Source organism: Vigna unguiculata, chromosome 1, assembly GCF_004118075.2.
Source record: "Vigna unguiculata cultivar IT97K-499-35 chromosome 1, ASM411807v1, whole genome shotgun sequence".
NCBI lineage: Eukaryota > Viridiplantae > Streptophyta > Magnoliopsida > Fabales > Fabaceae > Vigna > Vigna unguiculata.
The window spans coordinates 3,073,548-3,126,624 of NC_040279.1; the positions used below are offsets into that span (position 1 = coordinate 3,073,548).

General features: G+C 35.1%; 1 protein-coding gene and 2 long non-coding RNA genes across 4 annotated transcripts; all 3 read right to left on the reverse strand.

The window, feature by feature from the left end:
• Nucleotides 1–35,688: 35,688 nt before the first annotated feature.
• Nucleotides 35,689–37,646, reverse strand: LOC114163460. Of its 2 annotated transcripts, none has more exons than XR_003599417.1 (4): nt 37,205–37,646; nt 36,662–36,890; nt 36,465–36,570; nt 35,689–36,385 (listed from the first exon to the last, which is right to left on the reverse strand). It is a non-coding gene; the product is annotated as an uncharacterized LOC114163460 (long non-coding RNA). The 2 variants fall into 2 exon arrangements; XR_003599418.1 differs by having other exon boundaries at nt 37,189–37,646.
• A 4,806-nt stretch (nt 37,647–42,452) lies between these two features.
• On the reverse strand, nt 42,453–47,604 carry LOC114182250 (protein SUPPRESSOR OF npr1-1, CONSTITUTIVE 1-like). Its single transcript, XM_028069073.1, is given in 8 exon segments — nt 42,453–43,623; nt 43,738–43,792; nt 43,936–44,405; nt 44,505–44,717; nt 44,936–45,230; nt 45,232–46,065; nt 46,370–46,952; nt 47,430–47,604. Coding segments are annotated over 7 exon segments (3,450 nt in total). The 5' UTR covers nt 46,936–46,952; nt 47,430–47,604; the 3' UTR covers nt 42,453–42,606.
• A 3,547-nt stretch (nt 47,605–51,151) lies between these two features.
• On the reverse strand, nt 51,152–52,344 carry LOC114165142. The gene is made up of 2 exons (XR_003599692.1): nt 52,169–52,344; nt 51,152–51,649 (listed from the first exon to the last, which is right to left on the reverse strand). It is a non-coding gene; the product is annotated as an uncharacterized LOC114165142 (long non-coding RNA).
• Between the last annotated feature and the right edge of the window lie 733 nt (nt 52,345–53,077).

Below are 53,077 nucleotides of genomic sequence, written 5' to 3' on the forward strand. Positions count from 1 at the left end.
CTATAAAATATTTCCTCTTTTCATTATTTCCAAGATTAAAAAAAAATGAATAAGTTATAAAAATTTTATTACAGTAAAGAAAATAAAATTAATACGTTTTAGCTTAACTTTACATAACTAATACCATACAAAAGTCTTGAACGTTATATATAAAACGTGAACGTTATACAAAAGTCTTCACATAATCATAGAATGATGACATTATTTTCTAAGTTTAACATATTTTGTCATTTTTATTATTACTTTTCACCTAATAGTTCACCAGTCTACCAATATGCTTTATTATGATTCAAAAGGGAAGGATAAAATAATTTTTTTTTATAAATAAATTGTTAAAATGAAAAAAATATATTATATATTTTAGTTTACAATTTATTTTTAAACCATGTCAATTATAATTTATTACAATTGCTTTTTAATCCATATCAATGATAATTTAATTGATAGTTGAAAAAATATATTTACACTTATCATTATTCAATTTAATGAATATTATATCTCTTTTACTTTTTCAAAACAATATTCACGTACATATATATTAATTCATTCATTCATTCAAATCTATTATCTATAAAAATAATTTTAATTATAGAAAAGAATTTATTTCAAATTAATTATCTTATTATTGTAATATAAGAATTTTATCACTATTAATTATTGATATTTATTTTTTCTTTTATTTTTTGTGTTAATTAATTCATATATTCAAATGTATTATTTATAAAATAATTTTAAATATAAAAAAACATTTATTTCAAATTTTCTTTCTTTTATAATATAAATTTTTTATCTCTATTAATTATTAATATTTTATTTTTCAAATTTTATTGTTAATTACTTAATTCATTCATTTAAATTTTAGTCATCAAAATAATTCTAATTATATAATAATATTTATTCCAAATTTTCTTTTGATAATATAACATTTTTATTAGTATTCAATATTGATAGTTTATTATTCTTCTTTAATTAATTCAATCATTCAGTCAAATATGTTATTTATAAAAATAATTTTAATATAGAAAAACATTTATTTCAAAATATTTTATTACTTTTATATTGAACTAGCGTAAACAAAGGCACGTATATGTGTACGCATTTTTTAAATATGCGTGATATTATATTAGTAGGTGATGATATTGTAATGTTATTAAGTTAATATATAAAATAAAATTATATTTATTAAAAATAAAGTAAAATATATCATAAAAGATGAGAGAATAATTGTTGATAAATAGGAAAAAAAAGTAGACATATATTATTTTTATAAAAAGCTTCTAAAATAACAGTCAATTTTCAAAAATTTAATAAATAATAATATTTTAAAATGTAAAATTTAAATTTTGAAATATTGAAACAAAATAGGAAATCCTTTTTATATATTGTTATAGATGATTATAATTTTTCATTCAATGATTGTACTTTATATGTAGGGATGATAATGGGTTGGGATAGTGTTTATCTACTATCTACAAGTAGGGAAGGATCTTGACCAATATTTTTGGGAAGGAAAAATAATATATTTAAAATTTATATATTTAACTATTGTCGGTCACTAATACAATAAATATAAATACATAATTTAATATAACAATAACTATAAAATAAATCACACATGTTCAGTGGCGGAACTTGGACCAAAAATTCAGGGATGCCAATTTATATTTTTTATATATAATTTATTAATTAAAAAAATTCTTTATTTTTTTACTTAAACCATTCTCATACCGCAATTCACACTTCTCAATTTTTAATTTTTCTAATGGATTGAATTCATGCAAAATAGGTATTCTAATTTCTATTTCAATTCAAGATTATTCAACTAATTCATTATATGAAGTGGAAAACATAAAATTCCAACATTTTATAATGTAGGGTAATACTAATTTGGGAAGATATAATTAGGGTTCATGCCAATTTCATAAAAAAAATCCCTAAAATCAAATTAGTTTTCATACTAATTTAGGGAAAACTTAATTTAGAAGAAATATAGTAATGAGATAATCATAAATCTAACATACATAAATCATACTAAGATACTAACTCAGGAAATCTTGTGTCTTGTGAGTATGAGTTATTCGATCTCTCTACTCTCCAATCTCGTTTTCTCAATCTCTCTTCCTTTTTACTTTTACACTTTATTAATGGTTTGCTCTGAAAGAACTTTACAATCAGATACATAACCTTAATTGCTTTATTAACTAAGGTCTATAAAATTAGTTTGGCTTAAATACCTTTTTGGTCCTCATTTTCGTAGTGTTTGTTGCAGATGGTCCTCATTTTGATAGAATGTTTAAAATGGTCCTCAATTTTACAGAATGTTTAAAATGGTCCTCATTTTCGCAATTCGTGTTTTATTTGGTCCTTTTCTGTAACGCCGTTTAAATCATTAACGGAGCATTGTACAGGTGACACGATTTGTATTGGGGTGTGTTACGTGTACTATACATATGGCTAATTAATGTTAATTTTTTAATTTAGGGGAAATTTCTTCATCTTCGTCTTTCTTGAGCTCGAATTTGTAGAGGAAGCAGCTAATACTTGCCATTTCATCATTGGATTGCAGTTGCAGCTAATTTTGCATGAGGCATCTGTATGCAAATTTTAGAAAAATATTCTCTGGCAAAAAATTAAAAATACTCATGTGGAAGGCTGCTAGGAGCACACACCCACCAGTTTGGAAAAGTGTGATGTTAACAATTAAAGAGTTAAATATCCATGCTTACAAATACCTTATTACTATACTTCTGCAACTAATTTTGCATGAGGCATCTGTATGCAAATTTTAGAAAAAGATTCTCTGGCAAAAAATTAAAAATACTCATGTGGAAGGCTCATAGGTGCACACACCCAGCAGTTTGGGAAAGGGTGATGTTAACAATTAAAGAGTTAAATATTCATGCTTACAAATACCTTATTACTATACCTCTGCAATCCAATTATGAAATGACAAGTATTAGCTGCTTCCCCCGAAAATCCGAGCTCAAGAAAGACGAAGATGAAGAAATTTCTCTAATTGCAAAATTTCCACTAAATTGAAAAATTAACGTTAATTAGCCATATGTACAGTACACATAACACACCCCAATACAAACTGTGCCACTTGTACAAGGTTTCGTTAATGATTTAAACGGCGTTACAGAAAAGGACCAAATAAAACACGAATTGTGAAAATGAGGATCATTTTAAACATTCGGTACAAATGAGGACCATTTAAAACATTCTGTCAAAATGAGGACCATCCGCAACAAACACTACGAAAATGAGGACCAAAAATGTATTTAAGCCAATTAGTTTTTATTTTATTTTTTAAAAATATATACATAACTTAATACATAAATAATATATATACATATAACTTAATAAAATAATATATAAATATATAAATTTAAATTTAAAAAATATATAAATATATCTACAAAATTTAAAATTAAAAACCTAGGGGGAGCCATGGCTCCCCTTAGTCATAACATAGGTACGCCCCTGCACATGTTCAATTATTTATTTTTCAATGTAAATAATAATATTGTCAACAAAAAAGTCATCTTCCATTTTATCCCACAATCTTGTTTTGATAATTTCATTATAGAAAATGATCTTTCTGTCGTAGCTATAGAATCCATAAGAGTTAAAATAAGAAGAATCAAATGAAAAATTAAGTAGAATATCTTTGACTAAAAGAAAATCGATGATAATCAAACCACAATTAAAATCCGGCTATAGAAGAACACACACTACAATATTTTTTTCTTCTATATTCATAAAATAAAATAAAAATATAGGCTCACAGGATAAATTATTAAACTAATATTTCACTATCAAGTAAGATAAGAGAAAATTACATTTTTTTCTTAAAAAATGAAAGAAAACATATGAGAAAATGAGAGCAGATATAATGAATCTTTTTTGTCATAAACAAAAGAAAATGGGTGAGAATGGGAGATGAGAACAATTTATAAAATACCGAAAAGAAATGAGACAGAAAAAAAAATCTTAATAAATCTTTTTATCATTTAATTTTGTATTTTACTATTTATTATCATTAAATATTATTTTTTATAAAAGAAGTAAAAAAATATTAATTTAATTATAATTAATTTATAATATATTATTTATAAAATAAAAAAAATTCAAAAATTTTGGAGGAGCCATGGCCCCACCAGTCCCTTAGAAGCTCTGCCACTAACCACGAGACACTCTCTAGTTGATAGTCTTTTGTGCTCTTCATAAACATTCATAATTTAGAGCCAAAAAGATCACATGTTACTTTAGCCGATCATCTTTTGAAGAGAGAGATTTGGATCAACCTTTATCTTGGTTCAAACACCCACTCATCACTTGAGCGTCTATCAATTGAATATCTGCTTAAAGCTTGAACAATCTTAATTGTTGTATAATATAAGAAGTTCCAAAATCACATTCACACGACTTCCTCATTGCTTGAACGACCATATATATTTCTAATTAAACAATAACATATAGTCAAATGATCTCACAAACACATACTTCACACTTTTATATTTGAGCAACTCTCTGGTCACTTCCGTAGAGAAGAGAGAATTACCTCAACATCTTTTATGTTTGAGCAACTCTTTGGATTGATTAAGATATTACATTGATTTTTTTTAATATAATTCCAATATTTTTAATATTCTCATGTTATTATTAATTTCAATTAAATATGATGTCTGTTGTTAACATTATTGAGAAAGTAACCATATCACCCTAAAAATATTTCATATGACACATTAAATATTAGAGATGACAAAGATACACCCACTAGATAAGAAATAGGATATAATGAATGATAGAAAGCTCATGTTATTAATGATAAGAGAAAGGTAAAAAGAAGAAAATGAGTTGTTCTATCTATGGCAACAACATTGTTTGTTTCCAAGACATTTACAAACTACACCAGGTTTTTGTTGTTTAAGACAGTCTTCATCTTTTACACAAAATGTATTAATGGAAAACAAACCAAATGGGCAAATCGGTGATCCCTCTGGCATATTCTCATTTTTCTGAATTTCATTTCCTGAACACAAAACCAAAGCCACCATCATAATTCCCACTAACACTATCTTCACATTCACCATCTTCAAATCCATTATGCAAAAATCTTCTTTTCTTTTCTTTTCCTTTTCTTTTCTAATTTTGTATGAGATCATGCCATATACCAACCCTATTTATACACACTTCATCAATACATTCAAAAACTATAACCGAAAACCTATTCATTATTTAATATAAAAACAGTATTTAACATGATCTTTAATTTATTACCACCAGTTTCAATTTCTAATAGTATTCAAATTTATGAAAAACTTTGGAAGATCAAAGTTTTCTCCAGCTCATTAAAATATATTATTTCCTCTTTTCACTATTTCCAAGATTAAAAGAAAATGAATAAGTTATAAATATTTTATTACAGTAAAAAATATTTAATACGTTTTAGCATAACTTTATATAAATATTACCATACACAAGTCTTGAACGTTATATAGAATTTGAACGTTATACTATATAATACAAGTCTTCACATAATCATAAAATGACATTATTTTGTCATTTGTATTATTACTTTTCACCTAATATTTCACCGGTATACCAACATGCTTTATTATGATCAGTGTGTTCAATTTTTTTTTAATTTTTATAAAACTATAAGTTATAATTAATAAAAAATATACAATTAATTTTGAAACTAGTTGTTAAATATAAAATTAGAAAAATAAAATATATATATATATATATATATATATATATATATATATATATATATATATAAAACAAAGTTTTAAAATAATTATTAAAGATAATAGAGAAAGGTTTTTATAATAACGAATAAGAAGAGATTTAGAATATAAATTATTTATAAAATAATTAAATTTTTAAACAATAGTTAATAATAAAGAAAAACAAAATGTAAACACAAAAGAGGGTATCATCTTTATTATATTGTTATGACTTAAATATTTTTTTCGTCCTCATACTCGTAGTGTTGGTTGCGTATGGTACTCATACTCATAAATTTGAGCATTTTCTGTGACGCCGTTTAAATCAGTAAACATTATACAATTGACACGGTTTGTATTACGTTGCATTCATTGGGTGGGGTGTGTTACGTGTACTGTACATGTGTGATAATTTAGAAACCATGCAGAACATCACAACAATCCAAGCACAAACAAATCCCAAAATAGAATTATGAAAACCCTAACCCAGAGCAAACACAACCCAGAAAACCCTAAATCCACTTACCTCGTTGATGATGATTAACTGGAAAATTGAAATGAAGAGCACGATTGCAATCCAACGATGAAATGGCAAGTATTAGTTGCTTCCTCTGCAAATTCGAACTCAAGAAATACGAAGATGAAGAAATTGCCTCCAGCAATGAAGAGCGCGACTGCAATCCAACTCAAGCCCTAATTGCAAAATTTCCCCCAAATTGAAAAGTTAATGTTAATTAGTCATTTGTACGGTACACGTAACACACCCCAATGCAACAATGTCACCTGTACAGTGCTTCGTTACTGATTTAAACGGCGTCACAAAAAAGGACCAAATAAAACACGAATTGCGAAAATGAGAACCATTTTAAACATTATGTCAAAATGAGGACCATCCGCAACAAATACTACCAAAATATGAGGACGAAAAAGGTATTTAAGCCTATTGTTATTGTTATGGAATTAGAAAGTAAAGGATATAGTAATTTTTTTTTTGTAAATAATTTGTTAAAATGAAAAAAAAAATGTATATTTTAGTTTACAATTTATTTTTAAACCATATCAATCATAATTTATTATAATTGCTTTTTAAACCATATCAATGATGATTTAACTGATTGTTATATTTACACTTATCATTATTAAATTTAATGAATATTATATCTCTTTTATTTTTCAAAAACAATATTCCCATACATATATATTAATTCATTCAAATATATTATCTATAAAAGTAATTTTAATTATAGAAAAACATTTATTTCAAATTCTCTTTCCTTTATAATATAAGATTTTTATTTTTATTATTAGTTATTGATATCTTATTATTATAATATAAGATTTTTATCACTATTAATTATTGATATTTAATTTTTTGTGTTAATTAATACATTCATTCAAATACATTATCTATAAAAATAATTTTATAAATAAAGAATAATTAATAATTCAAATACATTAATCACTTGAATGATATTAACTTTAAAGAATAAGTAATTGATATGATCTCTCTTGCTTGAATAACCACTGTGATGAGTTCGTAACAAGAGCAATATAAAAACAAAAATGAAAAAAAAAACAACTATAATATAATAAAAGTTTTACACAAAAAAAAAAAAAGTTTCAATGATAACATATTTCCTCCAAATAGTAAAACATATGTCTATTTATATATAACTATGGAATAAGAAAAAAATAATGTTAAGTCACTTAAGACAAAGTACCATCTACAAGAATACAAAGAGTCGGTGATCTAACTTCTTTACGAGACACTTTTTGATTGATAGTCTTTTGTGTTCTTCAAAGACATTTGTGATTTAGAACCAAAAAATCACATGCTGTTTTAGTCGATCATCTTTTGAAGAGAGAGATTTGGACCAAACTCTATCTTGGTTCAAACACTCACTCATCACTTGAGTTTCATCGTCTAAAAGCTTAAACAGTATTAATTGTTGTATAATATAAGAAGTTCCAAAACAATATTCACACAACTTCCTCATTGCTTGAACAACCATATATATTGCCAATTAAACAATAATATATAGTCAAACAATCTCACAAAATCCCACACAACACTTCACACTTTTATGTTTTAGCAATTCTCTTATGCTAGAGAGGAGAGAATTATCTCAACAACTCACTTGGTCAAGCCACAAAACACGACTTGAATAATTTGAACTTTGAAATGACTAGGATATAACATTTTTTTTTTAATATAGCTCCATTATTTTAAGATTCTCAAGTTATTATTAATTCTAATTAAAGTGAATTAAATATGATCTCTATTGTTAACATTATTGAGAAATAACCATGTCACCCTAAAAATATTTCATATGACACTCTAAATATTAGAGATGATAAAGATACATGCATGAGATAGAAATTAGGATATAATAAATCATAGAAAGTTTATGTACCATACCAAGCCAACTTAACAAAATAATGATAAAACGATCACCATACCAAAGCATTCAAGTAACCGGCCTAGGCTGGCTTAACCGGCCAAAATCGGTAACCTAGACGTCTAAAGGAACGACTTGCCTAAGACAACACATGAGTAACACAAACCGCCAAGGAAAGTAGTCGGTTTAGGCCGACAACCTCAGTATACTCAGTAAAATCGAAGCCCCCCGTGTTCAATAGGTCCTAAGGGCCTAGGTTAGGGCCCAGGCCCACTTACAGCCCAAACTAAGCCCAAGCCAAGGCCCGGCCCATGGGATAACCAGACATAATTAATGCTCTATAAATACACGTGGACCCCAGTAATTAAAGGTACGCATTCATTAATCACTGATTTGACCTTTTGAGAGTTTTGACTCACTTGAGCTTCGGAGCCCCTTCAGCAGGTAACCCCTCCTGGGTCCAAACCGACATGTACCAACCGGGAAGAGGCCAACTGAGGAGATAGCGGACTACACGGGTAAAGTGATGCTTGTGCCTAACTTATCTTGTTTGTTCTCTGCAGGAACAATTGGCGCCCACCGTGGGGCACGAGACGAACACCTTTAGTACCCATTTTTCTCCGAAGATGGTTTCCACCCGCAGCAGAGCTGAAGTCAACAAACAGGCAGATGCTGGTCCCTCAGGACCTGCTGGCATCACCCCTGACTTAGCCACCATCCTGGACGGCTAAGCGAAGATGCAACAAGAGCTGGCAGATCTGAAGAAGCGCAGTGCTGACGAGATGGAGGCGCTGTATCGCGCAGCGGAATGACTAAATAATGGTCAAAAATCAAGAGGGGGGGTGAATTGGATTTTTAAAATTCTTGACAGGTTTTAAAAATTTTTCTCAAAATTTAATTAATTAACTTAAAGTAATAGTTACTTTAAATACAAGTGCAGATAAATAAAGAGTTTAAGGGAAGAGGAGCACACTGATATTTATACTGGTTCGGATCAAAAGACCCTACGTCCAGTTGTTAATCTCTTAAACAAGGAGATTAACTCAATCACTATAATAATCAAAATTACAACAAATTATATGAGAGAAAAGATTAGAAAACACCTCTCTTGAACAACCACAAGAGATGAACAAAACTCCCCCTGAATCTCACAGAGGATGACCAGCTTTCCTAGCAACAGCACAACACTCAATCTTCTAAGAATTCACTTAGAAAAAGTTATCGCTCACTCACACTAGGTTTTTCAAGCTTTCTTTAAGAATCTCATAGAGCCACACTTTGCAGTCACAGCCAAAGAACTCTGAATCTTAAAAAGGTATTTTTGAAGTTGAACTGCAGTTCCTTAAATAGAGTTCTCGAAATTTAGGTTTAAGAATTGAGCCGTTATGTTCCAACTGCCAAGGATAATCGATTATCACTAAGGATAATCGATTATTCCAGTAGGTTTTCGAAATTTAAGTTAAAAACTGAATCTTTATGTTTCAACTGCCAAGGATAATCGATTATCACTAAGGATAATCGATTATTCCAGTAGGTTTCCTGAAAAGTAAATTTTGAACAGGATAATCGATTATTTCAGGAGATAATCGATTATTCCAGTAGGTTTTCGAAAAATACAAGTTCTGCACAGATAATCGATTATCAATAGTGATAATCGATTATCACTGTAGTTTTTCTAAAAATAAGAAACCTTCTAGAAAGACGAATGCCATGCTGCTGATTCTAAGTTTAATTAAACTATTCTATAATACACTTATTTTATTTTACAAGATAACATTTGCATAATTGAACACTTTGTCTTCATCTTGATCATCATTCAAAATCACTTGACTTCCTTCTTTTTGCCAACAATCTCCCCCTTTTTGATGATGATCAAAAATATGTTTAAGGACTTGTTGCTACCTGCAATTTAGAGACTTGCAAAGAGAATGGTTAAAATAAAATAATGTGTCTTGAGCATTTAAACTTATTCTCCCCCTTTTTTGATCATATGAGAAAAGGGTAGAGCTCCCCTTAAATGAAATAATGCTTTAGGGCACACAACAGGAAATAAAATACTTAATCATTTATTGATTCAGAAATGAAAAGAGACTACAAACAGTGGTAAAACATATGTTAGAGAATTCTCCCCCTAAAATTCTGCACTCATGTCATCATCATGAGTGAATTCCTCGTCAAACCTATTTTCTAAGTTGGAAATTCTAGTATCAATCCCCCTAATGAGTCCGACAACTTCTTCATGACGAGAGGTAGACATAAGAAATAATTCTTCTAGTCGTTTGTTCATGTTGGCTATGTTGTCTTCTATAGAGAAAGATGAGCCAGCACCACTTGAAGAGCCAACATTTTGTGTAGCAGGAGGTATGGGATCAGTAGGAGGAAGTTCTTCATCTTCAGCGTCATAGTTGGGCATATCATCACGATGGACATAAGTATCACCAAGAGGAACAAGTTTTAGCTGTTTGAGAGAGCTTTCAGCAATTTCATTGGCACGTAAGGTACTTTGACAAAGCTCCCCGGTGGTATCAATTCCTTTGTATTCGCAAATCCTAGAGATTAAGAGGGAATATGGGAGAGGATATTGTGGATACCTCTTTGCTTTGAGCATAGTGTCTAGGATTAAACTAGACCATTTTATCGGAACGCGATTTAGAATCGCATACATGATGAGAAGGTCAGCCTCTGAGCACTAAGCATGATTGGTTCCTCTAGGACACAAAATCCAGACAATTAAGTAATGGATGAGTCTTTCATCCATTTTTAGTCCTCCAGCCAATAATTGTCTCCCAACATCCTGTGCTGGGTTGCGTAAGAAGGATTGATAGGCCAAGATTCGATTGAAGCCATCAATCCCATGGAGAATTGATTCTGCAGCATCATTGATGGGAAATTTAGCCACATTTTCCCAAATATCATTGTCGATGATGATGTCCACTCCCTTCACCTTTGATAAAGCAACTTCATCTCTGATCTTGAGATTATAGTAGAACACTCGTACAAGATCAGGATAGTAGTTTCCATGCATTTCCACAAATGGTCTGATGCCTTGAAAATTAAAGAGAGCAGGAAACTCAAAACCTGCGGCTGTGAATTTTCGAAGAGTAATGTACTTTGGAGAGATGAGTGCTTTGTTTTTCCAAGTCTGAACGAATTCATCTCTTCGATCTTCATCAGAGATCCAACCTTCAATGGATGCTGATCTGATGGAAGGTTGAGTTGGACGTGGAGCAGTTCGTCTACGTGTTGGGATCTTTCTGCGAGATGATTCTGCCATGGTGCTGATTGCAAGAGCAAAGGATGACACGTTTAGGGTTTTGTTTGAAGAAAAAGGGGGTAAATGATGAGAGGAGTTCGTTTCTGCGTGAATAGTTGAAATTTGGACTCAGAATTTATAAAGAGAAGGCTCCCAACGGCTAAAATGCGAAAATCAAAGCAAATCTAGCCGTTACAACGGCTATTTTTTCAAAAATTTTGACATAACGTCGTGCAATAATCGATTATCCTGAGTGATAATCGATTATTGTTTCATAATATGAATTCCAGAAGTGATTGGTATGAGCAGATAATCGATTATTGTAAGTAATAATCGATGATTCCAGAACGATTTTGAGTATTTTGATCAGGGTCATGATAATCGATTATTCTGCTTGATAATCGATTATTCCAGGAATTTAGAACTTATTTTGGGAGAAGATAATCGATTATTCTGCTTGATAATCGATTATTCCAGGAATGTAGAACTTATTTTGGGAGAAGATAATCGATTATCATGAGTGGTAATCGATTATTTAGTGTTGATTTACGAAAAAAATGAAGATTATTGCTCTTTCAAGAGACTTCTAATATCCCTAAATCTCTCCTAAGCTCATAAAATCTGTCTTTGGCTAAAGGCTTTGTGAAGATGTCTGCCAATTGATGCTTGGTGTCTACATAGTCTATCACACAATTTCCTTTACTTACGTGATCCCTTAAGAAGTGGTGTCTAATTTCTATGTGTTTTGTCCTAGAATGCATTATTGGATTCTTAGTTAAGTTTATGGCACTAGTATTGTCGCATTTTAGAGGTATATGATTTAGATAGATACTGTAATCCTCTAATTGTTGCTTCATCCATAGGATTTGAGCACAACAATTGCCAGCAGCAATGTATTCAGCCTCTGTAGTTGACAAAGCCACACAAGCTTGTTTTTTGGAGTGCCAAGAAACTAATGAGCTTCCTAAGAGATGACAAGTACCACTGGTACTTTTTCTATCTATTTTACAGCCACCATAATCAGCATCAGAGTACCCTATTAAACTAAGTGATGCCCCAGAAGGATACCAAAGTCCAAAAGATATAGTTCCTTTAAGATATTTTAAGATTCTTTTTACTGCTATAAGATGTGATTCCTTAGGATTAGCTTGATATCTAGCATAAACGCATACAGATTGCATAATATCAGGTCTACTTGCAGTAAGATATAAAAGAGATCCTATCATACCTCTAAACATGGTTTGATTTACCTCAATACCTGATTCATCTTTATCCAAATAGCAGGAAGTTGCCATAGGAGTACTTGCTGCTTTAGCACTATCCATTTCAAATTTTTTAAGTAATTCCTTACAATATTTAGATTGAGATATGAAAGTCCCTTCATCCATTTGTTTAATTTGTAAACCAAGGAAGAAGTTTAATTCTCCCATCATTGACATTTCAAACTCACCCTGCATTATGCTTGCAAAACCTTCACATAGAGATTTATCAGTTGATCCAAAAATTATATCGTCAACATACACTTGAACTAATAAAATGTGTTTATCTACTCTTTTAATAAACAAAGTTGAGTCTATTTTACCTCTTTCAAAATCATTTTCGAGCAAAAATGTGCTTAAGCGTTCATACCAAGATCTAGGTGCTTGTTTCAAACCGTAAAGTGCCTTTTTCAATTTATAAATATGATTTGGAAATTTGTAATCCTCAAAACCAGGTGGTTGTTCAACGTACACATCTTCTTTGATAAAACCATTTAGGAAAGCACTTTTGACATCCATTTGATATAATTTAAATTTCATAATAGAGGCATAAGCAAGAAGTAAGCGTATAGCTTCTAACCTTGCAACAGGGGCGTATGTTTCATCATAATCTATACCTTCTTCTTGTCGATATCCCTTTGCCACAAGCCTAGCTTTGTTCTTAGTAATATTTCCATCTTCATCCATCTTATTTCTGAAAACCCATCTTGTTCCAATCACTTGAAGTGATTCATCTCTTGGAATCAATTCCCATACTTTATTTCTTTCAAATTGATTGAGCTCTTCTTGCATTGTAATGCACCATTGATCATCTTGAAGAGCTTCTTGAACATTCTTTGGTTCAATCTGCGAGACAAAAGCAACATTCATACAAAAATTGTTCATATTTCTAGTGATTACCCCTTTTGAAATATCACCAATGATGTTGTCTAGAGATAGTCCTCTTGGTGACTTCCAGCATTTTTCAAGATCTTCAGATTGATAAGGTGGATTCTCATTTAAATACATCTCATCAAGGGCTTCCTGAATATATTCTTCATCACCTGTAATTTGCTTATTTGACTCAAGAGGGTTCACCTCAAGGTCCACAACTTCATCAAAGACAACATGCATGGATTCTTCAACATTCAAAGTTCTTCGATTAAAGACTCTATATGCTTTACTAGTAAGAGAGTATCCTAGAAATATTGCTTCATCAGCTTTAGAATCAAATTTTCCTAAATTTTCTTTTCCATTATTTAAAACAAAACACGTGCATCCAAAAATTTTAAGATGAGCAATATTTGGCTTTCTACCTTTAAATAATTCATAAGGAGTAATTTTTAAAATAGGCCTAATAAGCATTCTATTTAAAACATAACATGCAGTACTCACAGCATCAGCCCAAAAGTATTTAGGAACATTATATTCATTTAGCATTGTTCTAGCTAGTTCCTCTAAGGATCTATTTTTCCTCTCTACAACTCCATTCTGTTGAGGTGTCCTAGGTGCAGAGAAATTATGCAAAATTCCATTTTTATCACAAAATTTTTCAAATGACTCATTTTGAAATTCCCCACCATGATCACTTCTTATAATCTTAATTTTCAAATCTTTTTCATTTTGAACTAATTTTGCAAATTTTTTAAATGCTTTAAAGGCTTCACTTTTTAAGGTAAGAAAGAAGGTCCAAGTAAACCTAGAGTAGTCATCCACAATAACAAGAGCATAATAATTTCCTCCATAACTCTTAATCCTAGAGGGACCAAATAAATCCATATGCAATAGCTCTAAAGGCTTTGAAGTAGATAAAATATTTTTTGAATGAAAAGATGATTTTACTTGTTTTCCTTTTTGACAAGCAGCACATATTTTATCTTTTTCAAATTTTACTTTTGGTAAACCGATCACTAACTCCTTAGACATCAACTTATTCAACTGTTTCATGTGAATATGAGCAGCCCTTTTATGCCACAACCAAGGATTTTCTTCCTTTGCAACTAGACATGTTATATCACTAGATGATGCACAATCAAGATCAACTAAATAGATATTGTTGTGTCTCATACCTTTCAAAGCAATTTCATTAGAATCCTTTTGGTGGATAGTGCAGTAATCACTTTCAAAGATAACTTTGAGACCTTTGTCGCATAGTTGACTAATACTGAGAAGATTGTGCTTCAGTCCTTCTACAAGTAGCACATCCTTGATCTCCAAGGTATCTCCTCCACCAACATCTCCAATTCCAATTATTTTCCCTTTGTTGTTATCTCCATATGTAACAAATCCTTGATCCTTTCTTTTGAGATTCTTGATCTTCCTTTTATCACCCGTCATGTGTCTTGAGCATCCACTATCAAGGTACCACAATGATTTTCTAGCTTTGGAAGTTAACTACAAAATAAAAAATAATTTCTTTAGGTCCCCATTAACTTTATTGGGTCCTTGGGGTTAGAGAGATATAAGAATTATCTAGCAATAGGCATCCAAGTATACTTCCCATTTGGAACATCATAATGTTTAATATTGCATTTATTTGATGTATGCCCCTTTTTCATGCAATAAAAACAAGTAGCTAAACAAGTATTTCTATAATGAGCAGTTCCTTTTTCTACCCACACTCTGCGAGTCTTTTTATTTTTAGGAACATATTTAACTCTACTTAGATTCTTCTTCTCAAAAGCATGTTTTTCAAAAGATTTATTCTCTAAAGCATCTTTAAGTTGTTTTTCTAAAATCATTAACTCAAACATATAGCTTTTGCAAGATTCACATTCAACTGCCTCAATTTCTCTATTTTCTAAACTTAAGATTTTATTTTTCAAAACATTTTCTTCTTCTAGAGATTTTTCAAGATTGTCTTGTAACTCTTTAAAATCCTTTTTTAATTTTTTGTAAGCAATATCTAACTTACTGGATTTAGCAAGCAATTCTTGAAAAGCATCATAAAGGGAATCATAATCATTTTCATTGTCAGAAGAGCTTACCTCACTGTCAGAGTGATCACCATTGGCCATTAAGCAAAAATTTGCCTCTTCCTCATCGGATCCTTCAGAGTTGGATGAACTTGAGGCATTATCTTCCCACGCTATGTATGCCTTTTTCTTATAATATTTCTTGCTTTTCTTTTCATCACTCCTTTTTGAATTTGGGCAGTCTGCTTTTACATGACCAGTTTCTCCACATCCATAGCATTTAAAGTTTGAGGAGCTTCCTTGATTCTCCTTCTTATTACTTTTGAATTGATTTCTTCCTTTAGACTTCATGAACTTTGTGAACTTCTTTATCATTAGACTGAGATTCTCATCATCATCAGAATCTTCTTCCTCTTTTTGCTTTTTGCCTTTGACAACCTCGGTTTTGAATGCAATATTTTTCTTTCTTCCTTGATCTTCTTCATCATTCAGTCTACCCAGCTCAAGCTCGTGCTCTCTCAGTTTTCCAAACAGAGCAGCCATGGTCATTGTTGCAAGATTTTGTGACTCCGTGATAGCCGTCACCTTTGGCTGCCAAGTCCTATTCAAAGATTTAAGAATTTTTATGTTAAGTTCATCAGTATCAAATGTTTTACCTAGCCCATTGAGATGGTTGACAATGTGTGTGAACCGCTTCTGCACATCGTAGATGGTTTCTCCCTGCTGCATTCGAAACATCTCATATTCTTGTATCAAGGAGTTCTTTCTAGCTCGTTTAACATCGTCAGTTCCTTCATGAGTCACTCGAAGGATTTCCCACATCTCGCGTGCACTAGTGCAAACAGAAATTCTGTAGAACTCATCAAGAGTTAGAGCAGATGATATAATGTTTCTGGCTTTAACGTCATATTGAGCTCGCCTATTTTCATCAGCAGTCCATTGAGCAAAAGGCTTTGGTTCCTGCACTTCATTAACAACGTTAACAGGCACAAATGGTCCATTCAAAACAGCATCCCAAATACCCCTATCAACTGATTCTAAAAATATTTGCATTCTGACTTTCCAAAAAGGATAGTTTTCACCCGTGAAAAGTGGAGGTCTATTGATAGACGCACCTTCAGCAAAAGTTTGATTTGACCCTACCATTTTCGAAAAATTTGAATGACTATAAAAGCAAGCTCTGATACCAATTGTTGGTATCGCGCAGCGGAATGACTAAATAATGGTCAAAAATCAAGAGGGGGGGTGAATTGGATTTTTAACATTCTTGACAGGTTTTAAAAATTTTTCTCAAAATTTAATTAATTAACTTAAAGTAATAGTTACTTTAAATACAAGTGCAGATAAATAAAGAGTTTAAGGGAAGAGGAGCACACTGATATTTATACTGGTTCGGATCAAAAGACCCTACGTCCAGTTGTTAATCTCTTAAACAAGGAGATTAACTCAATCACTATAATAATCAAAATTACAACAAATTATATGAGAGAAAAGATTAGAAAACACCTCTCTTGAACAACCACAAGAGATGAACAAAACTCCCCCTGAATCTCACAGAGGATTACCAGCTTTCCTAGCAACAGCACAACACTCAATCTTCTAAGAATTCACTTAGAAAAAGTTATCGCTCACTCACACTAGGTTTTTCAAGCTTTCTTTAAGAATCTCATAGAGCCACACTTTGCAGTCACAGCCAAAGAACTCTGAATCTTAAAAAGGTATTTTTGAAGTTGAACTGCAGTTCCTTAAATAGAGTTCTAGAAATTTAGGTTTAAGAATTGAGCCGTTATGTTCCAACTGCCAAGGATAATCGATTATCACTAAGGATAATCGATTATTCCAGTAGGTTTTCGAAATTTAAGTTAAAAACTGAATCTTTATGTTTCAACTGCCAAGGATAATCGATTATCACAAAGGATAATCGATTATTCTAGTAGGTTTCCTAAAAAGTAAATTTTGAACAGGATAATCGATTATTTCAGGAGATAATCGATTATTCCAGTAGGTTTTCGAAAAATACAAGTTCTGCACAGATAATCGATTATCAATAGTGATAATCGATTATCACTGTAGTTTTTCTAAAAATAAGAAACCTTCTAGAAAGACGAATGCCATGCTGCTGATTCTAAGTTTAATTAAACTATTCTACAATACACTTATTTTATTTTACAAGATAACATTTGCATAATTGAACACTTTGTCTTCATCTTGATCATCATTCAAAATTACTTGACTTCCTTCTTTTTGCCAACACCTAACTTATCTTGTTTGTTCTCTGCAGGAACAATTGGCGCCCACCGTGGGGCACGAGACGAACACCTTTAGTACCCATTTTTCTCCGAAGATGGTTTCCACCCGCAGCAGAGCTGAAGTCAACAAACAGGCAGATGCTGGTCCCTCAGGACCTGCTGGCATCACCCCTGACTTAGCCACCATCCTGGACGGCTAAGCGAAGATGCAACAAGAGCTGGCAGATCTGAAGAAGCGCAGTGCTGACGAGATGGAGGCGCTGCGACAAGAGAACTCTCGCCTTAGGCGAAAGATTGAGGCTGATCCTACCCTGAAGGGAAAGGCCAAAGAAGCCTCGGAGGCCGCAAGTGTAACATCCCGTCCGGATATTACGAATTTAATAAAATAAAATAGAAATAATACATCAGCATCATTTATTTAAAATCTCAAGTAATAATAATGTCTCATTTTCCAAAACACGGGAAATGTAAAACTTCATTAAATTACCAACGAGTCCATAAATACAAAACAGTGGGTTTAGTCCAGTAGGCCATGAGCCTTTACATCATATATTTAAATAGAGTGATAAAAACATGAGCATAAAAAAAATTCCCATCAACATCCCCTCTTCGCAGTTAAGCCTCACCAGCTCCACCTGCATCATCACCTGCTCACGTATACCGCGTATACGATCATCGCCAAACATAAGCAGATAGGGTGAGCTAACAGTTAAAACACACAAAAATATTCCAAACACAGTTATACATGTATAACTAATACAAATAATGCAACAATAGTACAACGTTTTCTTTATACTGCATGGCCACAACCATACAAAATATCCTTACTTTTCCCATAGAACCATACTCCATTTCCATCACATGGCCACCACCATGTATATCAAGTACATCAGGGAACCTCGTTCCATTTCTTTCACATGGCCACAACCATGTCAGCAGTGTTCCACATCTTCTAGTAATTATCTCAAGGTGCCTTGCTACCACACCTATCGGCCACAACCGATAGAGCACATGCAGAAATCATGCTAAGGATCACACACCGTAGCGCCAGGTGGAGCTCCCAAATACGAACATAGTCCGTAACGTCCCAGGACTACCAAACTCGTCAGCAACCACTGAGGAGGGCAATCCATTGGACCCATCCGTATTGGCCACAACCAGCACACTCGCCAACCCGAGCCACAACTCAAAGTTCCTCGTGTTCATCCGCTATCCCGAGCCATAACTCGAGGGAAGTCATTCCGGGCCATAACCCATAGAATGCCACGTGCTTAACCCCTATCCCGAGCCACAACTCAAGGATACGTTCCGGGCCACAACCCATGGAACACCAGCAAGCCCACCAAGAAGATATTTTAAAAGCCATGTAGAACACCTCTTACAAGTTTCATCCCGACTTATAAACACGACAGGTACATCTTCCTTAAACGTACCTCTTCGCCATTGCTTGCTTAAATTAGAACCTTTGTTTAACCATTACAGCCCACCCCTCATAGCTAGACCCCCAACTTGTGCAAGCATCCAGAACCACTGCAGCCTACATATTCTCGCTTAAGCGAGTTCATGCTCGCTTGGGCGAGACTCTCGTTCGCCTAGAATAAAAGTGCCTCGTCTAAGCGACGAGTCTCTTAACACCACAAAATTTCCCCCGCGATCTCGCTTAGGCGAGAGGGTCTCGCCTGGGCGAGACGTACTCCTGCTCAAGACAACCATCAACCTCGCCTGTGCGAGTTGTTCAAGCAAACCACACAAATGCACACGATTTCTCGCTTAGGCGAGTCCCACTCGCCTAAGTGAGATGAGCCCTCGCCTAAACTCCAAAACTCTCCGCCCGAGCGATGGCCACGAGCAGACAGAGGATAAGCGTCCCTGCATATCTTGCCTAGGCGAGCCTGACTCGCCTTAGCAAGAATTGCAGGTGTTTACACTGATTCACGCACACACCCACTGTACCAGTAATCCAACACACTCCCAAAATATGCCCATCCAATTTGATCAAATTGCAACACCAAAACAACATACCTTAGACTCATTAAAACCCATAACCCCGAAATTTCACAACAACAGCACCCTCAAATACAAAATACCCATCATATTCATGCAATTCGGTAAAAATCCCAATCAAATAGTGCCAATTCACCCAAACCCCCAATTCATCACATGATTAACCTGAAAATCCAAGGCATAAAACCATCAAACTCATACAATCAAAATAGCTTACAATATTACGGGTTTAGCTCCCCTAACCTGAAATTTTCCTTTGCTTAGACAATGGCAGAACGTTGGAAATCTCTCCTTGGTCACTAGGCAGCCCAATGTAAAAAGAGAACTAAAGATGTGCCATTAAGATTTGAACCCATGACCTTCCCAACGCCAAGTCAAAGCTAAACCACCAAGCCAACTTATATTTCTTGATAACACACACAATTCAAGCATTATCTCATACACAAATGTGGCCCAACATATTATTAAAACATTAATAACAAAATACACATAATTGGCATACATAGGACTCGAACCTAAGTCCTCTCACACAAACCAAGTACTCTCAACCACATGAGCTAGTACTTTTCCACGTCACACATAACAGAAATTAATGTCATAAATGCACAACTCGCCCGCATTTATTAATTAATTAATTCCCGCAGATCTTACAGCAAGGTCCCCAGCCTTCCAGTCTACGGAGGAAGAAAGCGAATACAACCCCACCACTCACACCTTTACCACCACCCAACAAACACCCATCCCCTCCACCCACCCCACTCACTTTCCATCCACTCAACCAGGACATACCGCAGCCCCAACCCCTGCCGCTACCCTCCCTACCACCCAGATCCCCTACAATATACCCACCACCCTCCACACCACACATGTTCCACAGTACAACCCACAATACCTCCCAACGACCCATATCCCTCCTCACAATCTTACCTCTACCTTCCCCGCCATGATCAACCATCCCATCCCACCTCTTCTGCTCCCTCCCCACCAGCCTAGGCGTCGCCATCTTTTCACCGACTTCATTGCCAACACACCCTACCTGCCCAGTCGGAACCCTTCACACTGGACCGCTATACTGGTGAGACCGACCCTGACGAACACCTCAAAGTCTACATCACCCATGTCGCCCTGTACACGTCCCAAGACACAGTCTTCTGCAAAGCCTTCCCCACCACCCTCAAGGGCCCTACTCTAGAATGGTTCACAACCCTTCTGCCTTACTCCATCGACAACTTCGACGTCTTTTCACACATGTTCTCCACCCTTTTTGCCGACAGCCGTCCACACCAAACTACCACAATCTCCCTCTTGGGCATTAGACAAGAACAAGGCGAACCACTCAGAGCGTTCATAGACCGCTTCAGTAAGGCAGCTCTTCGCACCCCACACCTCAACCAGGAGATGATCCTCCAGTGCATGGCACTTACCTTACAACCCGACCCCTTCACTAACAATGTCTACCTCCACCCACCTGCCTCTATGCACGAACTTAAATTGCGTGCAGCCGACTATGTCCGCATGGAGGAAATGCAGACCCTCCATACCAAATTTTGCAATGACTATGCAGCCACCACCGCCAACCTTACCCCGCCCTGATACCCGCCCACGCGAGCCCCGCCAACCTCGCGTCACCCGATATGCCCCTCTTACCGTAGCCCGCTCCCGCATCCTCGATGAGGCCCTACAAGCTGACCTTATCCCTCCACCACGTAAGACAACCACACCTCATAACGCTGATATGACCAAATATTATCGTTACCACCGTAACCATGGCCATACTACAGAAGACTGCAAAGCACTCCAGGATAAGATAGAAGAACTGGTCCATGCTGGTCACTTTCGTCGCTTCATCCGTAGAGATTACCATCCCTCTCGATCCCGCCACCCCCCTCGATCCGACCACAGACGCCCCCCACACGACTCCCGTCATGACAGACGCCCCGCCCAACCCTTTAACTAGGAACCCGAACCGACCCGCACCGACATCACTCCCACCGACCCTCCCCTGCGTGGCACCATTAACACCATCTCTGGTGGCTTTGCTAGTGGAGGATCCACCTCTTCTGCACGAAAGAAACACCCCCGCCATATCCAATCCATCAACCACATCACCCATTCCCACCACAGATGTTGCATGCCTCCCATCATCTTCACAGATGACGACTTTCATGGCCTCGACCATCAACAAGATGACCCCATGGTCATCACTGTTGAAATCGAAAACTACACCGTTAAGAAAGTCCTTGTCGACCAAGGCAGCTCCGTTGACATCCTCTACTGGGCCACCTACCAAAAACTCCAACTTTCAGACACCGTCATGGTCCCGTATGACGAGCCGATCTATGGCTTCTCTGGCGAATAAGTATCCACTCGTGGCTACATCGACCTCCACACCATCTTTCGTGAGGGAACTCAAACTAAAACCATCCCAATCCGCTTCCTTATCGTCGACGCGCCAACATCCTACTATGTCCTCCTGGGTCGTCCTTCCCTCAACACCCTTGGCGCTGTCGTCTCCACCCCCCACTTGGCCATGAAGTTCCCTTCTCCATTCGGTGACATCCTCACCATCCACTACGACTAGCGCTTAGCACGCGAATGTTACATGGCTAGCCTGCGCCCACAGCTTCCAATTCAACAAACCAACCACATCGAGCAACCACCTGGCTCCAGCATTGCCCTGTCAGGCAAAGATCTAGATCTCAGAGTAGGTCGTGATGTCCGTCTCGAACCAGTTGAAGAGACCTCCCTTCTTGAACTTCCCAACGACCACTCTATCAACCTAGGCACCGGTTTGAACTCTGACAAGCGTGCCATCATCACACCCATCCTCACCAACAACACAGACCTTTTCGCTTGGTCAACCGCTGACCTACCTGGGGTGGACCCTCAAGTGGCATCCCACAAACTATCTATCTACAAAGAAGCCTGATACGTATCCCAGAAGAAACGCAAACTTGACGAAGAACGCCGATTAGCGGTCAAGGTTGAGGCCGACAAGTTATTGAACGTATGATTCATATAAGAGGCTCACTACACCACTTGGCTTTCTAATGTAGTCTTGGTGAAGAAAGCCAATGGAAAATGGCGGATGTATGTAGACTACACGGATCTAAACAAGACCTACCCTCGCGATGCCTGTAACACCCCTGGCGCACCAGCCCAGAGCATGTCAGGTTACTACAGCCCGATGCACCCCAACCCCGTCACCCTTCTCCGTCCATTCATACTGGGTGGGTTGTTGCCAGTGGGAATCGAACCCCCAACCTGACCTTTAACACCTCTGGCACACCAGCAGATGCTACCAGTTGCGCTCACTTTTTTGTAACATCTACTGGCTCACCTACCCGTGACCAGAGCATGTCAGGTTACTACAGCCCGATGCACCCCAACCCCTCACCCTTCTCCGTCCATTCATACTGGGTGGGTTGTTGCCAGTGGGAATCGAACCCCCAACCTGACCTTTAACACCTCTGGCACACCAGCAATGCTACCAGTTGTGCTGCAGCGTAACTGGTAGCATTGCTGGTGTGCCAGAGGTGTTAAAGGTCAGGTTGGGGGTTCGATTCCCACTGGCAACAACCCACCCAGTATGAATGGACGGAGAAGGGTGAGGGGTTGGGGTGCATCGGGTTGTAGTAACCTGACATGCTCTGGTCACGGGTAGGTGAGCCAGTAGATGTTACAATGCCTACCCCTTGCCCAATATCGACCAACTTGTTGATGGTGCAGCAGGGAATAAGGTGCTAAGCTTCTTGGATGCATATTCCGCATACAACCAAATCTTCATGGCCATATCTGACATGCACAAAACCGCCTTCATCACGGACGAAGCCAACTACTTCTATAAAGTTATGCCTTTTGGTCTTAAAAACGCTGGAGCAACCTACCAACGGCTAATGGACAAGGTCTTCAGTCATCTCATGGGACAATGTGTCGAAGTATATGTTGACGACATGGTTGTCAAGTCTCCAAGCCACCATCAACATGTCGAGGACCTCTCGACCATCTTCTCCGCACTACGCCAATACAACCTCCGCCTCAACCTTGACAAATGTGTATTCGGCGTCGACCGTGGTAAATTTCTTGGGTTCATGTTGACCCAACGCGGCATAGAAGCCAATCCCGAAAAATACAAGGCCATTATTGAGATGCGCAACCCCACTACCATCAAAGAGGTCCAACACCTTATAGGCCGCCTCACAGCCATTTCCCGTTTCCTACCCAAATTAGCCGAACAAACCCAACTCATCGTTCAACTCCTAAAGAAATCCACCTTGTTCATGTGGACTGGTGATTATGAACAAATCTTCCAGAAACTGAAAACAACCCTTACTTCGCCACCTATCCTCCACAAGCCGGACACTTGCCAACCCCTCCTTGTATACATCACGGCCACTGACCACACCGTCAGCGCTGCGCTCGTACAATAAATAGAAGGTACGCAACATCCTGTGTACTTCGTTAGCAGAACACTGCAAGACCCTGAAACCAGATACCAAATGGTGGAGAAACTAGCCCTATCCCTGGTCCACACAGCCCGCCGTCTACGCCCATACATCCAAAACCACAGCATCATCGTCAAAACCGACTACCCAATCCAAAAAATACTGCAAAAACCAGATCTAACCGGACGGATGTCATCCTGGGCCGTCGAGCTGTCGGAATTCAACATTCGCTACGAACCTCATGGCCCCATTAAAGCCCAATGTCTCTTAGACTTCGTCAACGACCTTCAGTACACACCCACAGAGGACTAGTGGACGCTCCATGTGGATGGTTCCTCAAATCCAAAAGGTGTCGGCGCTGGCATCGTGTTAGAAGGCCCTAATGACATCCTTATCGAAAGATCCCTTCACTTTGCCTTCAAGACATCAAACAACCAAGCCGAATACGAGGCTATCCTCGCCGGCCTTTTCCTTGCCCGTGAAGTAGGTGTCAAGACGCTAACGTGTAAAACTGACTCCAAGCTTACTATAGGGCACCTAAATGACGAGTTCCAGATCAAAGACCCTATCCTTCTACAATATTACCATCTGGTCCGTGTAGTCATTCCATCCGCCTTTGAACGAGTCTGCATCGAACACTTTCCAAGGACTGACAACATCAGAGTTGACATCCTCTCCAAATTGGTCAGCACCAAGTTAAAAAGTTGCCATCGATCCCTGTTACAACAAACATTATCTACGCCCTCCATCACACATACCTATCAAAACCTAACCCACGCCCCAGCTGACATCATCACCCCCTCCCAAAGCCATAACTGGACCACACCCTATATCCAATACCTAAAAACTGACAACCCCCCTCAAGATGCGAATAAAACTTTGCTGGCCAAGGCCGCCAGGTACACCATAATAGGCGATGATCTTTACAAACGCAAGTACGATCAACCCCTCCTTAAATGCGTCACGGCAAAGCAAGCACATTATATTATTAAAGAACTACACGAAGGCATTTGTGGCTACCATTTCGGCACGCGTACCATGGCTACCAGAATTCTTAGAGCCAGGTACTTCTGGCCGACTATAGAAGCAGATTGCCAGGATTCTGTCCGAAAGTGCAAACCATGCCAGAAACATGGCAACCTTATCCACCAAAAACAAGAACAACTACACCACATACTATCCCCATGGCCATTCGCTAAGTGGGGAATGAATATCCTCGGCCCTTTCTCACCCGGCAAAGGGTAGGTGAAATTCCTAATTGTAGTCGTCGACTACTTCACCAAATGGATAGAAGCCAAGCCGCTAACCACCATCACGGCCCAGCAAGTTCAGCAATTTGTTTGGAAAGATATTATATGCAGATATGGCGTCCCACATACCATCATCATAGATAATGGCCGATAATTTGTAGATAAGGAGCTAGCCAAGTTCTACACTGGCCTGGGCATCAAACACATCACAAGTTCTGTAGAACATCCACAAACCAATGGACAAGCAGAGGCGGCAAATAAAGTTATCCTAGTGGAGCTACGCAAGAGATTAGATACCGCCAAAGACCGATGGCCCGAAGAGTTAGTAGAAGTGCTATGGACTTACAGGTGCACCCCTCAATCATCAACAAACGAATCCCCATTCAACCTAGTTTACGGTGTAGACGCCATGATACCGGTTGAGATTGGCGAACCATCCATGGGTCGAGAACTATACGGCCCAACCCACAACCACCAAAACATGGCTATACATCTCGACCTCCTACCCGAACTCAGAGAAAAAGCCCAGATACGCAATTTAGCTGCCAAACAAAGAGCTGCTAGAAAGTATAACACAAACTTATGTCCATGATCGTTCGCAATCGGGGACTTAGTATGGAGAATGGCCAGCAATGCAAGAAAGAAGGATGGCAAATTCTCCGCCAACTGGGACGGCCCATACCGCATACGTGAAGACGTAGGAGGAGGAGCTTATCGCCTTGAACATTTATCCGGGGAAGAAATACCTAACACTTGGAATGTATCCCACCTCAAACTTTATTTCAGTTAAATGTATGCTGCAATAAGCCGAACACTTGTAACCCTGGGTGTACTCTTTTTCCTCACCTGGTCTTTTTTCCCTAAGGAGGGTTTTGGCAAGAGAGGTTTTTACGAGGCACCCCATATTCAATAAATAAAACAAAGGGTTCTCAACTATACAACTTTCCTACGTTTTTACTCTCATATTCGTTTAAGTTCCCCACCCTTACCACAAGTAAGCGGCCTGGGTCGAACACCCTTAATTTGTGCTTAAATCGTCTTAGTTCCCCACCCTTACCACAAGTAAGCGGCCTGGGTCGAACACCCTTAACTTGTGTTTAATTCGTTTAAGTTCCCCACTCTTACCACAAGTAAGCGGCCTGGGTCGAACACCCTTAACTTGTGTTTAATTCGTTTAAGTTCCCCACCCTTACTACAAGTAAGCGGCTTGGGTCGGACACCCTTAATTTGTGCTTAAATCGTCTTAGTTCCCCACCCTTACCACAAGTAAGCGGCATGGGTCGAACATCCTTAACTTGTGTTTAATCCGTCTTAGTTACCCACCCTTACCACAAGTAAGCGGCCTGGGTCGAACACCCTTAACTTGTGTTTAATTCGTCTTAGTTCCCCACCCTTACCACAAGTAAGCGGCCTGGGTCGAACACCCTTAACTTGTGTTTAATCTGTTTTAGTTCCCCACCCTTTCCACAAGTAAGCGGCCTGGGTCGAACACCCTTAACTTGCGTTTAATTTGTTTAAGTTCCCCACCCTTACCACAAGTAAGCGGCCTGGGTCGAACACCCTTAATTTGTGTTTAATTCGTTTAAGTTCCCCACCCTTACCACAAGTAGACGGCCTGGGTCGAACACCCTTAACTTATGTTTAATTCGTCTTAGTTCCCCACCCTTACCACAAGTAAGCGGCCTGGGTCGAACACCCTTAACATACAATCGAACACGCCATACATACACCACAAATCATCAAAACCCATCATACACAATAACATACATAACCATAATCGCATTAAACAAAAGTGCAAGAGTGTATCAATGTAACGCAATGAACCAACTATTACAGACATAGGTTCAAATAATATTTTCAAATCAATAAAAGTCGAGGTCCTATTCTACTGCGTCAGGGGCCACCTCCTCGGCATCACCCGCTTCCTTCACCTCTTCAGCCGCCTTCTCCTCCGCCTTCTGCTCCGCCTCCTCACCATTACTGCTTTCATCCTCCTTCACAAGCCTCTCATCAACAACATCCTTGTTAACATCAAACTTTGCGTTCGTAATATCAACCTCCTCATGGAAAAAGGCTGTTTGACGTAGTCCTTTCTTAAAACCGTTGATGTTTTTTTGTATGATACAATTCTTCAGGTCGTCAGGCTCACCGATAGCACCGTCATATTTTTCCTTCAGTTCGTCATAGTCCTTCTCCAACTCCCCTATTCTCTTGTTCAATTTCTCCTCAGAATCCAAACACCGAACCCTCCACGTTGCCAACCTCGTTCTCTCTGGCTCCCAACCCTCCTTCTCCTTCTTCCACACAGCCCTTTCCTCCTCAAACTTGTCAACTTTCCCCTGCAGCTCTTCCACCTTCTGCTGACCTTCCTCCTTCACCTCCCGCCGATATAAAGACCCTACACGACGACTCAATATCAGGGCCTTGCTCCCAAATTCCACCATTGTCCTTACGATATGATCCGCCTCCATACCGTCGATTGAGTTTATAATGGTATCTGAGAGGTTGATCGCGATATCCTTTCTCACAGATATTTCTGGCAACTCAATTAAGCCAGATTCTGGTCCTTTCTCTCCACCAGCCGACCCCGCCCCACTGGCCGACCCCGCCCCAAGCAAGACCGCCCTCACTTTCTTCACATCCTTCCCCTTGCCAGCGCGAGGCGGCAACTCGGCTTTCCTATTCATTCCACCATGTACGTGAACTTCCACCACGGACTCTTGCAAATTGGGAACGTCAACTTTCCCAGCTACCTTAGCCTTAGCGGCCATCTCCTTCCTCAGCGACTGGAAGAGCGCCAAATTCTTTTTCCCTGATTGCGCCATGTGCCCTACAATAACACAGTAACCCCCGGATTAAAACAACTTAGAATCATTAACGCAGTTTAAGTAACAAACAAATACCTTCAATATCTATAATCGGATGCACCGAATTATAAACTCTAACTAAGCCCTTAATGGGCAACTTATCAACAAACTTCATTAAGATTTTCACCACCTCCTTATCCCCCGCCGACAACTCATCCGTCCCCATATCCTTGTACCGAGAAGGGGTACCCGTCCAGCTAAATAGGAACTTTGTACTCCCATCAGCATTCAAGAAATAAGGCTTGCCCTCTTCCTTCACCACAACTTTGAAGTACTTGTCCTTAAAGTGCTTAAAAGACTGGGAAAATGCGTCCAGTCTGCTGATACTAGGACGACTTATCAAAGACAACCAAGTAGTCGGTCGACGGGGTCTGGTGTCATAGAAGTACAGGAAAGCGTAAGGAGAAGGCTCCAGGTATAGAGATTGGCACAAGATGCGGAAGGCTTGCAAGTAAGTCCAACTATTCGGGTGCAATTGTGTAGGTGCCACGTTCAGCGCGCACAACACACCCATAGCGAAATCATCTAACGGTAACCGCACATGTAGCTGAGAAAAATGACACATGTACATGTAGAAGAACTTCTCCGTAGCCCCCTCCTGCCCGTGACACACACGGTCAATAGCGCTAACCCTCTCCAGGGAAACGATATCCCTGCTTACAACCTTTGAGATGAACGACGTACAGTTCAGCCAGGAGTTCAATAAGCGAGACCACCGGAACAAAGATGATTGATTGCGGACATCGGCAGCCGGCCACCCATAACCGCCATTGGCCGACCAATCACTCTCGGCCAACTCCTCAGGGGGATCTTCTCGGACCTCCCTCACCGTTTCCATGGGGATCCCACTTACCATACCTCCAGAACTAGTACCCTCTTCATCAACTTGCCTACCTCTACTACTCTCCGACCCCATACTCTCACTACTAGATGTGGACAATGATATACTATCGCTACTAGACATACCTTTTTTCGTGTTTACAGAAAGATGTCGGCTGAAATTGGGAACTAGTCAGACAGTAAAATGCACACAAGACCTCTGAATACAAAACTCTCGCAAATGAACCAAGTAACCCCTCACTCGTTTTGAAATCAATATTTATAGCCCAGAATCCCAAACGGCGAAAACCCCTTCCCGCCAAAACAACAACTCATACCAATCGACACCATCATTACTAGAGACGTGACTATTAAAAATGACGATGCCAAAGCTTCCTGATTTGACCCCTGACACCCCTTCACCTACCTTCAAACGGTTACCACTTTTTAGCCTTAACACTGTTCATCACACTTAAAGGCTGGGGGACTGGTATATCACACCTAGCCTGTTCCGCTAGCATATCAACACATATCACCCTTGACCGACACCTATGTCGGTCAAGGTTGGGGGACTTGTAAGACCCGAGAAATTTAAATAATTAATTAAATAATTATTTAATAAATGCGGGTAGTAGGAGCCTTTAAGGCATTTAATGCGGATTGCTATGGCGTGGAAAAGTGCTAGCTCAAGTGGTTGAGAGTACTTTATTGTGTGAGAGGACTTAGGTTCAAGTCCTATGTATGTCGTTTGTGTGTTATTTAATTATTATTGTTTTTAATAATAATATGCTAGAACATGTTGAGGGATAATATAATCATAGAATTATATTAATCATCATGAAACATGAATTGGTTAAATGGTTGTGCTTTGATTTGATAATTGGTTTGATGTGGGTTTGAACCTTAGTGAACCCCAAACTAAACTCTCTTTTTGTCAAAATTTACTTTGGCATGAAGGTGAAAGGGCATGGATACCCTAACTGGCCAAGGATGGCTGAAAAATAGATGTGTTATGAACCATTGAATAACACTTATACCACTTTTAAATGCCATTTTCGTTTTAGCACATTAATCCATCTTTAAGGCACTATTATAAGTAAAATTTTAGGTGAGAGAAGAGGTTTTTGCATTTGTTATTGTTGTATAGGGAGAGGAGAACGAAAGTTGAGAGTTTGTTGAGGATTGAGTGAGGAAAGGAGCTACATAGAGATAGAATCAAAGGAGGATTATTGGTGATCAAGGGGGAACTCACAACAATTCCAAAATAAGCTACGGAAACCAGGTTAGGGGAGCTGTACTCCGCTATTTTTTGTATTCGTTTTGTTAATGATATGCAATATATGATGAATTGGATGTCCTTAATCTAGTTATTTTGTGTGATTTTGCGTTTCTGGAATTTTTCCAGAAACCACCTAGCGGGTGATGAATCACCACCAGGCGACACTTCATTTTGTTCGGGTTTTGGGGTTCCTACAGAGGGACCGCCTGGCGGCACACCCCCGGCCGCCAGGCGACGCAAGTGGATTTACCTTGATTTTTATGTTTTTCTTGTTCTGGACGGATTATGATTAGAGGGAAATCTAGTCCTAACTATTTGTTAATGATTTAATGTCATATGTTGACGAGATCACATGTATTGAGAAAATTAAATTGGGAAGAAATCACATTAACATGGTTAGGGATTGGGAAATTGGGAATTTCGTGACAATGGTAAATAATGCGCGAATTGCAATGATTCAATCTGGATTTAAGATTTAACTTGATTATCAATGGCATAAAATGAAGGCTAGTCAATTGAAATAGGGTAGTTGATGAAGGAACGCGTTTCTGGACAACTTGGGAATTTGGGAATTTAGTTCGCGCAGTGCAAGAAGGAGTTCTGGAAATTCCAGAAAGCTATGATCCGCCTGGCGGTGAGCTGTGTACCGCCAGGCGACATGACAGTAAGAGTGGTTGAGATTCATAGGTGCGAGTGGGATGTCTGGGTTCCTGGAACTGCAAGAACCGCCTAGCGGCCAATTGGATGCCAAACGCCATATCAGATATGTGAGGGGTGCTCTGGTTCACGAAAAACGCTGTTTTTTGTACTTTTCGTGCAATAGGGACCGCCCGACGGTAGTACAGTCCCGCCAGGTGCCACCTTCCACTTCTGGGCGCTAGGCGCCACCATTTTTTCTGGTTTGTGCAATTTTCTTAAAACTGTATTTCCCGGTTCGTTAACCGTCTGATTTAAGTGAAATTTTGACAGGTGGTCCATAACATGTGGTTCTTCACTTTAAACGGTGGAGATTTGATTTGGAGGTCAGTAGCTGGAGATATACGTTACGCAATATTGTTGATTTGGAGTCTTTAAAATGCATGAATAACCTCTTGATAATTACTAGTAACTTCTAATGAAGCATGATTGGGTTATGTGGTAAGTCTCTATCAATTTGAATGTTCCTTTGGATTAGTCACATGTGGAGAATTGGTTTGGTGAAGGCATAGGTGTCAATATTAACTTGCATTGGTGCATAAGATCATGTGCTTAAAATTGTTAGAGTGTTGCTGCTTATATTTTGTTTAAGCATGCTTGAGATGGTCTATATGACTAGGGGATGAATGCACATGTGAGATGCTATAAGGCCTGTAACATTATAGATGACAATGTTTTTCATTAGAGGTACTCTAGAATGAGAGCAAATGAGAGCAATATGTGCGAAGTGAGGCTTAGCAGCGGAGCGGGGAAAACTCATGGTAACAGTTTTATAGAGTTTTATCATTTATGATTTTGAAATAAAGATATAATCTATTATGAGACTGTTTTTGTATTTTATTGAATTTTGAGAAGATTTGAACTTAGAGTTATATTTATTATGAAATAAATTCTTTGAAATTTTTATGAAATGTGATTTATAATAAATGTGATTTTATAATATTTCACGTACATATATATTCACCTAAAATATAGAAACAAAAATGTTTCAAATTCTCTTTCCTTTATAATATAAGATTTTTATCATTATTAATTATTGATATCTTATTATTATAATATAAGATTTTCATCACTATTAATTATTAATATTTAATTTTATTTTAATTTTTGTGTTAATTAATTAATTAATTAATTCTTTCAAATACATTATCTATAAAATTAATTTTAATTATAAAAAAACATTTATTTCAAATTCTCTTTCCTTTATAATATAAGTTATTTATCATTATTAATTATTGATATCTTATTATCATAATACAAGATTTTTATCACTATTAATTATTGATATTTAATTTTTTGTTGATTAATTCATTCAAATCTGTCATTTATAAAAATAATTTTAATTATAGAAAATCATTTATTTCAAATTTTCTTTCTTTTATAATATAAATTTTTTATTACTATTAATTATTAATATTTTATTATTCTTCTAAATTTGGTGATAATTAGTTTATTCATTCATTTAAATTCTATTAATAAAAATATTTTAATTATATAATAATATTTGTTCCAAATTTTCTTTCTTTAATAACTAGTGTACACATAGGAGCGACACAACGCCTGTGTGTACGCATTTTTTAAATATACGTGATATTATATTAGTAGGTGATGATAATATAATATTTAAGTTAATATATAAAAATGTAATATTATTAAAAATAAGGTTTAATTACTCGAATCATACCTATTTTGGTTCGAAAATTTCAAAATGGTACCCGCTTTGAACTTTGCCTCAATTTAGTACCCAATTTTGATTATTGCATCAATGTAGTACCCGCCGTTAAGTCTTCACAAACGACGTTAACTACCTTGCCACGTGTCAGCCTCTGGATTTTTTAATTTTTTTAATTTTTTTTTAAATTTTTTTAAAATTTTTTTTAATTTTTATTTTTTTTTTGAATTTTTTTTGAAAAAATTTTTTTTGCCACGTGTCAAATCCTTGATGTGACACGTGGCAAGGTACCTTGCAAGTGTCATTGTCTTCCTTTCAACTTAGTCCCCATATATGTCTATTTGTTTCAATTTAGTACCCATATATGTTTATTTGTTTTAATTTAGTACCCAATTTATTTGTTTCAATTTTATTCAAATATTTTATTTTTATATGGAGAAATATTGTATCTCTTTTAAGACAAAATTTATTATTTATATAAATGTTATATTGGTACTTGTTACTAAAAATGAGTTATAAAATTAAGCATTGAAATTTATTTTAAAGTTAATGGTAAAAGTCATGAATAACATATTTGTAAGTCATTTTTAGTAACAAATATAAATATAACATTTATATAAATTATAAATTTAGACTTAAGGGAGACACAATATTTCTCTATTTTGTAAAATAGAGATTCAGACAAAATTGAAACAAATAAATTGGGTACTAAATTGAAACAAATAAACATATATGGGTACTAAATTGAAACAAATAGACACATGTGGTGACTAAGTTGAAATGAAGACAATTACACTTGCAAGGTACCTTGCCACGTGTCACATCAAGGATTTGACACGTGGCAAAAAAAAATTTCAAAAAAAATTCAAAAAAAAAAATTAAAAATTAAAAAAAATTAAAAAAAAATTAAAAAAAAAATTAGAAAAATTAAAAAATCCAGAGGCTGACACGTGGCAAGGTAGTTAACGTCGTTTGTGAAGACTTAACGGCGGGTACTACATTGATGCAATAATCAAAATTGGATACTAAATTGAGGCAAAGTTCAAAGCGGGTACCATTTTGAAATTTTCGAACCAAGATGGGTATGATTCGAGTAATTAAGCCTAAAAATAAAGTAAAATATATCAGAAAAGATGAGAGAATAATTGTTGATAAATAGAGAAAAAGAGAATAGCACAGATAGACGATTTTATATAAAAAATTGTAAATGTAACGGTCAATTTTCAAAAATTTAATAAATAAGTATATTTTAAAGGGTGAAATTGGTATTTTGAAATGTGGACACAAAAGAGGGAATCCCTCGCGCCTGTGTGTATGCGTTTTTTAAATATACATGATATTATACTAATAGGTGATGATAATGTAATGTTATTAAGTTAATATATAAAAGAAAATTATATATATTTATTAAAAATAAAGTGAAATATATCAAAAAAAGATGAGAGAATAATCGTTGATAAATAGAAAAAAAGAGAATAATGAACACTAACTGTTATGTGTCACTTCACGATTTTTTTTTTCTAATGTTTTTTTAAATTTTTAAATTTTTATTATTTTTTTAATGTCCACATGTAAATCCAACAGCATGTCAATTTTGTCCCTCTCAAAATTGGGACCAAATTTAATTTTTATATAAAAGTTATAATAATGTGAATTTTAATATATTTAATAAAAAATGTAAATTTTAATATAAATATTAAATTTGGTCTCAATATGGAGAAAGACAAAATTGGTTCATGTTAAAAAAATTGGGACTAAATTGACCAAAAATAAATATAGAAAACAAATTGAATATAAAACATTGATTCTGACATGTGACACGTTGCTGGATTGACATGTGGACATTTAAAAAAAATTAAAACAAATTAAAAATAAATAAATAAAATCAAAAAATAAAAAATGTTTAATCACACGAAAGGTCCTCGTTTTTGTTACAAAATCTCAATTGGGTCTTCAACTTCAAAGTTATCTCAATTTGATCCTATTTTTTGAAAATTCGTTCCAATTTAGTCATTTTCGTTAGGACATCATTGACGACATTAAGTGTGTGGCACATGTCAGCTCGTGATTTTTTCGATTTTTTTTAGTTTTTTTCATTTTTTTTATTTTTACTTTTTATTTTTACTTTTTTTTCTTAAAAAAACAGCTGACACGTGTCAAATTAGGGGTTTTGCCACGTGTCAGCCACTACTACATATTTTAGTTTTAATAACATTTAAAAAATGTTATTAAAGCCTACAAAAATGTTGCTATTTGCAAAGGTGATATTTATACACATGTTATGTATAGTACATGTTGCTAAAAGATTTTAGTAACATTTTTATATATTATTAGTATCATTTTTAAAAATGTTACTAATTAGCATTTTTACTAACACTAGAAAAATGTTGCAAATTTAAATTGTTTGTAACACTTAAAAAATGTTACATATACGTCTTCTAACATTTAAAAAATGTTACCTATATATTTCCTAACATTTAAATAAATGTTACCAATTGTATTGTTTTGTAACAATTAACAAATGTTACAAATTGTCTTTTTTATAACTTTTTAAAATTGTTACTAATTTATCTATCTAGAAATAAGAATAGTTCTTAAGAGAAAATGATACATGGATCCATTCAAGGATACATAAAGCTTGGTTAGTTGTCAAGATTTTACTCCAACCAATGGAATTGAGAATCATGTGAAATTTGAACAGTCATAAAGTTAAATACTAGCTATGAGAATTTTTATTTTTCAAAATTAAAACAATATCTAGAATCGCAGGATAGAATGAAACCATATCTCAACCTTATCTTTTGTTTTATTTTTCCCTCATCCACAAGTTTGATCTGTAATCAAATTGGCAAGACAGTTTCCTACCAACTCTTCATATTCTATCATCCTTCATTACTTCAATTAATCAATGAGATAATAATTCTGTTGTATTCTCCTAAACTTCAATTAGTATTTAAATCCAATAAATAAAATGAATGTTACTAGTAGCATTTAATATGACAATGATGGATATAATAACAAAGAATTATTTACAAATGCACCCTTGCAGTAGGTCACAAGAGTATATAGATTCGCCAACCTTAGACCTCCCATCTTTTCTGACATCCAACCTGCTGCATTTAGTTTTGCATCCATCCTTTGGAGTTGCAATTCTGTGACCACTTCCTCTTAACCAATTCTAACAATAGACAAAAGCAAAATATAGATATAATCTGTATAGAAGCTTGTCACCTTTTATCATTTTGTTCTCCCTTTACATGAAACATTTCACAAATTACCTCCATTCTTATTTTACTCTAGAAAACAAATTGTTTGAAACGCTGTTGGTCATAAAATTGGACATCTTGAAACTTGCAACTTCAGCTCTTTTCCGGGCCTGCTCAACAATCTCTGAGAGTTCTCTGTAACTGTTTTTCTCAATGAAAATGCTAGAAGTTTCTGGTGGTTGAAGTCCATGCAGGGTCCTCTGAGCATGAGCCCACTGAGCTTCCCTCTCCTCCTGACTTGCAAATACAAAGCAAACATCATTTCATCATGAGTCAGGTGTCTAACTCCGAATTTTTCCTGCAAGAACAGTCAAGGGGGTGTTATTTGTTTGATCCAAGAAAAAGACTTGAACCTGTTTCAGTTGAATAATTCTTACAGGGAAGAAATCAGTTTCTCTCATTGCCTAGAAGAATATGATAGTCATCAGTGCCTAGTAACTCCCAAGCACAACTCCAGTAGCAAATATTTCTTGCAGTTTCCAGCTATCAAGCAAGGAAATATAGCAAACAATGTTAATTTAGAAACAACAAGCACAAAAGAAAATGTTTATGAAGAAAATAGATAGCAACCAACCATATTCTCTAGAAAATAGCCCTGCTGGTTAAGATGTCACTAATAATAACACTCAATCCAGGTTCTATCAATACAATATCAGAAGCACTTCTTGCAGCATCAGTTGCATCAGAAATAGCGATTCCGATATCGGCCTTCTTCAAAGCAGGAGCATCGTTGACACCATCTCCAGTCATTCCACAGATGTGCTTCCTGTCTTGCAACTTCTTGACAATTTCGTACTTGTGCTCTGCAGATACAAAAAGGGGTTGGTGAGGACAATGTATAACATTCAGGAGAAGATGTATGTGTTTCCGTATAGTGAGGTTTAACGTATTATTGACTCTTTCTATTTCTCCTATAAGAATTTGCATCGAAAATTGAACATGTTTACATTCAACAAAAACACAGATAGGAAATAATTCTATTTATTCCAAGAATCATCACATTGTACCGAAAAATGGATTTCCTTACTTCCAAAGGGGATCAATAGTGAAGATTTAACAGAGGAATAAATACAAATAGATGGTGAGCAAAGTTGTACTAACAGAGTAGGGGATCTACATTTTGAGAGTAACATTTAAAGGGGCCGCTAAGCCTTTTATTCCACTACTCGGGTAGAGGCAAGTCCCCGGTAAAGGGAGTTGCTGGCTCTCCCCTTCAAGCTTCCCGAGCTTGAAGTACTCGCGTGCCACCAGGATGACGACAAGATTTAGCTCCCAGTCGTGGAGAACAACGTGGGGGAGGAGGAGTGTGGCGAATGTTTGAGTCCTGAGTTCTAGAGAGAAAATCTTGGGTGTGTTTGGTACCTTGCTGGAAAAGGTCATGGAGGGTGTGATGCAAGAGGAAAATAATTAGAGCGAAAGAAAAATGCTAAAAGAGAAAGAGTGAAGTGCAAATTTTTTGTCGATCAGCTCAATTACGAGAAAAATGCTGTGATGAATGTCCCTGACTCTACTAATGGTTTGTCATATACACCAAGACATATGAAGAGAATTTGAATGGAAGTTTATTATATATTTGGCATTCCATGAGTTTTGAATGCCTTATACTCACTGTATATAGTTAAAGTATGTATAATGCTTCTATGAAAAAAATTGTAAAGAGACTTTAATAAGAGTTATTTAACGAGTGCCTTTCAAAAAATATTACTAGATATTTCTAAGTGGATATATGGATCTTTGTGTGGTATTTGTATACATATATGTTTGATGTGTTATTATGAATTGAAATAAAGTTGTGATATTATGAAATTTTGTTTTAGATAATTTATTATTGTACTTCTTGCTTGTGTATAACCTATTTTATGAATATAATATATACATGAGTAGATGTAGAGATGCAAGTTCTTGAATCATATGGAAGAGACTAAAAAGACTAATTTATGTTATCTTTTAATCAACATGTATATAAATATATTAGGTTACGATTAAAGTTTATTTTTAATTGAACGTTTTATACTGGCCTCTGTGTAGGAGTTTATTTCTTAACTTTTGATATATTTTTAACTTTCGCATTTACTAACATTATTACTATTTTGTTTCTTAAAATAGCATCTTAATAAATTAAAAAAGAAAAATGTATATAAGATATAATATACAATTAAACTTTAGACATGTTATAAAATCAAAACTTTCATGAATAGTTATGAGAAATTTAAGTTACCAATTTCACTTCTTGAACTCAAAACAAAAATAATGCGTGCATAAAACATTCATCATTTTCAAACTCATTATGCAAATATATTAGTTTCTCTTCTTTTTCTATGATGGATTTATCTGCTCCATCCTACTTCAAGACAATTTAAGGAATAAAATAGAAATAAAAACATTACTAATTAAAGAAACTGAACAACTATTCAATGCTACCTTTAATTTAAAATCACAACATTTATACAGTTTTTAATTCAACACCACACTCTCAATTTCTAATAGTATTTTACTAAATCAAATTTATGTAAATCTTGGTCATTATATAATGCAACTCTATTCTTCACATAATCATTAAAACGCATTATTTTATTTTTCTCCTTTTCAAAATTCAAGATAACATTTTTTTTTTCATTTATATCATTATTTCTCACTTTATCTTTCATTAGTTTACATATGTGTATATTTTAAAGAATAAAACAGAAATAATATCTGTGAATTTTAAAGACTTGATAAAGAAAGAATAAAAAAAATTCAATAAAAAATATAAATTCCCATTTACTGCAAACTTTATTAACGAAATAAATAAAATATAATTATTATGTCAAACTTTAATTTATAATAGGTATAATTACTCGTATAGTACCCAGTTTGGGGTTAGTGTGTCAAATAGGTATTCGGTTTAAAAAAAGTGTTAATTGCATTCCAACTTTTGAAAAAGTGCTTCAATTAGGTCATTTTCAAACAGAGTTGACTAATACCGTTAGTCAACGTGCCACGTGTCAGTTTGTGATTTTTTTTATTCTTTAAATTTTTAAAACTTTTTTCTTAAATTTGTTGAAAAAAAAAATATTTAAAAAAATGCCACATGTCAGGTCCTTGTGTGTGACACGTGGCATTGTCAATGCCATGTGACATTATCAGTGTCACGTGGCATTGTAGTGTCACACGTCCATGTCACTATCAAATGTTATTGTGTTGATTTCGATTTAGTCCCCATATGTGTCTTTTTGTTTCAATTTAGTACCTAAGTATGTGTATATGATTCAATTTTATCCCAACTTTTTTTAATAATTAAAATATTTTTGTAATCCATTTTTTATAAGATTAAAAATAATTAAGTATAAATATTTTTACAAAATTAAGTACTAATATTTATATTATTCCTCTCAATTTTAAACCAAATTTATCATTTGTATAAATGTTATACTAATATTTTTTTATTAAAAACGACTTTTTAAAATATTACTTCATTAATTACTTTTTTAATAAGTACTCATGTTTTGTTAATTTTTATTTTATTTTTCAAAATAGAACAATATTGTCTTTTACTAATTTTAAACCAAAATTTCTATTAGTATGAATGTTATACTAGTTTTTTTATTAAAAATGACTTAATAAAATGACTTTTACCACTAAATTTTAATATAAATATCAAATACTTAATTTTTGTAAAACTTTTATACTTAATTACTTTTAATTTTATAAAAAAATGGATTTTAATTATTAAAAAATATTATGTCAAAATTGAATCAGATACACATAAGTAGGTATTAAATTGAAACAAAAAAACATATATGGGGACTAAATCGAAATCAACACAATGACATCTGACATTGATACTGACACGTGACATTGCAATGCCACGTGTCACACACAGGGACTTGACACGTGGCATTTTTATTTTTATTTTCAAAAAAATTAAAAGAAAAATTTAAAAATTTTAAAAAAATTTAAAAAAAATCAAAAAAACCACATACTGACACGTGACATGTTGACTAATGGCATTAGTCAACTCTGTCTGAAAGAGACCTAATTGAAGCACTTTTTCAAAAGTTGGGATGCAATCGACAATTTTTTTAAACCGGGTACCTATTTGACACATTAGTCCCAAACTGGATACTATACGAGTAATTATACCTTTATAATAATAAATATAAAAATTAAAAAAAATTATGATGTTTAATAATTTATTAATATATATATATATATATATATATTTGTGTGTATATGTGTATATATATTTATTCTTTAAACAATTTTTAAAAATAAAACATAATTGAAGAAAATTTTACTTAAACTATAATAACATCTTAATTTTAATATATAATATGTAACCACCCTACTATAATAATACCATGAAAAATTAAAAAATATGAAATATTCATAAACATATAATCCTAGTTGTATATATAAATAACCTTAAAAATTATATAAGCAGTAGATGCAGCTTGTAAAAATTAAAAACAATTGTATAAGTGGTGATAATTTTAGAAAACCAGTCAAAATATAATCTAATTACACTGTCATCCTACACTGTACCATGACAAACTCAATAAAATTTATAGTGTACAAAAATTACACTTTCCATAACTAATAATAAATGAGTTCAACGTGGCCATTTTATCTTTATTTTATGATGCCATTTTCTTTTTTTTTAAGTTTTACACTCAACCTTAAAAATAAAAAAACCATAAGATAAACAAATAAATCAACATAATTTACTATGCATACAAAATATTTGGAGACACAAAAATAATCTAAGATTATAATATATAATTTTATATTAAATAATAGTATATAAATCAAACATATTAGATTGATAATATCATTTCGAATAATTGATTTTAAATATTTAATGATCACACTTAAATATTTATTATTTTTTAATTACCAGTATCATATTAAAATATTTTTCTACGTTGTTACAGTAGCATTCTTCGTGTTACTTTTCCTTATGACTTCAAATAAGTGAAAATACAAACAAGAAACATCAATTTTCTTTTATACCAGATAAAACCTATACGAAAATATCCATATATACATATATAAAAAAAAAATTAAAAGAACATCACAATTAAAAGAAAAATCCCATAACAGACTATACATGCACAATCATTTGTTTGTTTACCTTTCTAAATACATGCAGTTGTTTCTTTAAGAACTTCAAATTGGCAGAAGTCACGAATAACAAATGTTTTAGCCAATTAAGTTCTTATAACATGAAATTATACATTTTTTCCAAATCAAATATTTGATTTTAAACTGCGGGAAGAAAGAACCTGGGATGACACGAAACACAGACCAATTCCATTTGTTCAATGAAATTGAAACATGGAGTCACGCAATTCCATTTGTTGAATGAAACTGCTATAAGCACTGGTGCTTATTGGACTGACTCCAAATCCTTTTAAAACAACATCCTGTGATTTCGGTGCAACCTTGATTTTGAACCTTGCTTGATTTTGGGCTCTGCTATTTAGGAACTCAGAACATCTTCTGTCATACTTCACACAAACAGTATCTGATTCAATTGTTTCTTCCAAATGTTCACCCATGTACATTATAACACTACCCTCTTCATTACCACCATCATCATCGTCACTATCACTTATAGTGATATTAAATTTATAACTGTCAAATGTGTAAGATATTTATAACTGTCAAATGTGTAAGACAAGTCCCTGCACTCGCCAAGGACAAAGCAGAAAATGAAGGCAAAGAAGAGGGGAGGTGCAGCAGAAGAGAGATCAATAATTATGTAATCCTTCATTGTCTTATACTCCAACCACTCTGGAACAGTGCTTCCTGGATACACGTAAACAGCTTCAGCTTCATAAGGATCATGACTTTGAAGATTCTCATAGTAATTTTCAAAATGAGCATGATTCGGTGTAGGTGTATGTCTGTTCACAAAGTTAATCAAGTTGATTTGCGCATTCAACCCAATAGCCTCTAGAGAATGTTCATCCAAGTTTGAGCAGTTCCCAAACAGAACATGTTTCCTGTCTTCCATTAATTGCTCAGCCGTCGTTGAAGGAAACAACAATGCAGTCTTCAGCGATCTACAATTTACGGCATTTAGAGTTTTAAGGAACGGGGGAAGCTCTGGCAGAGTATGAAGTGAAATGCAACTCTTCACATCTAGAGTTTCAAGAAACGGGGAAATCTCTGGTAGAGTTAGAAGCGAAGTGCAAAACTGGGCATTTAGATTTTTCAGGGATGGGGGAAGCAGTGGTAGTGTTTGAAGTGAAGTGCATAATCTCACACTTAGAGTTTCAAGGGATGGGGGAAGCTCCGGTAGAGTTTGAAGTGATTTGCATCCTATGACATTTAAATTATTAAGAGACAGTGAAAGCTTTGGTAGAATTTGAAGTGAATAGCAAGATTGGGCAATTAAATTTTAAGGGATGGGGAAAGCTCTGGCAAAGTTTGAAGGGAAGAGCAAGATTCAACATTTAGAGTTTCAAGGGACTGTGAAAGATTTGGTAGATTTCGAAGAGAAGTGCAAGTTCTTACATTTATAGTTTCAAGAGACTAAGGAAGATCTGGTAGAGTTTGAAGTGATTTGCAGCCTGGGACTTCAAGAGTTTTAAGGGAATGAGGAAGGTTTGGTAGAGTCAGAAGTGAAGAGCAAAATTTTGTATTCAGAGTTTGAAGGGACTGTGGAAGGTCTGGTAGAGTTTGAAGTGAACTCAAGTGTCCAACAACTAGAGTTTTCAAGGACAAAGGAAGCTTTGGTAGAATTTGAAGTGATTTGCAGAAGCTGAAATCTAAAGTTTCAAGGAATTGGGGAATGTCTGGTAGAGTTTGAAGGGATTTACAATATGTGATATCTAGAGTTGTAAGAGACTGGGGAAGATTTGGCAGAGTCCGAAGTGAAGAGCAATATTCCACCTTTAATGTTTCAAGGGACAATGGAAGCTTTGGTAGAATTTGAAGTAAAGTGCAAGATTTAGCAGTTAGAGTTTGAAGGGATTGAGGAAGCTGGGGTAGAGTTTGAAGTGAAACATTGTGTGTAACATCTAGAGTTTTCAAGGACGGAGGAAGCTTTGGTAGAATTTGAAGTGAATAACAGTGTTGGGCACTTAGAGTTTCAAGGGATGGAGGAAGCTCTGGTAGAGTCTGAAGTGAAGTCCAAAATACAACATTCAGAGTTCTAAGGGAGTGGGGAATCTCTGGTAGAGTCCGAAGTAAAAGGAAAAATTCAGTATGTAGAGTTTGAAGGGACTGGGGAAGGTTTGGTAGAGTTTTAACTAAACTCAAGTGTCTAATAGCTAGATTTTTCAGGGACAAAGGAAGCTTTGGTATAGTTTGAAGTGATTTGCAGAAACTGACATCTAAAGTTTCAAGGGACTGGGGAATGTTTGGTAGAATTTGAAGGGATTCACAACCTGCAACATCTAGAGTTGTAAGGGACTGATGAAGCTTTGATAGAGTCTGAAGTGAAGGGCAGAATTTTGCATTTAGAGTTTCAAGGGACAGTGGAAGCTCAGGTAGAATTTGAAGTGAGTTGCAGTATTGAGCACTTAGAGTTTTAAGGGATGGGGGTAGCTATGGTAGAGTTTGAACTGAAGTGCGAGATACATTTAGGTTTCGAAGGGACTCGGGAAGGTCTGGTAGAGTTTGAAGTGAATTCAAGTCACTAACATTAGAGTTTTAAGGCACAGTGGAAGATTTGGTAGAATTTGAAGTGGAGTACAGAAACTTGCTTTTAGAGTTACTAGAAATTGGGGAAGTTCTGGAAGAGTTTGTAGTGATTTGCAACCTGTGACGTCTAGTGTTTTAAGGGACTGAGGAAGCTTTGGCAGAGTCTCAAGTGAAGAACACCATGTAGCAGTTAGAGTTTCAAGCAATGTAGGAAGCTATGTTATGACTTGAAGTGAAGTATTACTTACCTCTAGATATAGCAGTTGATTAAGATTTGTTAAGGATGAAGGTAAACTCTCAATGTCACTACCTGCTAGATCTAGAAATCTAAGCTTGCTTTGAAATTCAAATGATGAGGGAAGTGCTTTGACCTTTGTACGTTCTAATCTCAGTTCTTCCATATTCTCTGAAATCACTGAGAATTCCGTGAGATTCTTGCAATAATCAAGATCGAGAAAACTGAGGCTGCCTAGGTGACAATTGCTTGTGAGTGTGGTAAGAGACACGCAACCCCAAAGCTCCAATTTCTTAAGTTTGGCCAGAGAAAAAATAGATGGATGCACACAAATCAATGCAGAACAACCCCCAAGATATAGTACTTCAAGATTTGTGGCTTTTGATAAATCTGGCAGCTCCTTTAACTTCTCAGAGCCACTGAGGTCAACTTCTATTAAATTTACTAGATTCTATAATAAAATGAAACAAGAGCATATCACAGGAGCTAAATTAGTTAATTTCAGATCCCTTTAGTTAACAGAAAATAATCAGTTGAGACAAATATTTACCTTTACTCCATCCCAAAGTTTTTCCATGTTGCTATCTGGCAACTTCAATATAACAAGTTTTTCAGCAGAAAAATTTTCTGGTAAGGATTTAAGAGGGCACCCGAGCCAGGCAATAAATCTTAGTTCAGTTGCCAAAAATTGAAGTCCCTCAGCAAGAATGTGAAGCTGATTTAAGCAATCAAATTCATAATTGTTAAGAATCCAAGTGTGAGTCTAAGTCCCACATTGACTAGAAATGATAAAGTGGAGCACTATATAAGAATAAAGACTCATAAACCCATTGCCTTAAGGTTTTGGGTTGAGAGTGATGTCAATGCCTTATGTAGTTGGGCTCATTGGTGTTGTATCTTCCCAATGAAACCCCTTATGTAATTCTAACAATAACCTGTCATCAATGTGAACTTAAGCCAAATTTCTCACAAAAGATAAATAAACCAAAAGTTAGTCAAAAGAAAAGATATATATTCATTTAGGCTAACCTTATCACTTTTCAATGCTTCATAAATGTCATCAGGATCCCACAACCGACTTCGTCTTCCAGGGTCTTCAATAGACTCTTGACGTACAATCTCCCAAGCCATGTCTTGTAAATTATCATGCATGGATACAAAATTATCCTTGGACACGGTTATAAGAGATTTCTCTTTCAACCTTTGTAAATCAGCCACAACAGAATTATCCCTTTCGCTATCTTTCAATAAAAACTTTAGCTCACCCACATTTATCTCACTCTGTAAGAAAAATCTGCTGTTGTTTACGATCTAGATCATAGAAACTCCATGTCATTACATCATAAACTTCTTTGTGAGGCATCCCTTTAAGCTTGTCTAGCTCACTTTCCCACACTTCCTTTTTGTTTCCACGAAGATGACCAGCCAAAACTTTAAGAACTAATGGAATACCTTGGGCATAATGGACCACCCTTTCACATAGCTCATTGTACTCCCTTTGATTATCGTTTTGTTTTCCGACAAGTAAATGAAAAAGTTCAAGAGCTTCGTTGAAACTGAGTTTCGTAAGCTGGTATGTCTCATCAACCTTGTTTGTCTTGAGCACTTGCTCATTTCTAGTTGTTACAATTATTGTACTGCCCGATCCAAAATTTCCAAAATCTCCCAATAGATTTTTTATGTGATCAGAATTATTAACATCATCAAGAACAATGAGAACCTTCATTCGACTGATTCTCCTAGCAATATGTCCTGGCAATGAATTTTGTGTATAAATTTTCACTTCACATCCTAATAGTTCGGAGAATATTTTTTCCTTCAAAGAAATTATTCCATGTTTGTTTGATTCTTCCCTTTCATGAGCCAAAAAATAACAAGCTTCATATTCAGAATGTAGTTTGTTGAAGACCTCTTCTGCAAGGGTTGTTTTGCCTATACCGCCCATACCCCAAATTCCAATCAGACAAGTGCCTTTTGAATCCTTTTTTATCCATGATTCTATTGTTGCAATTTTTTCATCAATTCCAACAAGTTCTTTTGCAACAACCAGGGGTTTAGCCAACCCCTTCAGCACAACAGTGGCAATTTCTTCAACCAGTTCAAAATCACATCTATATGACACAGAGAGAAAGTGTTTTAAAATCAATGTTGTCACAATATATTCAAATGTACAACTCAGTCATAATGCAATGGACTAACAAAGCATAATTGGTTCCATCTGAATACAATCACAGCGGTATTGGCTAAAATTACGTTACCATGGAAAATGTTAAGTATACATTCTGCTGAAAACAATTTAATATATACAAAGGTTACATCGCTTTGCAACCTCAACAAGCATGTATTATGTACATGATAATTATATAACAGCTAGAAAATATGAAACATTAACAGAAAAAAAAAAAAAGAGCTTACGGAAATTTTGACGAATCAATTCCAGATAAATCAGCAGAATGCTTCAAGGCATCTTTCCAGATTTGTACCTTGTTCTGATAATTTAGTTCATGCTCAACAAATGCATTTTCATAAGTCCGCAATTGATGTCGTACATCTGTGGGTTGCACATTGTAGAAAACAGGGATCACAGTCCGTTCATACTTGTCTCTACACTCAAGGATTTTCTCTAGTTCCTCTAAGCACCAATGAGAAGAAGCATAATGTGGTGAGAATATGATCAACAGGATGTCTGATCGTTCAATTGCTTGAAAAAGTGATGGTCCTATTTCATGTCCCCTCTGAAGTTCAGCATCTATAAAGGCACATATTTTCTTTCTTTGAAAAGCACCAATCAAATGGCTAAGAAGCGTGTGGCGGATGTCTTCAACCCTGAAGCTAACAAAAACATCATACTTTATTTGAGGAGTGTTGTTCTCTGAGGATTTTTCCTCCACCCAGTACTTCAGTTTCTTAGGCGCATGGTTGTCTAACACTGGTTTCTCCCTGCCACGCCTCAGTCTTTTGGTAGCCTTGTCGTGTGACATGGTTTTACCTCTACACCCTTCAGTGAAATAACAGAGACAGTGAAAAACATAGCACAATGTTATCACCTAGAGCCAAAAAGTTAGAGCATCTTTAATTACTCATTTGACACCAGAGTTATACAGACTGTACTTCCACTTCTTATACTAGAAAAATATTCATTTGGGATTTTATATATACATTTTTGTTCAGTCCATGTGAATTTTGACTCCAGGAACTCAAAAATAGTGAATAGTATCCATAAAAAAGATTAAATATGCTATATAGAAACTACAATTTCGAAGCAAAAAAACATAAAGGTTGCGTAATTATAGAAATCAACACAGTATGTTCCGTTTCAAAATAAATCAGAGGATTACATCAGAATAGGTAACTGGAAAGAAAACAGAGTTAAAAACGAAGTAGAAAAAAATGGAATTTATGAAACTTAAATAAACTATATATATGAGAAGCTAGAAATGAGTAGGAAGAGAGTTTCACATGAAACATACAATACCTGCAGCTTCTTCTTGATTAGCAAATTCAGAAATTAAGCCTTAGGTATTGTGTACCAACTCTTCAGTTTTCCCACAAACACCAGCCTTGGGAAAATGAGAGTAGAGCAATCAATAACAGTCCAAACAAACACGGGGTTTGACCCTGGCATAAGAACAAAAACAAGAATCACAAGATTTCGCCACATGAAAATTTAAAATATGGGTATTTACACCCTTCTACGGAAGAACGAAAAATAATTTCACGGTCAGAAGATTTATTTTTTCACCCTTTTTGTAATAAAAAAATGAAATTTCTCTCTAATAGAAAAATTTGTATTTTTCTCTCCGTAGCAAAATATATAGTCACTTAAACCACAAAAATCCACATACACATTTCTTTAGGGTCAGATTTTAAACTTTAATTAGTTTTATGAAGTCGTTAACTTCCACTTTAGGATGCATCGGTAATTTAACTTAGGTCATGTATTCGTATGTAACACATATCCGTATCCGATATTTTAGGATACATTATTGTGAAATATTTAATTTATAAAGTCGTGGTACAGTACAAGAAAATTTCTGAATAATGATCAATTTTAGTAACACAAATAATTAGTCACTATATAGTGACTAATTTAAGTATCAATTTAAAAACTAAAAATTATTGGCAACTAAAATAGTTCCAAAAAATTATACTTAGTCTCTAAATTGATAATTAAAATAATTTTTATTATGAATTGATTTCTAAATTGATCACTAACATTAGTTACCAAGATTTTGACTACCAAAATAATTGGTCACTAACATTAGCTATTAAGGTTTTGACTACCAAAATAATTAGTCTGTAAATTAATCTCTAACATATTTTTTATTACTAAAATTGGTCATTATTTAAGAGTTTTCCTATAGTGGTATTTTTATGATGACAATAATTTATAATTTTTATGTTGATAACTTTAGTACATATAGTTTTAACTTTGATTAACACAACAATAATAATATATTTATTATGTTTTTAAGAATTATAGTACCCATTTTTCAATATTCAGATATCGCGTATTTATCACGTATTGCGTCCTATTATTTTCAAAATAAATGTATCGACATATCGGATACGTGTCGTATTCGATACAAGTATCGTATTCGTGCATTATAGGTAAAAACCAATAATAACTACGGAATGGCTGCAACTTTCGTTATATTCGTCTTTCAAATAAAAAATTAATAAAATTTAGGGTTAAATATGTTTTTATCCCTCAAGTTTCAGTCAATTTTGGAATTAGTCCATCTTCGAAACTTTATACCAATTTAGTCCTTCATCTTTAGAAATGCGTAGATTTAGTCATTCTTACCAAATTTTGTTAAGTTTATTTGACATTTTAGACGCATTTTATGATAATATTTGAGTTAACATTGAAGCGAAAATGTATCAAATGGTGTAAATAATTAAAATACTATATTGAAATGCGCTTGAAACGTAAGAAAAACTTAACAAAATTTGGTTAAAATGACTAAATTCACGCATTTTTAAAGATGAAGGACTAAATTGATCAACAGTTTTGAAAAGTGACTAATTTAAAATTTCACTGAAACTCGAGAAAAAAAAAACATATTTAACCCTAAAATTTATGTTCATTCATGATACACAAGGTAGTTTTTTGTCTACATCAAAACAATTTGAACAAAACATACAGGTATGTATGTTTATTTGTCATTTATGCTTAGAACATTATAACCAAAAAAAAGAAAAGCTTCCGGTGTTCTTGTTCTCTGATCAAAATTATAATTACATTTCCATAAGAATGTTAATCTTTATTGAAATGATTATTTAATTTAAATTGAAAAACAATAAATATGAATTAGAGAAAGAATACATTTTCAGGCAGGTTAGAGTCAAGGAAGAGAACTGCAACATTCCAATACCAATTTTAACTAAAGTGATGGCAGATTGGATTTTTAAATATTTAATCTACATCTAATAAAATAGATTTCATCTATAATTAAAATTTAGTTGATCTAGTTAAAATAAATATGGATTAAAATCTAGATTCATTTTAACCAGATCAATTAAATTTGGACTTTTTTAATCCAATTTAAATTGGATTAAAATTATATTTAATCTACTTGGTCAATAAGATTAAATTAAATGAGATTGATGTAATATATTAGATTCATTAGATATGGGTTTGACAGACTCGATTCAATCATTCATCTTAGGTCAACTCACACAGGTCGATTTAGGCCGACTTCACTCGACCTCAAGTCCAAGTTGACTTGGCTCGACTTTCGGTCGAGATTGACTCAACCAACCCTCACTCGGGGTCGAGGTCGGCCGAGTCAGTCCAAAATGAAAGTCGACTGAGCTGGCCTTAGTTGAATTCCGGTCTACGACGACTCGACCAAATTTGGCTTGGGCTGACTTGGCTAAATTTGGCATAGCCAACTCTGCCTAATTTTAGCTAGTCTGACTCGGTCAGTCAAATTTCAGCCAGTGTCGAGTAGGCTGATATTCCGTGCTGAATTTTGTGCAGGCCAACTCTGCGAATTTCAACCTAGGTTGTGTCTAGGACAACTCTACTGAATTTCGACCTGGGTTGTGTGTGTGTGTTTTATAAGACAATGACGACTTGGTCGAATTTCTACCGAGGTTAGCTCTATTAAAACTGATGTGTCTAATATAACCCAACCAAGAGGGGGTGAATTGGTTATTTTGGTTTATCAATGAATTTAAGGGAATCTTGATCACTATCTTTAATCTTTACAACGAGTAAATCAAAAGTTCAAGAGCTTCGTTGAAACTAAGTTTCGTAAGCTGGTATGTGTCGTCAACCTTGTTTGTCTTGAGCACTTGCTCATTTCTAGTTGTGACAATTACTGTATTGTCTGATCCAAAATTACCAATATCTCCCAATAGATTTTTTATGTGATCAGAATCATTAACATCATCAAGAACAATGAGAACCTTCATTCGACTGATTCTCCTAGCAATATGTCCTGGCAAGGAATTTTGTGTGTAAATTTTCACTTCACATCCTAATAGTTCGGAGAATATTTTTTCCTTCAAATAAATTATTCCATGTTTGTTTGATTCTTCCCTTTCATGAGCTAGAAAATAACAAGCTTCATATTCAGAGTGTAGTTTGTTGAAGACCTCTTCGGCAAGTGTTGTTTTGCCTATACCTCTCATACCCCAAATTCCAATTAGACAAGTGCCTTTTGAATCTTTTTTTATCCATGATTCTATTGTTGCAATTTTTTCATCAATTCCAACAAGTTCTCTTGGGCTAACTAGGGGTTTAACCAACCCCTTCAGCACAACATTGGCAATTTCTTCCACCAGTTCAAAATCATATCTATATCAAAAGTGTATTAAAATCAATGTTGTCCAAATATATTCAAATGTACTACTCAGTTATAATGCAATGGACTAACAAAGCATGACTGGTTCCATCAGAATACAATCATAGTGATATTGGCTAAAATTACATTACCATGCAAAAGTGGTAAGTGTTAAGTATACATTATGCTGAAAACAACTTAATATATAAAGGTTACATGTCTTTGCAACCTAACCAACCATGTAATATGTGCGGCAACATGCATATAACTATATAACAGCTAGAAAATATGAAACATTAATGGGGAAAAATAGCTTACTGAAATTTGGATGATTCAATTCCAGATAAATCAGCAGAATACTTCAAAGCATCTTTCCAGATTTGTACCATGGTCTTATAATTTAGTTCATGCTCAACAAATGCATTTTCATAAGTCCGCAATTGATGTCGTACATCTGTGGGTTGCACATTGTAGAAAACAGGGATCACAGTCCGTTCATACTTGTCTCTGCACTCAAGGATTTTCTCTAGTTCCTCTAAGCACCAATGATAAGAAGCATAATGTGGTGAGAATATGATCAACAGGATGTCTGATCGTTCAATTGCTTGAAAAAGTGATGGTCCTATTTCATGTCCCCTCTAAAGTTCAGCATCTATAAAGGCACATATTTTCTTTCTTTGAAAAGCACCAATCAAATGGCTAAGAAGCGTGTGGCGGATGTCTTCACCCCTGAAGCTAACAAAAACATCATACTTTATTTGAGGAGTGTTGTTCTCTGAGGATTTTTCCTCCACCCAGTACTTCAGTTTCTTAGGCATATTGTTATCTAACACTGGTTTCTCCCTATCACGCCTCAGTCTTTTAGGAGCCTCGTTGTCTGACATGGTTTTACCTTTACAGCCTTCAGTAAAACAATAGAGACACAATGAAATATATAGCACAATGCAATCAGCTAGAGCCAAAAAGTTATAACATCTTTAATTACTCATTTGACACCAGAGTTATACAAACTTTACTTCCACCTCATATACTCAAAAATTATTCATTTGAGATCTTATATATACATACATTTTTTTTTCAGTCCATGTGAATTAAACTATAGGAAATCAATAATATTGAATAGGATCCATAAAAAAGATTACATATGCTATCATAGAAACTAAAATAGATTCTTTTGAAGTAAAACAAAAAGCATCAAGTTTGTGTAATTATAGAAATCAAAAGAGTAAATAAATCAATACAGTATGTTCCGTTTCAAAAAAAAAAAATCAGAGATCAGCACAATATGTATGAGCCACAAAGTAACTGGAAAGAAAACAGAGTTAAAAATGAAGTAGAAAAGAATGGAATTTATGAAAATTAAACTACATCTATGACAACCTAAAATGAGTTGGAGAGTTTCAGATGAAAAATACAATACCTGCTGCTTCTTTTTGACTAGCAAGTTCTCAAAATAACCCTTCGTTATTTTGTATCAACTCTTCAGTTTTCACGCACTCACCTATTGTACAGCTTTGGGAAAATAAGACTGCAGAGCAATCAATAACAGTCCAAACACAGGGTTTGACCCTGGCATAAGAAAGACAAAATTAATAATGACAAGATTTATCCGCATAAGAATTAAAAAGATGGGTATTTACACCCTTCTCCTTGGTAAGAACGAAAAAAAAAATTCGACAGAAGTTCATTTTCCTTCTGCTGTAAATAAAATAAAATGAAATTTCTCTCCTATAGAAAAAACTGTATCTTTCTCTCCGTAGGAAAATATATATCGTCACTCAAACCACTAAAATTTACACACACATTTCTTTAGAATCAGATTTTAAACTTGTCTAATTAGTTTTTTGAAGTCGCTAGCTCCAAAAGTAAAACCAGTAATGACTGCGGAAAGGGTGCAGCTTTTGTTATATATGTCTTTCAAATAAAGAATTAATAAAACGAAAATATATTTCAACAAAAAAATTTGACAAATTTTTGACAATGTTGATGTGGCCGTGCATTTTTTTAATTTTTATTGCGAAAATGTTTAAGTTACACGTGCAACAGAATTAATGGAAACTGAAAATAAAAACTTATTTGGAGAGAGAAAGTGAAGAAGAGAGAAAGGGGAAAGCGAGGGTGCGAAGCAAGTAGTGTGGTCGTCGGAGGTTTGTGGTTCAGAGACTGTCTCGCCAGCAAGCATTTTGCCGTCTTCAGTGGAGGATACTTATAGTATTCGCATAGACTATCCCTATCATCCAGACCGTGGCATTTGGAGTTGGTAGTGGGTTTGCGAACTTTGCGGCCACCTTCCGTCATCGGCGGCAAGCATTTTGTGGTCCTTATCGTT